The following is a 70,103-nucleotide window of genomic DNA, read 5'->3' as shown; positions in this document are numbered from 1 at the left end:
GCCAGGATTTTTAAATGGGGGGGGGGGGCTAACCACTTTTTTGGATAAGTAAGGTAAGAGAGGATATGATAATTCACCCTTAACCTCCCCACCATCTACCACCAAGTTTCTAAACGTAATTCAAGCATTTTAGTATAGTTTTAAAAATATTTATAAATATATAATTTATAATAATAATAATAATTATTATTTTGGTTTCAGTGTTCAGTCACTTGCTCCACTCTGATAGCTGCATCCTCTTAGGCGAATTTCTGTCAAATTCAGTTATTATTTCACTGTCATCGAATTGCTCTTTTTTATTTATATTAGCCATAGCTAACCCATTCAGTCTATTTTCCGACATGGTGCTTCTTAAAAAAAATTTTAAGCGATTAAGTGCTGAAAACGTTCTTTCCGGAGTGAAAGAGGTAACTGGTAACGTGGCGAATAATTATAAAAGTATTTTAATGTTAGGTCGAAGATTGGTGCGATGAGAGAGTGAATCAAGAGCAGAATTCGGTTTTGGAATAATATATTGACTCCATCGTTGCCTCCATATGAACAGGTCAGCTCTGATTGTAGATGAGGTATCATCACGGAGATCTTGGACATATATTTTAGCGGCTTTTATAATATTTTTATCGTCATACATATTTAAATTGGCCGGAATAAGTCCTTCAAGTGGCATAACATCAATAAGCCTTTGATTCTATTAAATAGTCAAGATACATTATACATATAAACACGGCCCATGGGGGAGACTATAGCCCCCTTAACCCCCCCCCCCCCCTTGGCTACGCCATTGGACCCGCGGTGTGTTGCCGATGTTGTGAGCACACTGGCGGGCGGTTTCATCGCATTTTTACGCCGTTCGCCGGCACGCGAGGATAACGACGACTGTGCGCCGCGTAATGAGGTACTCATCAACGATATGCTCGATGTATAAAATGTGACTAGTGTAAATTGATGAACAGCAGTAGTTTTGGCATCAGCACGGATGAAAAACGCTTACGAATAAATAACGAACAGCGATGTGCATACCAACGTTACTCTTATGCATACTAATGTCGACGCGGAGGGATCTGAAGAGTACGGACAACAGTGTTCGACCGATCGCGAGATCACAGCTTACGCGACCGGCGACGGAAATCGACATCTCAAACAATACGACGAACACATAACATATATAACGATGAACACAAAGAATCCATTAAATTTGATCCAGGGCCGTTACATTTAGATATTCCGCCGACCATAGGCCTACGCGTGAACCAAATGCTGTACAAGAGCACCCAGAGCACTTGAAGAACAATCGTAGTGCGGTTTGTGTCCGATACCGGTACACGGTCGGTGTGTGTAGTCACTCCTTTCTACCCAAGAGTCATTTTTACGTGTCCGCACTCGGGCTTAACCAAATGTACACTTCCGTGCGTGCGTGCCAAGAACTTTAAACAAGGATATCTGTGCAAGTGCTGAATGATCGGCGACCAAGAATATTTAACGGTGTTGTCCTTATAAATTTCAAATCCGACGGCCATAGAGGTAAGTCTCTAAGTATCGGTTATCTGATATAGGATTTTTTTTATCAGTAGAGGTCAGATTTTTATGATTTTACATTTATGTTTCTAGTCCGTGCAGTTAAATGAGAGTGAGATATTTTTAAGATCCGTGAAACACATTATTCACAGAAAAAAATTTACTTTTAAAGCATACCTTAGGAGTTGGAGAATATTTTATAAATATTATTTTCGTAGAAAATAATTAATAATTATACCACATATTATTTGTTTGCACATCCATACACGTATTACGTGTATCGGCATTTTGAAAATATTGATATAAATAATTAACAAAGCAATATTGTTATAATTATTTTTATTATTATTACGTACCTAAACTAACCTTTTTATATTAATACATTAATTATACAATCAAATTATAATATAACAAAATATAATATTTTTAATATTTTTTTTAATGGCACGCTCTATAAAAAAAAAAAAAAAAGGTAATTTTGGGCACGCAGTGTTCAAAAGGTTTGCAATTCCTGGCCTATAGGATTTAAAATATGGATATAGATAAAATAAAATAAAGATAATAATTAAATTAGTAATAGAAAAAAAAAAGAAAAAAAAAAACAAAGATTTCAATCTTGATAATTGTTTGTTATGAATATAGATGGTAATTAATTATAAGTAAAGTGTCCTGCAGTACGGATAGACATATTTTTCCAGATCACTTCGCTGCAGGCCGTGGTTCCCGAAGAAGTCCTGCAGGAATTTCGATGTGGTTCCGCGTGCGCCGAACCAAAGCCTAAATACTTCCCACTCTTCTACTCCGTAAAGGTGGTTTAGGTTGGGTGTGCATGGTAGGTATATATATCTTTCTTCTCTTCGTGCACATTGATGTCTAGTTATCTGATATGTGATATAAATATCAATTATGTTTCATGACCGAAATCTGTATGTAATAACTCATCTCCTACCTATTTTTGGTTTGTTACAGTTATTAAATAATAAACCACGTATGAGGTGACATTATTTATATAAAATGTATACACGGTCATATACAGGTTGTTAAAATATGATTTTAAAAAAGCAACAGCTCTTTTTTAGTAAATATTTTTTTTTTTTTATAAAATACCTTAGTATAATTAAATTAGTTAGAATTTTATTGGTATTTATTGAAAGTCATAACCGACAATCGCCGACAATGAATTAATAATACTGATAACATATAATCATATTGAATAATCCATATGATTTAAAGTTTCAAAAATAATAAGAAATTCCTTAAAACGTTATTGTTGCATTATAATATTGTTATTAAAAAAAAAAAAAAGGAAAAAGGAAATGTTAAATGACCGCATGGAACAAAGTCGTTGTTGAATTTCCGAATAGTTCTGAAACACTCTTCGTATAGGGGTGCAATCATGGGCGCCCATAGGTAACATTTTTTTTTTTTTTTGGGGGGTCAAAATAAAAATTTTCAAATGTAAGATAATAAAGATTTAAGGTTATTTTTTCACATATAAATGTATACATGCATGTTATATTTTTATTTGTATATATATATATAAAGTGTATTAATAATAATTGCCATACGAATAAATAAATAAATAAATAATACTTTTAATAAGTATATAAAAAAATATAAATTAAATGATATAATTAAGTATATTATTCGTTATCAGTAAATAAGAACTGAAAATTTCTTTGTTTTATTCCAAACATATTAATGACATCCTGAATGAAAGTATCATTGTTTTCTTTAACTCTTTCACGATGAAGGCTCATCATACACAACCCATTTAAACGATCTTCTTCTGCAATCGAGGGAAGCCACGTTTTTACTCGTCTTAATGTACTGAACGATATTTGTATTGTGTACGTTGTCGGAGGTAGCGACATAAAAATATTAAGTATTTGAAAAATTGCAGTATAATATTAGCAATGAGCCAATAAATTAACAAACGAAATTTCATCACACGGGGAGTCAATCAAATTTTTATCGATCCAATACTCATACCAAACAGTAGATTCCTCTATCATATTTTCAATAATTTTCAATATATTCAATGATCACTAATCAGCTTAATTTTTTTTTTTTTGAAATCATTAATGGTGTAATTTTTAATATTTGTAGGTTGCAGTAGATTTATTGAGAATGCTACTTTATTTGTACTTGAAAATCGTCGTGAAAGAGATGATATTAGTGAATCAATCTAAATACGGATTAAAAATAGAAAGTCTGTAATAGTATTCATAGTAGTCTGTAATAGTATATAATAGTATTCAGCAGAATTGGTTTCGTAATTTGATCTATTTTTTTTGTTTGGATGTAATACGTGAAATTTTAATTTCTGTGCCAATTTTTTCTGCCATAAATACGGTGTTATTAAAAATATCATTAAAAAACGATATGTGATTGTTCTCTATTATTATTAAATATAGTTAATACATTTCGAATACGATTTTGGACCGAGTATAAGTCAATAGATTTTGCCTGCAGTTAATTTGTAACTGGTTTTAATTGAGCTGAGTATTTGAATATAATATTTAAAGATATAATAAATTGTGATGTTGATGTCGCACATGATAGTTGGTGTGCTTTTTTTGCGAGTAGTGGTATTAACTTTAAAATCTTAGTCATTATTGTGAGATAGTTTTTCTAAAACTTTTTTTGAACTATCAACATAACGAACACCAATCGAAAGTTGTTCAATGGCATCAATATCAAAAGTTTCGTCGGCTAACAGTGAAAAACTTAAGCTACTATTTACTTCTCGAACAATTTGATCACATAATACATTTCCACATAATAAAATTAATTAATTTTTAATGCGATGTGAGGTATATTTAGCTCACCTACGAAATATTTATAAATGCTCAGACAGAACACTATCTCCAGATTCAACACGAAATTTTAAAAGGTCATGGCAATTTCTATTACAGCACAATTTGCCTCTAATTGCTAGACTATGTGTCGCACAAAATATGATTGATGACAAAATCGGGACTATCTTTTTTCTATTTTTTTTCAATTTGTGAGTGTCGAGCAGTATTTAATTGATCTATAGCACTTTTTTCTTTGTTGGACATAATTTTTAAAAAAATCTGTTGATTGAGAAACTGAATCTCTATGCCATTTATATTTAAGTTCATTTGATAAATTTGATTTATTAATATAAAATCCTAAATCTGGATTTGACTCACAATCATTTGGCGTATAATTAATAGTTAATGTAGGTACCGTATTTATTGACGTAGAACATTCTGGGTTTGAATTTACTTGAGCAGAAACACTTTTATTTTCGATGTGTGTGGCTTGAGCACAGCAGATGAATTATCTACGTCAGATTTTTTTTTTTTTAATTAAAAACGATCGAATATCCATAGTAAAAATTGAAAATTTAAAAAAATAATATTGAAAAATCACTAATGACATTCAACAGTCAGCAATAAATATAATGTCACACAGAAAATGGCGACTAAAATGCAGTCAATGTTGTCTGATAAAACATTTGTAGTACTTATATTGTGATCTTAATGGAATTACCACGAATTATTTGCGATAAATAATTTTGCGTATAGGTACCTATACGGACTACAGACTACGACCTATCTATGATTTTAATATACGATAACAATGAGTATATTTTTATACTTATTTCATATCTTAAAAGTGATTTCAACAAATAATTTGCCGCGGTAATCAGTTAATATTATGGTGATATTTATTGAGCTACAAGTTCATAATATTTTTTTCCAGGGGGGGGGGCGCAAGTGCCCTACCTCACCCCCCTCCAATGGGCGCCCATGGGTGCAATGTATACGCACGGCGACGGGCGAGCGTTTTAAACACGACGTGATAAATAATGCATGCGTCGAAGTTATCAATTTTATTCGCCCCCCACGCCAAATTATTCGTCAAACTTTTGATAAGCTTATTTAATATAAATCCGCTCGGTACATAGGTGTGTACAGCACGAATAATACATTATAACACCGCGCGCGTATACAGGAGGTACGCAACATCGCAAGCCGAGTATACGTTATATGTCCTCCGGGCCTCTCTTGTTTTTTCTTCAAAAACACACACGACCGTATTCTCGGTCCACCCCTCGCCGTGTTCGTACGGATATGCGTTTTCGCGTATATTTATCCTATCCGTCTTTTCGCGTCGTTAATATAATCGCCAAGTCAAACACACGTACGCCACCGCAGACGTTCACGTGTACGTTTTAAAGTTCGAATAACACTGGCGTGCGCGTGCGACTTAATCCCAATTATTATATTTTACCGGTGGTCCGTTACGTGGCGCGGATGGCGTCGGAATACGGCGAGGAGGAGAAGCAGGACGTGCGCACCGGTATGTACGGAGTATTATATTTTTAGGTCCTTCTTCTCTCCTACCCGTTTCTCGCGTGAAAAACGAGCTCTGCGAGAACGTGCAAAACGTCCGCGCGTTTCCTTTAAATTAAAATTAATATATATATAAACGCGATGACTTAAGACGTTTTTCTGCTGCGGTGACCGTACGCGCATGGTCCAACGGCCAATAAATCTCAACCACGTTAAATCCCAGGATCTCCTGCCCCTCCCAAACCCTTCTTACCGACTCGTTATACTCCGGCCACAGTTCGCCATACTCGCTTCGTATATATAATATTTATACTCACGTGTGTGAGTATGTGTATGTATCTTTCTCTCTATCTCACGTTTAGGTTGCACACCTAGACGCTGCAAGAGCTTGACGCGTGTTCCTTTTTTTTTCTATTTTTTTTTTATTTATTTATTTTTCATTCTTTTCGCTCGCCAAAGGAATTTCGACGGCCACAACGTACGATCGTGGCGGCCGCGTATGTTCGTCCCGCGCGCACTGCACTGGCTTTTTTCTTCCTTCATACTAATTTCAAATGAATTGATACACGGCCAATCATATAGATTTTAAACCATGGTGTTGAACGCTCAGTCGCGAAAACGACTAATGCCATTGTAATAAATTGTATTATTATTATTCCGAGTTAATATGCGACGTCCGATATACACTATTAAATCATCGCGAGCATATTAATAACGTACAGTTTGGCGGTGTTTCAACTGATGATGTTTATAGATAGTGTCACTCGTATACGTTTGGTATAAGTGAAAATTATGAAAATTAAATATAGCGCTCTCGTTTAGACAATATTCTTGACAAGAATTTCTTGTGCGCGATGGGAGATAATTTAAACGCGATGCGAGTTACGAACATACAAACGTATGTCAGACAACAACAGTCTATAAAAAAAATTATATTGTTACCGATAAAAACAATTTTTAAAATTATTATCGTCTAATCTAATTGAGAAAAATTTTTAAAAAAAAAAACAATTTTTAAACTTATAATACGTATCAAACTTGAACATGTACACATAGGGTTGTCGAGACAAAAAATAACGGTCATGGTTTTTATTGATACATGAAAACCGGTCAACAGTGACGGTAAAGTGACTAGTGATGTCGATGGCTCTAAACTCTTGGAAAACACATTATTTTCAACGGTTTGTACGTTTTAACAGGTTATTGAAAATCCGAAACGAACAATCGGAAATGTGTAAGTAAAGTACAATTTTACACCAGTTTTTGCTTTCGCATTTCCGTGGACAGGCGTGGAGCGACGAATACTTCGGCGTGCCGCGAAAATAGACAAAGTACACAGCGATCCGGGTCGTCGTTGCTCACTCGTAAAACCCGTTCGAGATTCAAACTAATCTGATTCGTTTTTTTCGTTCTTATTTTCGCCACGAGGAGAAAGAAGAAAATAAACCGAATTCGTGGACATTTATGCGACCCGCTCGTTCCCTTCTCGTCAACTGTACCACAGTGTATTGTACGTGCACATGTAATCGGTGGCAATACATTTCTTTTACTGTTTACCACAACACTTCCGTACCGCTAACACTGCACCGTAAATCGCGTCGTTTACGTTATCAGAGTTATGCGACGTGATCTCCCGCGTGCGATATAATAATAATAGAAAAATATTATACGCATGTATGTGTATACGTATGTACTTACGCTTTAGAGTTATCGAACGGGACTCGACCTACCCTCCGGCGGCGACAACAACACGAGATAGCCCTCGCAGCTATCCGCCACGACCGTCGAAGACGACGACGTATAACCGTTTGCGTAGCACCCCCCCGTGCGGGGGTGCGGAAAAAACAATAAAGAAAATACTACCAACCAGCGCGTGGAAGAAGACCGCGAAAATGAAAATACGACACGAACTGTACGCGACGGAAAAAGAAGGAGATAGAGAGAGAGAAAAAAAAAAACGATATTCTCGTCAGCGTATACGTGTAGTGTCGCACAGTGGCGACGGCGGCGTGTGATCCTCCTGCACACATACACGCACACGTACACACATATATATATGACACCAACGCAACACACTCGTAGGAATTTAACGTTTGGGATGCAATTTCTACAAACACACAGACACACACACTCACGCACACACCGTACAGTCGGTTTCGTTGTTGTATACATCCGTTGCCGTTGTTCTTAGCGCAATCCTCTCGCGAAAACTTCATCCGATCCTATCCTCGTCTGCTGCTGCTGTTCGCGACCGTGGCGGGCGAAATTCCGCTCGAGGGGTGTGTATTGCTGTTATTCGTGTACGGCGCGCGCGGCGGTGGGATAGGGGAACGAAAGATATTCCTAACGCACGCACGCACGCACACACATACATATATATATATATATATATGTGTACATAGAAATACTCAAAAACGTATTAAGAAAAACGTTCGTTCGCCGTCGGCGGGCGATGAGATAGAGAAATTCTAAACACGCGTTTGTGGTGCGTTGGGGGTGCGGAGACGGTTCCGCCGTGGAACGGGGATGGCTTTCTCGCTGATGAAATCGCATTCCGCCGAACCAAAAGGCCGTGACCGACGTCTGGGCCGCTGCAACGTCTATCTTTTTTTTTTTTTTTTGCGCGCGTCGTGAAAACAAAACGGAACTGTGCGGCGAGACGTCGACGCTTTTAACATTTTTCCTCGGGTTTTCCCTTTTTCCTTTCGTTTTTGCTTTTCAACCGGGAATTTTCCCGTACCCCTCGATCCCGGACCGTCCGTGTATACGTGCACCAAACCAAGTGAAAACAAATCGCGGACCACCGCACCTTATACCTTTACGCGACACGTTGAACAAAACGAAAACAAAAAAAATATCAACAATATCACACCAAATAATATCTAATGCAGTCCGAATCGCAATTTTCTTCGCAACTCGATTCTTTAATACGTACAATCGTTAAAATAAACTGTTGTTGTATAATGAGCACTCGCGAGCGCAAGTACTCCGACGCGGATGCGCACGGTGTAGTAAGCAGCCTTCAAATGATCAGATTTTTATTCATAACCCCCGACCTGTTTTTAATTTTTAACTCGCACCGTTGTCGTTATAACACTATAGAACCAGTGCCAGGGATGGAGAGGTAAATGGGTAAACCTGCCCCTGACGGTTTTGGTATAAAGGCTCGTTTTGTGTTTATGAAAAATAAAATAAGCCTCGAACATGCCCCGTACTTCACCTACGTAATGGCGTTGCATTTTCATTAGCCTCGGGCGTCAAATTTCTAGATGGAGCCCCGGCACTGTATACGCCGCAGAATTGGCTGCTTTTGTAAACACATGACGCCGTGGAAATATTATAGATTACGTATTCTACACAGTGATCACTGAATTTCGCACCTGTATAAATCCTTCGATTTCAGTACCTATCTTTGTTTTATTCAAAAACGTTCTGATTTTCATTATCATTACGTTTAACTATTCGTACATTTTGCATTCAAATGCAAATATTTTTTATACTATCATTTCATAAAATATCCTATATCTTTTTAAATGTTTTTATTTTTTTTATACTATCTCTTTATTTTAAATCGTTATGTTTTATAAATTATTAGTTATAGACTTAAAAGTCTTACACCTTTGTGTCCGGCCTGTTTTTATATTCAATGAAAGTATTTGGTAATATTTTCTAAACTTTTCAAATTAAAAATGCCACACGTTCGTTTATATGTTGCTATATGTATATATCATTCGTAAAATAACAACAAGTTTTATTATTTCTCTTTAAGCATAAAAAATTGTTTAAAATAAAATATAAATTGAATGACCGAATAACATCAATTATTTGCAATACTTAAAGTTTATAAAATCGTTTATTGTACAAGTGCTCTTGAGGTGAAACTAAAAACTTCATATATAACAATACGTTTTCTATTCATCCATTTTTTTTTTCATTTAATTTTTTAATTTCTCATCGAAGCAGTGATCTTAACTAAAAATAGACGACCGTCCACAAAATGAATCTGGTTCGAAATCCCTGCGACAATATTACCGACTGGACTTGGCCAATAATTTGGGACCGAACCACTGGATGCCGAGTGCTCCGATAGGTGCGGTGACCAGTATGGAAATCACGGAAACGGTCAACAACCTTCTGGCACTTTCGTTGTCCAATTCCGTACCCATCATTCTGGCCATGTCCAAAGCGACCGGTGCTAAGGCAGCCTGCGTGGAATAAAATTACACATAATAATAGTACGCAACGAGCGCGTAGTAGTGCGAACGATAAGTACTACGTCATAGTACGTAGTTCAGTCGTCGTACGCGTGTCGAGGGATTTTTATCCCGCGGTGATAACATTTAGGTCACCACTGTGACATAGATTCAGTGCAGTGGTTGGAGATAACCAGGGCTTGGGCCTCGAATGCCCGAACAAACCTTACGAAAACGCATACCCTAAACATGTACGCGGCCGTCGAGTTATACGAGTTATACAAGCGTTATTGTAATCGAATCGCGTTATTGTAATCACGGTACGCCCTGTGTCCGGGAAAACGAAAAGAAAACTTGCAAACGTTTTGTCACGGACACCAGTCGCAGTGCGGGAAAACGGCATGCGATAGCTGTTAAACAACGCCGACCGCAGAACTAATGAGTTATGATAAATTTTAAAGACGAATTATTAATCACCTGTACGGTAGCTTTCGGGAGCCATGCAACATTGATGAATATCACTTCGTTGCGGTTGAATCCTGTGCCCAGAACCGATAACGCTGTGACAATCGTCCGAACCTGAAACACGTACCGCATAATTTTATAATCCGCGATCGCGATTGGTCTTCCCTTCAAACGAGATCAGGACGTTAACTCGAATCGATCACTGTCGGTCGCCGAGACCCTTGTACGAGACACCACGTCACGTTCGATACGCAGTGCCGACGATGTCGAAAACGCGCGCCCTAATGGGCGTTTTATATATTTTAAGTCCCACCTGAACTGGTAGTATGCTCCGGGTCGTTCGGGTGCCTACGATGGGGGAGTTACCCGTTTCCACCAAAATAATATTGGCCGTTTTCGCCATAGCTTTTTTCAGTCAAAAACGGAAATGGTACGATTCCCGTTTCCGCCAAAAAAAAATTTTTGGAAACCATTGGTTTTAATTTTTAAGCAATATCAAATATATGTTGTGTGGTATGTATAAAATACATTTGTAATGTATACACCGATAATCGTTGATAACGGAAGAAAGCATACAATGTATCATAGTTTATTTATAATTCGCACGCAATAATTATCTGACAAATGTTAAATTCTTATATTTCGATTCAGTATTATCTGTTCTGTTCATCGCCAGACTAACAACACTTAATACCGGTCTTAAAATGGAATTTTTCGTAAGCAAAAAAGAGATAAAACGATGTTGATTTTTGATAGTTTTAAATATATTTTTGATTATACGACATGAAAAAATGTAACTTGGTGGAGATGTTTCATGAAAAATTGTCGGGCTAATAACATGAAGTATAAATGAAATTCCAAAAAAAAAAAAAATATATTAAACCGTTTAAAAATTACAGAAGACGCAATTACAAAAAAAAAAAAAAATACAATAAAATTAGTAAATACACTTTTGTCGCAACTGTTTCTTTTAATTATAAGATTTTTTAAAACCCAACATATACTTACGAATTCATTTTTTTAAAACTTTACATACACTTGTATTATAATTTATATTTTGCGTGACATTTTTAAATGTTTAAAAATGACGATATGTGTTTTTTTTCAAAACTCCATCGAGACAATATTTGACCTATACTCGTTTTATACTTTGAAATAGTTCAAGAGAATGGATTTATGTAATATTTTAAAAACTCTAATATAATTGTGCCAGTATTCGACTAATATATTATTATTGCCTACTTGCATTAAAATTTATAACGATAAGAATATGTAACAATTGTTCGCAAATATTAATTGGCGGAAACGTCTTTTGGCAAAAATAAATTTTGGCGGAAAAGGGAATCATACCGTTTTCGTTTTTGACGAAAAAGGGTTCTGCTCCCTACGATCACCGTGTGACCGTGGGACATGCGTTCGGAATCTGTTTCCGGTAACGCATTAACGACGTCGATCGCAGGTGGCGTTATCAAGGGCATGAGGTGAAATTCGTATGCGTTTCGTTTCGTCTATGAACAGTGCAGGGCACGTTAAAACGATTTTTTTCGTGTTCCGAAGCAGTTGACCTCTTCGATCCCCACGATGGCCAACCGCAGTGGCTCCGGATCATATGAATACTTCATTGAAACGAAATAGAATTACTCATACTCTCATTTGGCCATTGCATTTTCCCCGTGTAATTTATTGTTTATAGATTCGTACATCAGGTGACGGTTTAGTTTTGTGTTTATACAATACCGAGATACCGTATCTAATTTGGATATTTACTATTGACTATTGGTATAATATATTTGGATATTATCTAAACATTTTTAGCTTTGGTAGTTATGGTAGTTAGCTGCACGTATTTGTCTGTATGTAGTCATTATTAATTGTATTCGTCTGAACTTATTAGGAAACAACAAGTACAACGAACCCAACTGCACCCAACCACTTACTATTAAAAATAAGTGAAGACTTCGCTCCAATTAGGGCCTATTTCGGAGTTGCTTTGCTACATCGACTACGTGCGTAAACTGTAAAGTAACCATTAATCACACAGTGTTATGCAACGCACATTGAAATTATTTGTTAGCTGCGAGTTGCGAACGCGTCTAGTTATTACTGATTATCAATTGACCTATTTTAACACTCATAGTAAATGTGAGTAATTATTACTATTGATAGTAATACGTATTAAATTCTTATTGTATTAATGACGTCTAAACATAAAATTATTGAAAAAGGTTTTTTTCTTTTTTTTTTTTTTTTTGTTGGTCAATACTTACAATCAAACCGAACACGAGGACCATCAGTGCAGTAAAGATTATATTATCGTCACCTACAAGCAGTTGGAATTTGATTTCGGTGCCAATGGACGCGAACAGTACCGGCTGTAGACCGAACCAAATATGTTCGAACACTTTTTCGACCGGATCCTCTTGGCTCTGCTCCTCGTCGTCGCCATCGAAGGGAATAACAGGGTTGTCGTTCTGGTTTTGCTTTCTCACCCTCCATTTCCAACCGGTTCCCGCCACGAACGACGATATGATGCACGCTAGAGGACCGGCTCCGGGAAACCCGTACCATTGACTACCGGTGACAGCCAGAAATCCACCGGCGCCCAGTAAAAATGCCCTTTGAGCCGTTACGGATTGCTCAATTTTTTTGTGACAAACCTGTAAACAAATTATTTCATTATTTTTTTTTTTTTTTTTTTTTTTTTTTAATGACAACTGCTATTAAAATAGTTTATAATAAAACGAATGTGTCTGAATAAAACGATATTCTTCTGGTTTGCTCGGAATATCGTACAAATTGAAACTTAAGGGAATGTTTTATTTTTAATCGATTATTTACATGATTGGAATATATTATTTTTAGAAATTATAATAAACAACACTATTATTATGAAACATTGTGTTTAAACTTAAGTAGCTAAAAAAATTACATTGCCGATAAAACCGTTTTTAACGTTTAGTGCACTTTACTTGTTTTTCTTCGGTCATTTCATTTTCATTTTGGCTCTGGTATACCTGAGCCCACGGCGAAGGTGGTACGAAGATCAAAAAAAATCCCCACAAAAGTCCCAATGCAGTTCCAATACAAACATCTTCAGGGCCTTGTACGATTTTACTGGTTAAATCTCCTATTAATAGCAACAAAAAATTGAGGCAAAACGTATTATCTAGTTTGACGGTAGTTGGGATGGATTTATAGATTTATAAAAAAACAAAATAAAGCTGATCTGAAAATTTGATACCGCATTCAGACGTCTTAAGACGTTGGCAGTCGGTATCTTTGAGCTCATCTAGACGAAATATATCGGTATATTTTGTTTTCCAGACATTTATATAGTTATTATTCACCTTTTTTTTAAAAAAAAAAAAAAAAAAAACTGTTCTGATTGGATTTTATTGTTAACAATCACGCATTATCTATATCTGATTTTCGATTAATCGGTTAACACGCGACCACGCGAAACTGATTCTGAGCTTTTAAGTTTTAATACTGTCCGAAAAATATTTGTGATGAATAAAATTAAGATAAATACAAAAAAAAAAAATAAATAAAGTGGTTTTGCACGTTGGCTGCGAAAAATTATGATTTTTCCTTGGACATTAAGATATTATTGTAGTATTTGTTTACACCTTGTTAATATGATAGGAAAACGATCATCGGGTAGTATCTGTAAGTGTATATACGTACCGGTCGAAAACACTATGCCAAGTAAAACGCCAAAGGCGCTAATGGACACGATGTCGTCTAGACTTGACGCAGCTATCACCAACGTGTTGACTCCGTTCTCTTCGCCGTAACCCATTCGTTTTAGTTTTAACAGACTCGGCACCAGTACGGCCGGGCTGACTGCCGATAGAGTGAACCTTTGTAACGGGTGAAACGCCGAGATTAAAGTCAATAGACCCTGTGATATGACTTTGAACGGGTCGAAAGATTAAAAAAGTTGATATAATATTTATGTTTTCGACTACCCGTGTTAAATTGTTTTAGAACGAAAATAATGCAATATATTTTGCAAATAATTGCCCTTGACGAACGAGTGCAAGTTCAGCATTCTGATATTTTTAAGCTATAACTTGTATTGAATCGATGTCAACATTCGCGGACACGGATGGTAACGGATCGGTGTCCGAATCCCGGAGCCAATTCAGCTACACTCGCACGGGCACGGTTTAAATTGTTGACGAGAAACCGACCAGCATTTTGCTATTACTTGTGTCCCGGTTACGGTGATTGAAAATGTCTTAGATTGCATTAGATCAGCATTGGAAATTATTTTGAAAAAAGTCGCGCGAAAAATTGGGTAAATATCTTGTATCGCCCACGTGCAAAGATCGAGAACCGTTGGTACGACAAATGCCGTCTAAACGCACGCGTCAATGTATTGCGAAAGAACCTATGTACATTATTATTACGAAGCACGATAATGATGCTATCCCGCGGAGCATCACTGAAATTACGACGGTAAAACGGTGTTTGCAATTCCGTGTCCGTCCACAACGGTGACTGTGATTATATTTATTCTGTGCGAGTCCGTTGGACTTGTATGTACGCATTTATTACGGCCGACGCGAATTCTAATATATTACAAAAAAATGATTTATCATTTTTTTCCCCGCCGTTTTCCACGTTTCTTCCCCGCTTCGACGACACCCGTTTAGTTTTCGGTAAATACTACTGTTCGTATGATATAGATGTAAATGTTCATTGTTTTTCGATCGAATTTGAAACACGATTTCTTCGACAGTCCCGATTGTTTGATACCGATTTTACTGTCGGGTTGCTTTGTACAATACGTAACGAGAATATAATTGTTGCGATCGCCGCGACGATTGTATGTTAAAAAACGTAATCAAAACACGATCTGCTCGTCGCGGTCTATGCTAAAATATATGTTTAATTGGTCAATTGCAAACGATCCGATGTTGCCGTATTATAATAATTGTACACCGATGCGGTTGACGCGCGAATTTGGCCCCATTAATTCAAAGTTTTCCCCTTTGGGTCGGCCAATATTTAAACAACAAAGGGCGTAACGTCATATTTCAAAAACCTATGTCTGCGTTAGTGAGAAAATATCGGAAACGCTATTTTTTCAATATTTATAATATAAATAATGTGCACGTGTTAAGCCGCTTAAACTTGGTCCTGACCATCCGACCTTACAGTAAAATCGCTTTAAAATCATGAGATGTTTTTTTATGTGTTGTAATTAAATAAATGGTTTTAACAACAGTGTTCGAAAGGCCGAGAGAATTTGTTCTTTTTGCAGTGGGAAAATCCTCATCTTAAAAGTATTATGAATTAAAGAAATGGGCCTCGCAAAATCGTTTTTACCATAATATATTTTACCATGTTTGCTTACTGAATCTAGCCAGGGGATCTTTTTTGTGTTAAACCTCCTCTCTCCAGGAGAAACCGAAAAAAAAAAACACTGATATCAACTACGCGCTAACTAAATCTCTCCTGCGGGTATTATTTTCATCCCCACTACGTTCTTTTTCTGCCGAAATGTTTCACAGCGTTCACGTATTTTTTTATTTTTTTATTATGCTCAAGTGGTAAAAAATACTCGTCGGCCGACCACACGGTTCCTCAGGTCATGTTTATTATTATTTTTTTTTTTGATGCGCATTTGGGTTTTGAAAAAGAAACCAACACTAGTAGTCTCGGAGGTAGGAGTAGGTGCACTGTAAAACGCAAACGTAAAACGGTTGATCCGTTATCGCTGCGCTGCGTACAAATGTGCGCATATCGAATTTACTTCGATGATTTTACATTTTCATCAGAACTTTCCCGACCCGATGTCATACGAAACGACTGCACTCGTACGATAACCAAATAGAATGCGAAATACTACACTGATGTGAAATACTTGCATTCGAATACGTTCAAAATTTATGAGCTACAGACGAAATTTTGCAACGCACTCGGTAGTGAAACACTTGAATCTGATCTTAAGCATATTTCCGTAATTGTTTGTTGCACTCACCCGAGTATCAGGCCCCATTCCCAGGAGAAATCGGGCAGCAAGTAATGCGCGGCAACACCGGCGGCCACGGCTTCGAAAATGCACGGCAACAGAGCCAGTCTTGTCACGGCACCGCTCAGCCGTCGCAACTGACCGGCGTTCAGCTCCAAGCCGCCTTTGATCAGGATCACGGCCAGCGCGGCCTCTCTGCCAACGAAAAATGTACGGTCAGTTATGCACCGGCAACTGGGTTCCGCACGACGACGGGTTCTTGCGCGCGGAACTCTTTGCAGTGATACTAGCGATCTTTAGGATCATCCGGGTTAGGGATTACGCATGTAGCAGACATGCAGTGTCGGATGCTAAAAATTATGTTAGAGTGATCTTTTTAGGACGAGGAAGAAGTAAAAATTTGTCCGCAGCAGAGTAGTAAAATAATGGTTCGCTAGGGACGAGACGCAACAGAAAACATAGGGCGAATGTAAGTTCTCACGCGAGATGTAGTGAACGAAAATCACCCCTGGGTATACGTTCGTTCGTTCCGACAAGAAGAAATATCGGTGAAACCCGTTTGTTCCTTTTATGCGCATGATTGAGCATACTTCGCGAATAATAAAGGACCTGCCTAACTCGCGCCCGGAAAACATCACGGTTGAACGCGATTTGTTGTTCGGCGTTGCCGTTTTCCTGGATTTAATAAATTTAGTTATTCATCATTTTTTATTTATCGACTTCAAAATAAAAACCATAAGTATATTTTAAACTCTTTGAAAATTAAATGAGACTTATGATGATATTTTTTCGAATCATATTCGATCAATTATTTACTTCATCCCTTTCGCATATGATTTACCATTGATCTTTGTACTAGTTTTTCAAATTAAAACACAAAAAACCGGCATAACTCGAACTCTGAACAGTATAGCAGTTGAAACTGAAGCAATAGTTAATAGTACATATTATCTTTAATTGGTGTTCTCGTTATTATAGTTTATCCGTTCCGAAATATGTTAAGTGTTCACTATCTTATAATGTACACATAAATATAAGTGTTAATGAATAATACTCAGATACGGGGAAATGCTAATTCATAAGATAGGCTGAAATAGAACCGTACAGAAGGATACGAAATCATTATTACACGAATATTATTATTTTCGTTCAATATTTTATAAATAAATACGAGTACTTAAAAAAATCAATCATTAATATAAGTTCGGTGGATATATATTTTTTCAATGTAAAGTTAGAAGTTTGACAACGTTTTAAATATTCAAAAATGTTGAACGTGCTCAATAATGATGAAAATAAAACCGGTGGAAAAGTCGTACTGTATCTGTTATACATCTGTACATATCGAATGGTTTCTAAATGCGGTGCATTAAAAACCGTTGCACTTTAGTCGTATTCAATTATATTCTGGCGAACGTTACATCGGTTACCGGATTAATAGAATGGTTGTTGGTTGTAGTTGAAGCAACTCTTGTTAAACCCTCTTTGAACGGAATCCGTATTAATTGGTCCCGTCAACAATGTTGTGTACACTCGACATTTGGTCAGCTTGTAATCAGTTTTCAGTGCGAGTACACGATAGCGGGTTGGATGGAAATAAATTGGTCGTAAACTTCATCTTAAAGGTATTATGTACCAAAAATCATTAATACGCGGATTAGTTTTATGTAAATAATATGCGGACGGGTGTTTTAAATTTCGGAGACAATGATATTTATGCACTCATGAGGGAGAGCGGGATTCGAACGAATATGAATGTTAAGTATTGGAAAAAACGACATTTGAAACAAGAATAAGCAATACGAGTACGACTGCAACGATTTCATGTGTACCATTGGTTCGAGTGTTATAGGTCAGAACCGCTTCCGGTCACAAAGGAGAACATATTATTTTTTTTTAGTAAGAACCGTCTACGCTACGCGGTGGAAATGTGAAATACGGATACCATCCATACACTGAGGGGTGGGTGGGACAGGGGTTTAACGGGCTAAAATGTCCCTTCCGTTGACATATATCGTGTTCGTAATGCGCACCGCATGATGGACACCAGACGAACACACCAATCGGCGGTGACGGTGTACAGGCCGCAGTTCTGGAGAGCGATGCCGGCCAACATCATGCCCAACAGCGAGGGCAGGCCGCCGACCGCGGCCACGGCCCTGCCGGCGGCCATGCTGACCACGTACAACAGGAACACGGAGGCCACGCTGCCGCCGGGCACGGCCATCAGGGCCGGGGTCACGTTCACGCACAGCAGGCACCAGGCGACGAGCACGGCCACCAGGGTGGACGCGATGCCGGCCACCGTGGACGGCCACCGTTCGTCGATCAGCGATCGGTGGCCGCCGCCGCCGCCGCCGCCGCCGCCGCAGGTGGAACGTTCCGCGTGGTCGCACTGACGTCGGCGACCGTTCGGTGATCCGCGACCCGCTGCTGAAGCCATCACCACCGGTCCGGTCCCGGTTCCGCGGTCACCTGCGTACCGAAAGAAACACGAACATATCACTCGGATCGGCGCGAACGGGACGATCAGCGGGGACGCGTAAAATATGAAAACAGCAACCAAACGGGGGCGGCGGTGGGAGGGTAGGGGAAACGTCCGAGGAACGGCGGTCCGGCGGCGTTCGGAAAACGCGTCGGGAGCGAGATGTCCGTGCGTTACACGGTTTTGCCGACCGAAGTGTTGGCGGTAACGGGACGCGAGCGACGGCGCGGTATAAGACGAGTGTGGCCGACGGCCGACAACGGTGCCGGGGCGCGGCGACCGATCGGGCGCGTTTTATTGCCGCGCGTTTCGAGTGCTCGTCTCGTGTCGAACCGTCTCCACCGGTTTCCCCGCCGACCCGCCGGGCGGAGGAGTCGCGTCGGGCGCGCGGGACACCGTTCCGCCAAACACTCGAACGCGGCACTGATAACGCGGGCAGCTTATTGCCGGCGCGTTGTTCGCTCCCGTGAGCCAATCGACCTCGCCGGTGCACGTTGAGCCGTCCGTTAATCCGGGCCGGTCGATAAACGGAACACTCGACAGCGGACGCCGGTTCGACAGCCGGCGTTGCGCGCGGTGTTAGCATGGGCGCCGATCGATTGTTTCCGGCGGAACGATAACGAAGCGTTTAGGTTTTTATTTGCTGTCGATCACTTGCGGTCTTTGTTCGACCCACGAGCGTTAGAATCAGATCGATGATCGACAACCGGCGGCGGATCGGCAATCGTTTTCGGCCCAGGAAATACGAAACGAACCGGTCCGCGAACCGAAAGTTAAACCGTTTTACCCCTCCCTCCGCCCAACAAGACGCTTTGTTTTGCATCGATTTCAAAATTTGTTTGGTTTCACCTCTGAATTAAAAAAAAAAAAAAAAAATTTACAATAGCTTAACTATAATTATGGCTACAATAGTTTCGGGTAAGTCACACGATTAATCGGTTCCAACTTGAACTTGAAGTTTGATCTTAACGCGTCTCTGAATATATATTTATTTTTTAATGATTTTTATTTGTTTTGCAGAACAAAACTTTTTTCTGGTAATTATATAATAATGTAGGACGCCCCAAACAAGGACCGGCCCATCGGGAAGATTCCCGATTTCCTGGTAGGCCAATCAGCCCCTGATAACGGCCATGTTGTAGCAAATAAATAGCTATAAAAAACGAAACTGTACACCGAGATCGAGTAGTCGTGCAGGTGTATTGCGTGTAGTTTAACGGATTTATGATTTAATAATTAATGCGACTCGGTAAATTGAGTCCGCGATATTTTGTGTACGTTTCGAAAGCGGTAAATTGAGTTCCGGGTTAAAAAAAGATGTTAGGCAAGCTGGGTGCCAGGGAAAAAAAGGTAGTAGGTAAATTGAGTCCCAACCACTAACTACACTACCTCGCCGTAGTTCGTTGTACATCGTGTGTCAGTTATCAGTTAACACCGATATTGATTATAGTTTTTATGATTACACACAGACACAAGTGTACGAAATCTGAGTATTTTCACTATGTTTTTTGTAGCGTGCATTGCGTACTGTACGTCGATTTGAGTTTCTTAATTTCTTATCTTTTAAGTTTTTACCGAAAATCTAATAAAAAACACAATAATATTAAAATTGATTTCTAATAAAAATTATTAGATATTTAAAAGAAAATTCTTTACCTTTGACTTAACCAACTACCTTTTTTTCCCGGGATCCAATTTACCGGAAAATGGTTATTTAAGACCCAATTTACCAACTCCCTAATTAATGTCAATAAATATCACGTTCAAATTCGAGAACTATAATCATAGGTTTATAAAAGCCGTATTGCACTTATAGTACGATATCCATTCGGAGCTCGATTTGAAAACAACAAACGAACATTTTCATCGTAACTGTAACTATAGATTAGGTACGCAATGTACTATACTAGTAAATGTTATTACATATTTTAAAATAAATATAATGATAATAAACAATTATAATGAACAAAGTCGTTATAAATGTGGTTCCGCCAATTATTTACTGTACTAATAAAAAATATCGATCAAAGTTTAACGCAACAGTTTAACGGGATATTTTTTTATTCGAACGGAGAACGAAATACTTAACTTTATTGTGAAATACTTAAATACTTATAAGTAAATCAGCGTACAATTTTTAACTACATAACGCTCCAAATATTCAAATCGATAGTAGGTACACAACGAATCCAATAATATAACATTTGAAGGTATATTTATTTATCTCCCTCTCTCTCATCTTTGAAATAAATAATAAGAACATAAAACAAACAAAACGTTGGTGATTTAAAATTCACGCGGAAAATTAAAAAAAAAAAAAAATAGTTTAAATAGTGCTGCAAGCGATTTCGATTGAATATTAATGAGAATTAATAATTTTCTGTTTACCTTTTGTTCAACAACAAGTTTAACGAGGCACCTACGTGGCCCAATGTCAATTCGATTTATCGTGTAACAAACCGGGTTTGCTTGCACTCCACGCCCTTGCTCGAGGTTTAGCAACGAATGCAACGGCCACAATGGATACCGCGACATCATAATCGCGTGGACTAATACTACTATACGCATTGTATCTCGTCACGATGAATTATTACGTTTTAGACGGTTGAACACGGGCGCGAGTCACATTTACGCGCGCACGGATTACACACGGATTACGGCGCGCGCGACCCAATACACCTGGGTAGGTGTACAATAATCGTGAAGGACTCGCGGTGAACCGTACGGTATTATAAAATATCGATGTTTTTCGTGCGAATTTTACGAATCCATATTCATGGTCCGATCTTTTAAAATATTGATTCGTTTTTGTGAATATCGAATCGCTGATACCAGTGATCGAATGGTGGGTGCGTAGGAGGATGGAGCTCCTCTACTTTTTTTTTTTTTTTTTTCTGCGTACCTCAACTATATTTTTTCTCTGATACGGGGGAAGCCACTTTCACCCTGACTAATGTCCAAAATAATTTTTATTAAAACTCGGTACATTTTGTAACGAGTGTACAGTAATTATAATCATATTTACTCTCAGTACCTATATAGGTATATGAGAATATATATTTTCATAATAAAAGATTATACGGTGGTTATGATAAGCAGAGGCATCGTCATTTCAAGAAAAATATATGAATAGTAATGTCTGGTACAGTGGCGTACATAAGGAGAAGGTTGTGGAAGTCAAATCCACACCTAGGCCTTTTTTTAAATGTTATAAGATAATGTTCTAAGTGCGAGGTCGTTAGAAACGTAAAAAAAAAAAAAAAAATGATTTGTTTGCAAATGTACAAATAGTTATAATTTGGTACATAATATATTCATTGTATGGTGTATTATTAGTATTATTCATTTTTCCCACTTCGACCTTTGGTTGATACGATATTTTATGAGTATCGATGCAATGTTATTTGTCGATCCGATTATGTAATACGTATTAAAAGTTATTATTTATTTTATGTTTTCATTCACTTTTCACCTAGAATGCCATCGATTGATTAAAAAATACATTGCGTATTAAATGGATCAATTTTTTTTGGACCGTTCTTTTCAATGCGATTTGAATCGTTTCAAACAACCGTCCGGACTCCGAACGAAATGTACGACGTCACACGCTCGTGAACGGCAGTGGTGTATATAGAGAAGGGCCTAGTGGGCTACAGACTCCCCCTCCCCTCGATATGTTTTAAAAAATTTAAAAACGCCACTGGTAAACGGCAATAGAACAATACGTTACTCGTAAACGTGCTGCCATAGTTCGCAGCCGTTATTCGTGAACCGTTATTAGCGATAACAATTGTTCCGCGATCTTCGTTCGACATGACGCGGAATCGGAACGACAAACAGCTACGGATACCTTTTTTTTACATTTCTCTCTTTCGAAATCTTCTAAAAACGATACACTTTGAATTACGTTACGCTATAGACGAGCAGCCTAATCGCGACCGTATACTTTGAGTACGATAATAATGTGATGCACAACGAACAGTGAGTGCGTGTATGTGCGTGTATATGTGTGTGTGTGTGTGTGTGTGTGTGTGTGTGTGTGTGTGTGTATGTGTGCGTACACTCGTGGACTCGTTGAACTCGTTGGTCAGCGCCGGTCGATGGGTAAACAACGACTGATGCGTACGACGGGACAGCTGCTGCGGCAAAACAACGAGGCGCAATTATTGTCGTTCCATGCCTAAACGTGATGCAATACGTTTCGTAAATGCGTGTTTTCTCAAAGTCCATAACGGTATTGTATCGATTATTATTTCTGCTGTCAGCGGTATTCCCGATGTTTCCAAAACGAATATTTCCTGAAGGTGTTGCACGTCCGTCGCTCTCTGAACGTGCGCAAATGTACCAAGTGCAGTGCGAAATGCATTGATATTCACCGACCGTACAAGTGATAACATTAAAACTGTAAACGTTTACCTGTGGACATGGAGACATCGAGAGCTGTCGGAAAGCTGTTTTCTGCGTTCAGTGAGGTATTTTCAAAACCGCCGGCATTTCCGGGAGGGGGGGGAAGAGTCCGCGCAGGTATTGTCCAAACGGTATTGTTTCAATATTTAACGAACAACGAAGCTGATCGTAAGACCGAAGATCCGTCTCCAACGGACATTGTGTTTAAGTGTGTAGAATTACGAAAAACTTCCGACGTCGACATCGACGGTTCTACGAGCTTTTTTCACCGTACGTACGGAAACTAATCCTACCGAATCGGAAACGACGAAACAATTTTTACTGGCCCAAGTCGAAGTGCATTGAAGATGTTTTTAGTCTTAGACATATATGGTATTCAGCTCGGCTTGCTGTTCAGAAATTTATCGGCAAAATATTATTCTGCGTCTGCACTCAATAAACTTAACCCGGATCGTTTTCGTGTATTATCCTTGCCTCTTGGCTGCAGCAGTCTTTGGCAGAATTCACCGTGTAGTGTACACGAAAGGTGGTGCAAAGGCACGTTGCCAGTGTGGGGTTTTCTGGAGGTTAAACCTTCCAACTTTAAAATATTTTTTTATTCGTCCATAAATTGTAATACTTTGCAATTAAAATATAAAAATAAGACTCTTCATTTGAAACGTAATTAACACCAAATAGGTTTTATTTATCCTAAACGAATAAATATTGTATTAAAAATCATTTTGCAAATATACTGTAAAAAGTTCTAACTTTTGGCAAAGAGAATAAAATTGTTTGTAGCACCCTCCTTCTCGACATAAAACTTGATCGTATACGTATAGTAATAACGATTATAATAATAGTAATAGAACAATGTGCGATAAGAATTTAGGCAAACATGAAAAATATTTAACGAGTAAATATGTTTTTGGATTTATGAAACGTATACTTGTTCAGTATTCAAAGTCTTGTGTAATCTCGCTGATATGGTCAATAAAACGTTTAATCCAGACCGTTTTATCTTAACTTTATTGCTACCGATTAACTAATGCGTTTTATCTACTCCAAAGTACTAACTGTCGGTTAAACAGAGTAATGTTATAATATTGCAGTTATGGTATTTGTATAGGTAAATATTGGCACGCATCTGGTAACGATAAAATTAAACATTTCGCGGATTTGTTCACATATTTGTAATGGCATAGAGGCGCATTTTTTATCGGAGGGAATACGAGATTTAAAAATAAAACTCTCGTACTACATTGATGCCACGCGTCACTCGATTACCATGCAGACGGGTGTTAAAATTATCGCACATATTTCGTAGCTACTCGGATTCAATCGAGGGTTTGTCAACGAATGGAAAAAAAACTATGGCCCAGATTTCACGCATCTGATCGAGGTTTTGAATTTATTTGAACGTCTGGGTGATATTATTATAGAAACAAACGCAGACGGATAGTTATTGACGTTCTAAATTTGTAATAATAATTTGTTCGATAACATATGAAACATTTTTGTTATCTTATAGTGTTCTGTTGAAAAATCTTAGGGGTGGGGGTGGGTTTATTGTCAAGAAATCGAATTTTATACTATAAAAAATGTGTTAATATACGTTTAAATATAATGCAATTTGATATTTTATGACCGAAAATTAGTAAATCTAGCCGGATCGCAATATAATCATTAGTTTCATATACTCAAATAATGAATCGGAAATTTTATTCAATACATTAATAGTTTGATCTTTGAAACATTGTTGATGATTAAAACCGTTATCTTAGTGCCATACGATTATGGCAAAGTGATAATATAATATTGTTAACATAGTGTACACAGACGTAATGTGTATCAATAATATAAAGTAACAATTTAAATGTTTGTTGTATTACGAATTTTTTATGATCTAACCTTTGTAATAACATATATACCTAATTATATATATATATATACCTAATTCAATAAGCCAAATTTCATTTTGAATTTTATGGATTATAATAATAATAATAATAAAACGCTAGGAATATATTCGATTTAATTGTATTACATCCAATGCAGCATAAAAATAATAAAATTGTGACTTAATAAATAAGTTTTTATATTTCAAGCTACGAATGTAAAATGTTTTTAGTAAAATGATAATCATATTCAAAAATGAATTGGAAAAACAAATTATTTTATTTATTTTATATTTATTCTAAAAATTGTAGTATTTAGTGAAACAACATAATATTCAATTAAAGTTTTATTAAAAAAACAAATTAAATAGTTAATTATATTTTGTTTTACATTGACAGATATAACATTTTTAATTCTAGTTTCAATTTATAATTAAAATGTTTTTTTTTTTACAAAAATTTAAGATTTATTATTACGATATTGCGTTTTTAAAGAATTATTAGAACTTGAATTATTTAGGGAAATAATAATTTAAACTAGTATTTTATATCCGACTTTTTAATTATACTCAACGGATTATTTGATTTGTAAGCGAGACGTAATTTTAATTGTTCATTAAAATCATTTTGGATAACAATTTTAAAGACGTGTATTCGAAAATAAATAAATGTATCAAAAAATAGTATTATTTAGAAATGAAGTATACACTGTATACTATAATATGATATGAAATTGATTTACTCTAGTGGACTTCAACTGGTGGGTCGTAACCCAATTTTGGGTCTCGTAAGCTTTAAGATTGAGTCGCGATAAGTCTTCGGTTCAAAATTTAAAAAATTCCATATTTATATATATATATATATATATTTTTTATATTATGTTTGTTATATGATATCGGATATAAAAATATCTATAAACTGCAATGTGTAAAATTGAGCCGAGGTTGAGGTATTTTGTGTGAAAACAGTCCGGGATAAATATCACAATAATTTTTTTTTTTTGTGTATTATAACATTTATATTTCTCAGTATAATACATGCATTCTTTTTTTTTTTTTTTTTTATCATTACTTATAATAAAAATTAAATATTTATATATTTATTTTCTAGAAAAATATATAAATGATAATTAATTTAGTTATAAAAGCACTTCGACAATGGCATACATTGAGCAATTTTAACTTTTTATAACTGGTTTTCATGGCTAACGAAGTTGATATGGGTCCCGAAAAATGTTTGGTAAGAAAAGTGGGTTGAAAAGGTTGAAAATACCACTGGTATACACCGTAATTGGAATCAATACTATATTATCTTCGAAATAAAGCGATGATAATAATAAAAGAGATACACTGCTCACAAGTGTAATATTACGGTAAACGATGCGCAAGTGAAACGTTCGGTCAATCTAAAAATAATAATATAACTATAATATAATATAATATAATAAAACTATAATATAATAACTTGGCGATTGTTATTTTCGATCTCATAGCAGTGTTTTGTGCATTTCATTGATTAGCACAAATATGTTGTAAAACAATTGTTCGTTTACTACTATAATATTATAATTATAATACATTTTAACGGGTGGACGATGGTTAGGTATGTTAAAATTAGATTTATACTAATAATAGGAACCGGTACATTTATTTTTTAACAAAGAAACGGAACGGTTATTATACTTTTTTGAGAACCGGTACCGGAATTGGTTACGAAACATTCAAACTGTATACTAATATACTATTTTATTATTAGAGAAATAGTATTGTTCTAGAACGAGTGTAATATGCCGTATTGTTTTCAATATGATTAAAAAATATTGATCAATAAACATTGTAAACGCGATGTTTATTTGTACAAAAATATTGATTCGAGAGCGTATAGTTGAAAATGTCGAAATTATACGTGTTACTATGTTGTATTTGTTCACCGTTTAGAAAAAAAAATAATACTCCCCGAGGTTGATCCCTAAGGTACTATTTCTAAGTATAATTTCTGAAATGGATCGATAAGTCTACGCGACACCCGTAGAGTTATTTTCCGATCCCGAAAACTTTGAACCGTAAGAGTGCACATAGCACACAACAAACACATCTGTCTTGTGTAGTAGGATGAGCGTTTTGTGTTGGATTGAAATTTAAAATAGTGTACATGTATATAATGTTAGGTATTATTAGGTGTTAGGTGTATTAAACGTTTTTTTCGTTCCTCCTTAATGAAAATCGGAAGTCAGCTTTAACCGTGTTTGCAATAACATGGTAATTTTTTTTTTGTCTTATCCAGCAATAACTATCGTATAGTTACACGATCGATCGCATTACGTGAAAAAATTAATAAATACACCAACGACCAAAGTGTGTGCAATGAACCAATACCATAGCGAGCGGCTCGGACGAAGTTAACGTAATATTTCGTTATGATTGTATTGTAATCATATCGTTACAACATAGTCGTAACGAGTAAAAACATGTGCTACAAGTGTTTAACAACTTGTTTCGTTGCAACATGTGTTACGATTTGACTTGGACATTGGGAACGTTCGAAACGTTAACTTCGCACCGATGTTCGGACGATCGTACACCGATTCCACGGCTGAGCTCAATTTCACGCGCTTATGTTGAAGGTTTGTCGACTGGCGATGTCACCGTATCTACAGGTTGCAGATCGCCAGCGAATATGCAACAATCTGCACACGACCGGCTAGGGCTTATTTTAAGGTTTTTTTTAGAAGTGCGCAACACTTAAAACTCAACCCCCTCCCCATGCTCTAAAAAATATTACACCCGGCATATGATTATAAATACCGTTGCGGCCATTCATTAATATTTCGATAATAAAATAATAATAATAACAACGCAGTCTTAATAACCTAATCTAATGATTGACGGACCCTTTACTCGGCACTCGGCCATGAAATCGATAACAACAGTTTATTATTGCGAGAAATTTTGTTTGTAGATAGTATTTACAACTACGCATATTTTGAATTAGAACTGCGCATTTTTCGTTTAGAGTGCAAAATGTGTTCGAACGCACGTTAAAATAAGCCCGGTCGAACCGGCAATCCGTTAACCGTACGGCCGGTTTGACGACGGTACGTTTTACTCGAACGGCGATGTAAAAAATGTTTAAAAAAACAACAAAGGGAATACTTTGCTAATTCTAAATCCGGTTGGCACGTCAGTTTGCACGTGCGAGGTTTCAGCCATTAATGTTTTTACGGATAACAGTTGAACGATTCACGTACTTATATCGTGTCGAAATATTACGCACCAAAATATCAATCATGCAGAAGTAAACAACAAGATCATTTTATACGACAAACGCATAAATGTACTGCTTTCATGACGGCACTCTTTCGTGTAATAAATATTGTGAGAAAGGTCACGTTTCAATTACAAACTGAACTCCATACTTGATTCTGGACACTTCTCCGATTTATAACTGCGATGCAATAATTAGCTTATGAGTGATGGTTAACAAAAAAAAAAAAAAACTTGGATAATGTACGTACATAAACTAATTTAAATGTAAGCACACAAACACACACACACACACACACACACACACACACACATATATATATATCGTCTCGTTATAGTCGAATGTTCAAGTAAAATTTGTTTCAAATCAATTAACGAGTTTCGTGGACTTTTTAATTTTAAACTTTTTATTGCTGGTTAAAATAAATTTTTATTTCGTGTCACTAAACTATTCAACATAAAAGTTTTGTACTAGATTATAAATTATAATAATCACTTTCATTTTACACTTTTAAATAAGTATGTTGTTAAACTTGTATAAAATGCACATTACATTGAATGCGTTCAGAGTTCTACGTTCATAAAATAAAATTATTGATTTACTAATTATAAGTAGTGGCTATATAGCGAGTTTTAATTAAAACAATATTATTCATTTAATATTTATTGGTTAATTTGCTATGACATATACGTCCGTTTTCCTTAGTTAAAATTATTGTTATAGTTTTGTTTTCAATGAATGATTAATATGGGCTATAGAATGAATACAAACAAAAATTAAAACAGGATGGTTATAAATAAACACGCTGTACCCAATGTGATTGTATTCGTATTATTATATGTACTCGTATATATTATTACACGTTGAATAAGAAGGGAATAAATATTAAAATACACTATGATAGACAACTATGAGATTTAATAAAATAGACTGAATATTGTTTTAAAATAAAATAATTAAATTAAATTAAACATAATAATTTTTGGCCAGTAATGCAAAGTAATATAAACTATTTTGAATATTGTATAGTTAATTTTGTTTATTTTCAATTAGCCTTCAACTGTCATATAAATTTAAAATATTAATCCTAATGAATACTAATTGATATATCTGATATTTAATTTTACTCAATCCTTATTAAACACATACAAGAAATATTTTTACATATTTCTACTTATGATAGATCACATAATAACTTAATTTTTAAAGAGAAATACTTCTTAAGTATAATTAGAAAAAAAAAATTAATTATAACAATATTATCAATGAAAATATTACGACTTTCAGTTTTGCTTGAACATTATAAGCAAACAATAATTATTTTATGATGAAATATATACATATTTTAATGTTTTTATAAAATCGAATCCGATGGTACTGTTGCGGAAAAAAAAAGGCACTTACTGTACACAAATCAAAATTTTATCTAATTGTCTTTTTAATTGAACAAACAGTTTCTAGGGCCATTAGAATAAATAAAACGTATTATTCAGTGTTTGAGAATAATATATACCTAATAAACTGCAAGGCACGTTGCTGAAAGTACAAATGAAATTTGGTATGCGATGGAACATAAGACGATGAATATGAGTAATTTGGCGATTTTGTAATAACATTTAGGTCATATTTCTCCCTAGTTCCTCTGCCCCACACGTGCCATCCTTTCACATCCACTTCATGCGTACATAGGACGACTAAAGGTATATCTATTTACGCGTTATAATTACCAATGTTCCCCAAGGAACAGGAAGGCACAACAGGGAAGAGTGGAGGAAACGGAGAGAGCAGAAATGTCTAATGCAATCATCGTTTACAAATTGGTTAAATCATTCATCCTCGTTAGCGGTTTCATTCATGAAGAAAATTACTCCTTCTCCCCGCCTCGACGTATTACCGTGTTCTCCTTTCTTCGGCATAGCGAGCGAGAACCAGAATTGTATCCGAGTTGATGGTATTCTATTTTTTTAACCGCACCATTACCTATTCATTTGAACCCCCCCTCCATTTATCCCTTCCATTTAAACCGACGTACCCACCTTATCTATTCACTGCCTGGGCTTGTATGAGGTTAGACGACGATGGATCGTATTCTTGCGAAGAAATTCAATCATCTGAAACCACACGAGCTGCTGCACTTAAACACTTGCAGTAGATGGAATAGAAAAACCAACGATTCATTTCCAATTAAATGGAAAGGACTCACGTCTCTGCCGTCACCAAATATACAGTGTGCACGTGGTACATAAGTACTGATGACTGCGAGCGCCGCTGCAGCTTACAACGTATCAGAAACGAACGTCGGGAGAAAAAAATCGTTCACGATTCGTCCGTAAAACCGTATCAACATATAATAAATTCACATCACCAGTGTAATATTGGATAGTGGATGCCTACACGACAATAAATGTGATCCAACTGCATTAATGTAATAGTATATACGATATTGAATCTTGATGAAAGAAGAACCAAACGCAGATGTATTAGAAAAAACTAGAGCCCGAAACAATTGTAAATGCAAATAAATTTTTAACGATTACAATAAAATTATTGAGTCGAGTAGGCTTAAATAATATAATTGTATAACAAAAAATTTAAAAGTGTTTTTCGTTATTGGAAACGTACTATAATAAAATTTGAATATTTTTTTCGTTAAAAAAAAAAAAAAAAAAATCTAAGTATAATATTTGTAATAACTATAAACTTAATAAGTCTTAAAATATTGGTCGGATATACTAGAATCGGAGAAGATATTCTTTAGCATAATTCTGTTTGCATAATTTATTAACCTAAAACCAATTTTTCAATCGATCACATAGTATGTGCGTTACATGAACGATTCGGAACACGTTTACAATCTAGAAAATTAATGAATATAAACAACAAAATAAATAAACACGTAATGATAAAACCAATAAGTTTTTCGTTAGTTGTACAATTTAATAATTGATTATTATGGTTGAATTATGTGAATTATTCGATAACTCAGCGTAAAAAGAAAAATATACGAGTTACCTATTATTTTAATTTACTTCAGTAATGTAAAACGTTTATCGATCAGTATAATTTCAAATCAGTAAATAATTATAAATTAGATAAATGTTTGAGATCGAATTGTTGAGTATTTACATAAAAACTATAGAGACGTTTACAGATGGTAAAAATGTGATCTAAATAGAACTACCAAAAGTTCTTCAATTAATAAAAATGTTATTTTATTAATATTGTTATCTTTAATTAAATCGTCATTAACTAACTAACCTAACCTAACCTAATAGCTCATAAGTAAATATTCTGGCGAGACTTTAATCAGCGTCTACAATATTATTAAAATGTAATAAATTATGACGGCGCGGCGCACAGTGACCAACGACATACTCGTACGTATACTGTCGTAAGCCGAGTTTCAACGGTGCCTATTATAATACCAATGCGCGACTTATTCACTCTCCGTCCACCCAACGATAACGGACGGAAGTTTCACTGAATCGACGATGGTTGTTCGAATAATATGTCCATCGAAATAACTGTAAACAGGTTTTAGATTTTATGGCCTTTATTAATAATAAATAAAACACCTGACGAGCCACCTCTGAAGAACGAAAGTAACCTGTCACTCTAACTTAATTGGTCAATGAATTATTAAATTACCAAAATCATACACATAAAAATCAATTAATCAAAACTAGAAGTGTAAGAGAGTAGTTTTAAAGTTTTATAAGAACATATTATAAAATTTGGTATACATAATGAACATACTTAATATTTTTGTACAGTAGAGAGTGTCTGTGTATTATAAAATCAATGACGCAACATAAAATACAAAAACACCCAAACAAGGCCCTGGACGTGTGCCCTACTCGCCCTGCCCTGTTTACGGTACGTTTAGTATAGAATCTCCGTTTGTTTCTCATTATTGGTAAAATTATTGCTGTTCAAATATTTAAACTATAAATAAATTGTAATTCGTAAAATGTATCATTAGGAAATGTTGTACAATATAAAAAAAATAAATAAGTATACTTTGTGATTGTACTACAAATGGAAGTCATTTTAAGTACAAATTTCTTTGACAACATTATTTTTGTAATGCTTTATTAAACCAGAGATAGTTTTTTTTTTTTTTCATATTTAATTCGATAAAATTGGATACCTACTCCAATGATTGTTCGAATGAAAGTTTACCGTATAAAAAAAAAAAAAAATAAGATGTAGAATTATATCAAACAAAAATGCTTATTCGAATGTTGGATGAATATAATATTTTGTATACCTAATACTTTTAATGTGAACATTATTAATATTTTCTCTTTCAATTTTCATAATAATGGAATTACGAAATATTTTTTTACAAACATTTTTGACTGACATGTGAAAAATGTTGTATATTACCCACGTGCATTTAAAAATGTATTATCACCCTTAAGGTAAATTATAACATTGATTCCGGCCAGTTGCGTATCTTTGAACATGTTTTCAATTACAAATAATTTCTATGCTTTCATCGTTACTTTTGCTTTTCTTACATTATAACATTTTTTATTCACTGATTACTACAGCGCGTATTTATATGAATTTGCATATTTATTCTTGTTGGTCGTATGATATGCTAAGTTAGCACAACATTTGTTTTATGACATAACGATTTAAACAATAAAATTTTTTTAGAGCATATTATTGCATATTTAGATATTTGATCATTTATTATTATTTCAAGGAATTATTTCACGTTTTTAATTGCATATTTTATCTTATAGTGAATATTTCGATGTTTCTTTAGTTTTATTTTTTTTTTTTATATTTTTGAAATATTTACTCACTGTTGTATTATCTGCTTATGAAAATTATAGAAAAGTGTAATCAAACAATGATGAATACGATAGACTAAAATATTAAAATGTTTAAATGGTGGAAGTGAATCAATTCAAACCGGCGAGGATTTATCTTTAAATTAAATGATATATTTTTTAAATGCGCACTTTTTACTTTTTAAATGTGGAAAGACAATTTGCATGACATAAAAATTTGTTAACCGACAAACACCAATTAATGATTTTTGAAAACAAAACTAAAAATGTTGTCATACAATACAATGTGCATTTACGAAAGATAATTTCATTTTAAATATATTTTTGATATGAAATGATTTCTTTTTTTCTTATAAATGAAGACTACCTACCTACAAAATTATTTTGGTTAGTAAATTCCTTAAAATTTAAGAAGAAAAAAGTATTTACAGTTGGGTTAAATAATTTTAAATGTATTATTTTAATTAAATGTTTAAAAACTAAATTTTTTTTTCTGCTGAATTTCGAGTATATATTTTTTTTTTCTTTAATGCATATTTTATTACATTAGTGCATGTACTTGTGCATGTTAAAGATTTTTTATCACATATTTGGTTGGTTTTCAATGCATATAAATCCGGACTATACTGATTACTAATCATTGTTCGATAAATATAATACAATGTCATTCGCTGGTCAATCGGACAACGGATACGTATCTCCGTAACGTCGAACAATTTTATTCATCGTAACTACATATTATCGCATATATTCTACACTAGCCTTCTTTTTCACGTAATTTCATGCTGTTGTTATCTTAGTTAAGCTACCAAATTTACCAATTGTAAATAAATATTACAAATTTTAAATACACTCTTGTCTTTAAAATAAAATACTGCATATTATATTGTTTTGTTATATCTTAATAATTTCATTTAGTAACCAATTTATCGTGGATTAAATTTATCGAAATTTGTTCTTAAAAGTTATAGTAGCTTTCTTTATACTTTGGATACATATTTTTTCTTTTACTTTGAACAATATAGGTACATATTAGTGTTCAAACGGACTTGTAAATAATTAAAAACCTTTGAGTATCAAGTAAATAGCTACTAATTATTTGTCCAATAAATGTATTCATATTAAATATTTTATCACTATAGTTAAACAAAACAATGGTTTAATTTAAATGTAGTACTCACTGGCTAATGTAATATGCAAAAAGGAAAAAGTGCGCATCAATTGGTATCGTTAGAAGTATTTGTAAACATACTTTTAATGATTACCACTGTATTTTTAACTTTTAAAATAATTACATAGACATTTCGTATAAAAATAGTTTAATTTATACTTCATAGAGTACGTTAAGTTTAGAAGTGGATTACACACGTCACACTTGATGATTAAACATCTATCAATACGAATAGAATTTACAGGAAAAAAAAAACCAAGCCTAAATCGTTTTTCATATAATATATACGTTATCCTTGCTGTTCGTTGGATTTGGGCAGTAATCTGGGGCCAAACAACTGCATGCCAAAAGCGCCTAACGGCGCGGTCAGCAAAATAGAGATCACGGCAATCGTTACCAATTGAGTTGCACATTCGACGTCTTCTGGCGTTCCCAAATTTCTCGCTATGTCCAAAGCTACCGGTGCCAGAGCAGCCTGAGTAAAAAAGTAAAAACAAACGTATAATTAAATATCCATCAATTCGGTAAGAAAAAAAAATTTAAAACCAAGTGAAGCGGACCAATTTTTCAATTCGAACAGACGTAACGCGGAGCGCTAAGGCCGTGGGATAGTGACGATGATCGAATCTAACGCACGATTTTCAACGGTACTACACAGAACTCGACGGCTCTGAAAAAGCGATTTCGATTAAATTTGCCGGGGGGCAGTTACTGTTACCGCTGAGCAGATCGATTTCCATTCGAACGCGTTGCCGCGGCAATAACGAATTTATTTCCATGTTGCATAATAAATTTACTTGGCTTAACGGTTGTGATAAACGTTTTATTTCCATGTATGTATACCCAGGGGCGGAACTAGGAGGTGGAAGACGGGGATTCATCCCCGGGCGTAAAATTTTAGAGGGTGTAATTTTTGTAATCATTAACAACTAATTTGATATTTTCAACTTTGTTAAACATTGATATTAGGTTAAAACTCAATAAGCAGGAAATCGTATGTCGACTATAAGAAAAAAAATTCTCGAAAAGAGTATTTGATTATCGGTATACGATACGATACAGTCGTAGATTCGATAGATGTCACTATTTGACACCAGTTCTCATCGAACATTACCGTCTACCATGAACAGATCCAACATTCGACTGTAAAAGAACTAAAGATTTAGCTCCTCTGACCTACGAACACAAAGAATTGAAATGTGATGAAAATACGTCTATGTCGTGGAACAATGGAAATCGTGATAAATCGTACTGCTGGAGCATGTTTTTTATATCGAATGAAAACAATTTTGTATTGGAAAATTTGGACGGAGGTCGGTGGTCCGCCCACGGCCCCTATCCGGCTGCGGGTCCGTTTACACGGCCGCGCAGTAGCGTATTTTCAATTTTTTCTGGAGGGGGGTCCACAGTCTATACATAATTAATTTAAACTATATATTATATTATAATAGTTACGTCCTTGTGCAGTTTTTGGAGGAAGTTGAACTAAATATATAATGTAATAATCGTATAGTCTTATGTAATATTATATATATACAGGGTGGGGCACTGAAACGGTCGATTTTCAAAGATAAATTTTCTCAGTAGCAATTAAAGTAAAAATTCTCTCTGAATATTATTAGTTGCAAGACAACATGCCATTTAGTAAACATGGAACAGTGGAGTGCTGAACAAAGTGCTTATGCAATAAAATTGTTTTATAAAAATAATAACGGTTACGTAGCTGCACAGCGTTCATTTGTTCGTCTCCATTTTAATCTTGAACGCCATGATTCAGTACTATCGGCATGGCTATTCAAATATGGGTAACCAACTTTTAAGAGTCGGGTTCAACATTAAAAAAGAAGCCTGTACGAAAAAAAACACGTCGCTGTGTAAAATCCGACCTAGACTTCTACTGAACAAGTTTTAAAAAAAACATATGTTTTGTGCAGAACATTTCGGACTCCTTATGAGAGCGGTCTTAACAGCAATGATGTTTATGAATGCTTTTTTTTACGGGCATATATTTTTTAATGCTAAACCCGTGTCTTCAAAGTTGGTTATCCATATTTAAATAGCCTTGCCGATGGTGCCCAATCATGGCGTTTAAGATTGAATTGAAGACGAAATGAACGCTGCGCAGCTACGTAACTGTCATTATTTTTGTATAATGATTTTATCGCATAAGCACGTTGTTCATCACTCCACTGTTCCATGTTTACTAAATGGCATGATGTCTTACAACTAATAATATTTAGAGAGAATTTTTATTTTAATAACTAATGAGAAAATTTATCTTTGGAAATCGGCCATTTTAGTGCCCCACCCTGTATATATGTACCTATATATTGTAAAGTATTGTTATAAAATAAATTCCAGTTGTCTCGATTTTTTGGCCAATTCCTCTATTACTTCATCAACAGTAATTTCAACTTCCCTGTGAATGTTTAACATAGCAAATTTCGCAAACATGTAAGAATTTTAGTTTATTTTTTTGAGAGGTTCTGGGGAGAGTCCAGTACCCCTGGCCCCCCCCCCCCCCCGTAAATACGCCACTGCAGCCATGAACCACTCGCGACCGGGTCACGTGTTCGACGGCGAATCCGGAATAGACCATCGTTATTTATTTATTAAGAATTTACGGGCTGAGCCCTTTATAAATAATAAATATATATATATATATGTGCAGAAAAGATATTACAATTATTATACGATGATAGTAAATAAACAATAGAATAACATTATAAGTGTGTGTAAAATTAAAAAACAAGAAAGTTAAAGGTGGGGTCCGTATTGGCGTGCGACATCAAACGTCTTAAAAGTTCGTTTTGCATGTAACTGGTGGAACTAAAGGGTATATGAAACATAGCATTAGAACGGGTGGAACGCAGTGGAACTTTAAACGCAACTAGGGCAAGAGTAAAGAAGGAGAATCAATAACACCAGTCAGTAAATCATTTAACAATTGATTACCAAAGTAACATCGGCGCTCAGCTAAAGTTATTAAACCAAGATTAGTGGCAAGGTTATGGACAACGCGTTTACCTGGACCGTGGCCTTGGGCAGCCACGCGATGTTGACGAACAGCATTTCTTTGCGACTCAGTCCCGCGCCCAGCACCGAACAGGTCGTGACGACCAGGCGAATCTGTTGAACGGAGACAAGAAAAACTTATTATTGGTATTCCACGTCGTAACTGTTTCGCCGCCCCGGACGTGTATTTCGATAACGATTTCCGAAAACCCCGACGGGGCGGGGGTTCGCGCGATAGCGATTTATATTTTACCCGTCCGCTGTTCGTTTTCGTCGGACGTAAAGCTTAACGGCATCGTTTGGCCACGGCTTTCCGGACGTGACCGCGTAAACGAAACCGATTTACGGACGGCGAACGGTACCCGTATCGCGCGCGACACGTAACGGTTACGATCGAGATCCGTCGAACGGTTCGTTCGCCGGTCGAACGCGCGCGGCCGCGTCACCCCACCGGCCCCGGGCCGAACGTCAACCGATCAGCGCCTGTCGTCCCCGTGCGAATCGATTCGCGAGGTTCTAAAGTGTCGCGGCGCAACAGGTCCGAGTGCCGTCGACCGTTGATCGATCACCGGGACGACCCGTTTCGCGTCGTTCTCGTCCGACGGAATATTTCGCGGACGAACGACCGTTAGCCGTGAGTTTGGACGCGACCGGTTTCGGCGGCACGCGGAAAGTCGCGGTGGAAAACATACGTTCACTAATCGTCGCGGCGGGTCCGATCCCGTGCCGCGTTCCGTGCGCGTACCGAGTTAACCGTCAAAAGCCAACGATCGTCGTCCGTTTTCCGCGCTCCGCCATCGTAATTGCTCGTTGTACGCTGCCGGCGTGCGTTTCACAGTCGAGCGTTAACAAATCGAAAAATCAATACCGAAACGTCCATTCGGTCCCTCGGACCGTTTGGTTTACATCGCGTCGGTCGTAACGCGTGTGTTCGTTTACACTTTTTTTTACTCCTCCTCTCCGTTTTACTTCGACGATAATCTGTCGCGCGCCCAATGGTTTTCGAACGGTTACGTTTCCGGTCGTCATCGGCCGGTCCCGCGACTGATCCGCGCGAAAACGGAAAAGAGTAAAAAAAAATTTTGAAAACCGCAGCCGACGGTTGGAACCGCCTGTGTGTTATAACCGTTGAAATGTTGAAAACATCATCCACAACCTCGCGATCCCGGTACGCTCGGACATGCTGTCGGACGGCTCGGACGGGAGGGAGGCGGAAGAAGAGAAGTGCACCGACAGGGAACGAACGGTACGATGATCCACGTTTAGACGTCGACCGCCGAAAAAATCGCCGATCGGGAAATCGATAGCTCTCGGTCCGTCCGAGGTGCGAACGCTCCGACGTTCCCGGGCCGGGCGCGCAGCTTACTAAAACAGTGGTTCTCAACATTTTTTTTTTTTCTTTTTTCTCGGTCACGGCACACCGTTGTGCATCACGAGTTTTCGCGGCACACCCGTGCCCACTCGGACAACAACGAAAACTTTGGCTACGCGCTAAGACACCCCCCGGTCGGGTCAGGACCGCGCGGTTCGCCCGGCACGCGCGACCGTCTTATCCGCGCGAACGATGGACATTTGACCGTCCGCGCGGTCGGTGTTCTCGAACGGGCGGGCGTTTTTCGCGCGGCGCACCGGTCGAGAACCGCTTCGCAACAACGTTCGTACGCACCGCGAGTCCGAACGCGAGCACGACCAGTCCCAGGAACACCGTGTTGCCGTTCCGGAGCAGTTCGGACCTGAGATCGGTGCCGATGAACGCGAACAGCACCGGCTGCAGGCCGATCCACGCGCACTCGAACACCTTCACCACCGGGTCTTCGGTGCCGTCCGCGTCCTCGGCCGCCGACATCGTCGGGTTGTCGCGCTTCTGCGTCTTCAGCCTGTTCCTCCAGCCGGTAGCGGCCACGAACGCCGATATGATGCACGCCAGCGGTCCGGCGCCCGGGAACCCGCACCACTGGCTGCCGGTGACCGCGAGGAAACCGCCGGCGCCCAGCAGAAACGATCTCTTGGCCGTCACCGATCGTTCGATCTATTTTTTTTTCACGGAAAAAAAAAAAAAAAAAATCATTCGCTATCAGTAGTACCGTGTTCGACATCGTATCGGTTTGGTTCGAAAACATTTTTCAGGTTCGTGCGGTGACGTGCGCACGACGCGAGCAAAAGCTCTTGCGGTCAGATTCGATCTGCAAGCCGAAACCTCCCCGAGATCCATAGGCGCAACCAAAGCCCAGTAATTGGGGGTACTGAAGTCGCATAGCTCACGCTAACCCTCACCCCCTCCTCCAAGTACCATATCTCAATTTGATCGCTAAATGTACCATAACAACATACATACACTGATATTTTAATTTATAAATATTGACAAGCCCAACCTATATCATTTTATTTAGGTCATAAGGTACTAAGAAATACACAAGTTAAAAAAATATCATACAATATATAACACATAATATTCACACTAGTATTATCTTGCGATGACTGGTGGAATATTTTTCAAGTATTTCCGATGATGCAATTAACTAATTGCCATAAACAATTAATCTTTTTGATAAAAACATCAAATAAAAATAACTAAATAAAATAAGAAAAAAACTAATCTTATGTAATTTTTCAACTGTTAATTTGTTGGGGAAGGGGGTCGCTAAATTAGAGCCTAGAGGTGCTGTAACACCCCCAAGTACCTCCCTAGTTGCGCCTATGCTGAGACCACCACCGCCGAGGAGAATCGGTCGAAAGAATCACTTGCGCGTGTCGCAGACCAAAACATGATTTTCGATTTCAACGGGTTTTCGATACGACGACGATAATAACGACGGAATAACGTTTACTTATTGGGTTTTTTTTTTTTACTGTCGGGGAAAAAATGTCGCACGTATTAACACTGTTAATATACTTGTGATTTTTTGGCGTTTCTCTCTTCGCTCCCTTGTTTGCTGTATATCATCGCCCACGGCGAAGGAGGCATGTAAATCAAAATGAAACCCCAAACGAGTCCCAACGCGATTCCTATAGACACGTCTATTGGCCCTTGTACTATCTTGCTCGTCAAGCTACCTGTTACAAAATACATCAATTAAAGCGAATTACAAACCGTTGTTCAATCGATACATTTTTTTTTTTTTTTACACGCATGAATATATTGTATACAATAATGTTCGCGGTGCGCAAAAATTAAAAAAACCTAAAGAAGTGAAATATCTATGAAACGATGCAAGTTGATTTTAAACAACCTGGAAACTAAGATCAAGGTGACATTTTTTAATGATAGCCGTACGGTGTGTATTGTAAACTGAATACGTACCAGTCGAAAACAGGACACCTAATAATACACCGAAGGCGCTGATGGACACGGTGTCGTCTAGACTGGAAGCAGCGATCAACAGAGTGTTTATGCCTTTTGCTTCGCCGTAACCCAATCGCTTTAGTCGGAACACACTAGGTACTAATACAGCAGGGCTAACGGCTGACAATGTGAACCTTTAAATTAACATAAAAAAATAAAAAGTCGTTCACCATAATTAATTTAAAAAAATATATAAAAAAAAAAAAAAAAAATGAATTTAAGTTTATAAGTCTAAGTGAATAACAATAACAATTTAATAATAAATCAACGCTCTTCTAAATATTAACGTAAATAATACTAATAGTAAATATTTTGGACTTAATAATAATATTAATTTATTGTGATTACATGATAATCAATAGTTATAATTAAGTGCAACGATAAATTCATCTTATAAACAGAATTATTGTCTAATAGTCGTTTCAAATAGTCTTCGGGTCATAACATAAAGTATAAACCACGCGTGAGTAATACGTATACAATTTTATTGCGTATCGTGTACTTCGGTACGAACGTATTATATGGTGTGTTTGACAACGTACGAAACGATATCCGACGCCTTTCATATATTATAGTAAACATGACCGTATTATTTTTTAAACGTATTAGGAACACTAAACGATCGTCTCGCATTTTGTATTCACAATATCTTTGGCGTAGCGTTCCACTAACAGTATCAGATCCTCAGGCATCATATAGTTAGAAAAAATGTAATTTGTAAATCGGAATATTTTATTTTGTTAAATGAAGTATTTTTTTTTTTTTTTTTTTTTCGTATTCTTAAGTCGTTTTATTCGTAATGCCAAGGGAGGCATCGAGTTTTTTTTTTTTTTTATTATTAAATCCAAATAATCTGCTTCTCTTTTCTACTTCCATTTACGCGTGGAACGCACCGTCAACGATTTTAATTTCCCCTCGGCTGATATAAATCTTGTAGGACTATATGATGGAGCAATACGATTAAAAGGCGGAAAATAATGTAAAAACGCGTACCACCCGTCGCACGAGTATCACGATCCATGGTAAAACAATATCGTACGTCTAATTTTACTCGTAAAGCGTTACGATGTTATGGTACAGCATCAAAATGCAGTTCGAAGTAATTCATTTGTACAAGTTCTTTTATGCTACTTTTGTCCGTTAGTTCCACACATTTAAGGAGAACGGGATTTATTTAGTACGTTCTTGTTCGAGCGAATTTTTTAAACGTTAATTTTCATTTTTTTTTTTTTTTTGTGCCTAAAAAACTTAAGTCTAAGCGTACAGACATTTAGTAATGGTAGTTTTTTATAATGTACTCACCCGAGAGTTAGACCCCATACCAATGAGAAATTTGGCAAGATGAAGTGCGCGGCCACACCCGCGGCCACGGCTTCGGCTATGCACGGCAACAATGTGAGTTTGGCCACGACACTGCTGAGTTGGCGCAACTGGCCCGCGTTCAGCTCCAGGCCGCCTTTAATCAAGATCACGGTTAGTGCGGCTTCTCTGTGACAAACCGAATTCGGTTAGCAAATATTATTGTTGCATTACACGTATTATGTATTAAATCCGTATATAAAATCAAACTGTGAAAATACGTTAAACGTTCTACCAATCTTAAACTAGCCGAGACACGTGTACAATGTACACTGCGCATACATACCTATAATGATATTAAACATAAGGACGCACCAATGAAAACATTATTTAAATGTAACGTTAATGTACAGCAAAAAATAAAAGAAGAGTTTTTCCGACTTCAAAGTTCCCATGTTACATTTTAGGTTTTTATTTCGTGCTTTCTGTGAATTGTGGACAGGTGGTTATCCAGATGGGGAACTTGCGCAAGGACTTGATCCTTCTAATTTTTTCTCGAATTTTCTAAAAAAAAATGTTTACGATTCCGATATTTAAAACGTTTGGTGGTCGCGTTTATAAATTCGAGCTCAAATAAAAAAGTGCTAAAGAACCGAGCTCCTCGAAAACGGATTTGGATATCCACCTGGGCACAACTGGCACACATCTCGTAACAAGTTTAGCTTAAATAACTCTAATAATTCCTCGTCGAGGAATAATTATTGTTCTACGTCATTAGAGAGTTGCTAGAACTTGTTGGGTATTATAGCAGTTATACGTTTGCGGTATCAATTTCATGCCAGCGCCACACTTAAGTTCGAAATCGCCAACAACAACGACAACCGACGACACTTATTAGACGATGTTGGGAAGTTGTTAGAAATTGTTGGACTCGATTATTTGAGTTATAGCTCATAGTTCCGGTGCTTCATGCCGTCGAAAACGGTCGGACAGCCGCCACCACTGCCCCGGCTCGCTAACCACCGATGCTCACCTCATAGTGGACACCAGATGAAAGCACCACCCGGTTACGGTGTACAGGCCGGTGTTCTGAAGAAAGATGCCGGCCAACATCATGCCCAGAAGCGGCGGCAGGCCGCCGAGCTTGCCAACCAGCCAACCGGCCACGGTGCCGGTCACGTACAACACGAATATGGACGCCAGGCTGCCACCGGGTATGGCCATCAGTTCCGGAGTGGTGTTCACGCGCAACAGGCACCACACGATGGCCACGGCCACCACTGCTGCCGCAAAATTGGTCACAGTGGCCGGCAACTTGTCGTCGCACCAACCCATGGCCGTCACGTCCCTGCGGCCGTCCTCGTTGAACTGCACGCGTGCATCGTACTGCTGCTGTTCCCGTCGCTGTTCCAAATCCACCGCCGACGAATTGGCCACCATCGTCCTGCAACGAGAAAAAATGTCTCTGTTAAAATCCCGTCGACTATCGGTCAGGTGCGTAGGCCCTATCTGTTAAAATCCTTGAAATATTATACTATCTCATGCGATTTAGATTTTCGTTTTACAGCGCACACTTAATTATATTTTTTTCACTTGTAACAAACCGTTTTGAAACACGAACATTGGGTGCAAATATTGTTAATAATCCAATTATCTCACCAACGTGAATATCCCCAACGCGTTGGACTAATTTAGAAAAAACAACTAGTTTACGTTTTGTGACTCGTTATGGGAGTCACTTGATTTGAAAAAAAAAAGATACGCAATAATAGTACATAGTTATTACTTAGTCGTTACACACTAAGGGTTCCAAGCGCTTCCACAAATAACTTAAGAATTTTTCTCGTTTTCATATTTTGCAATATTTGGTCAGGTTAGATTATTATTATTTTTTGCACAGCAATGCGCCATATTGGTTCATAGAAACTTCGTAGTTAGTATATTATTAACAGGGCTCGGGACTTATAGCACTTAAAATCATTAAAATAAGCGCTTAAAACATCATTATAACCACTAAAATAAGCATTTAAAACAATTTAAAATCAAGCAAAAATAATTATTCAAAAAAAAAAAAAAACTATAAAATTATAACTAAAAAATTAAACAAAATAAAAATCTACACTTTTAATGATTTTATGGATTTTCTAAGGGATTTTTCTGAAAAATAAAATGTAAACGGTTTTCTCTGTTCTTTTCATTCTGACGTTTGACACTCAGTTCTATTTTCATTATTAGAATATCTTTGTTAACCATAGAACGATGGCTTGGATGGCGACGAACTACGTGACAACATAAATAAAATAAGAATTATTTTTAAATTTTAATTCTATCAAAAACGACTTTGCAGGAGAAAACTATAAAAACGTAAAAAAAACTGGTCATATAAGCAAAAATAATTAGAAAAACTAGAAATAAGCATTTTTTTTGAAAAATTGCTGAAAAAAGCAAAAAAAAGGTACTTTTAAATTTCATAATTGTACGTGTTTAACTTGACATACACTTTTATAGCACTCTGCTACATTTTAAGCCAATCCATAAAAATAAGCAAATGCTTTAACTCCCGAGCTCTGATTATTAATAATGAAGTATATTTTAAGTTGTTTTAACGATGCAAACATTTAAAAACCATAGGCATAACGATCCACGATCTTAGATTAATAAGAAAAACCTTTTTACTTATTGAATCATGCAATATTGTTTTTGCAACCGTTATTATTTTCATCTGTCTGAACAAAAGACGTTTACGTGTATGAATTTATTTTTAACACAATTGTTACCTGTTAAAGTTTTGTGTTTTCTAGCGGAACGCTTTATGGAAAATGTGATATTATGAAATACTTGAACTGTAATAAAACGAGTTTGAAAAAGTTAACTAAATGAACTTTTTAAATTCCTATCCTCCGGGAAACTTTCTTAAGAAAAACAAGTATAAATATTTAAGTAAACGTTTTTATGTATTCAGATTGGACTTTATTCAAGTTTTTAACAGGTAAATTTGTTATTTTACTTAAAAACAAACAATAAATAAAAGCCGGTTTAGTGTTCAAGTCTTAAATTTTGCTTCAGAAATATTTTTCGGGTCTTTAGCATCTTAACCGCAGACTTGTTGATGATATACTTTTTTTGTCCGACGCCGGTGATCGAAAAGAAATTTTCTTATTTCATTCAACTGTTTAATGTATGTATTATACATATATAATTATAGTTAAAAACTGTATCAGTTCATATTCACAACATTTTAAAGTACATAGGTATGTATGAATTATTCATAACTTTATAAGAGTTTTAATGTTTATTTAAACCTTACAACAATCCAGTCTGAGGCATAGGTTCTCAATCTTATTTTGAACCTCAGTATCTACTTAAAAGTTTTGAAAGTTTTCATGTACTTACCAATTGAAATTACATGCGGAGGTTTAGTGATATTTAACGTTTTAGAATTTAGAATTTTTCTTATTTTATAATTTTTTTCATCTGTGAGTTTTTCGTTTACCGCTGGTTGAGAATCTCTGATATAAAATAAATATGGGTTATAATTGAAATTTTAAATTGATTTGTACCTACAAATGTTTACGGATATGATAATATACGAGTATGAGTATTTATAGGTATTGAAAATAGAGGACTGCGTTGTACATTTTTACACGAAACTTATATAGTTTGTAGACAATTTCGTAGAATTTTTAAGATTATCTGACGTCATAGAATATGCATCGGACTAAAACACAATTGTCTTGCCATTCAATTTAAAACACTTGCCCGTGGTTTGAAAGAACGGGATGTACATACAGGGGAAAACAATATATTAAAAAAAAAAAAAAAATTGTACTTTTCGTCTTGTGGGCTATAGTAAGTGGTAAGGAAAGAAAAAACCATATTAAATAGAAAGTCATGGCTGCGTGTAGCATATACAAAATAAGGACTGAGAATAAAAAGCAAACGATTTGGCCTCGCCGACTACAACAAGAAGCTTTTCGCCTCAATTGTACTGTCGAGTCCTCAGTAATTTACATAAGTTTAGTGTATACGCGACTTGTATATTCTTCCCCTCTCCTCCAATATATATCCCCCTTCTATCACACACATACACAGAAAGCTACTTCTTCCTTCCAATCCCTTTCTTTCTTCTCATTTCCTTCTTCACCCTCACTCACTCTCGTCCTTTTCGCTTAGTCCGTGAGACTCCGTGCAAAAGACATCCCACGAACAAGTCATCACCTTCTTACGATCATTCGGGGAGGTTTTCTTTTATTTTTACTCTACATTTATATTTATTTTTTTTTCCGTCCCAACTTGCATACCTAATGACATTACATTACCAACAAAAGTAGTGCGTGGTGACTGGTGAGGGGGGTGGCACGGACGGCCAGACATGAGTAGTCCCCTTAACACAACATCCACTTGAGTCGGGTGAAGCAAACGACCCGAAAACCCGAACGAAGTAAGTATACACATACATATATAAATATGCGTATTTGTGCATGTGTAAGTAAAAAATAAAAGAATAACGAAATAGACAAAACGCTAACGGAATCACGATTGGATCGAATCTCCCTCTCACTCTGTATTCCATTCTTTTTCTCTTTATCGCATATAATATATACATAACTACACTTCGTTTTCCTTTTTATTTTATTTTATCAGTTTTTCTTTATTATTATTATTATTATTATTATCGTTATTATTGTTATTTTTATTTTGTTTTATTTTTATCACATTTTTCTACAAGCAGAAACAATTACACGTTCTCTCCTCTTTTCACGTTTCTGAAATAATCGACCATTACCATTTGCAGTCGCCAGCGATTTAACAATTTAACTCGACGACACTCGTCAGGTCCCATATACTTGTTCGACAAATGGAAAATAGTATTTAAATTCTACATGCCGGGCTGTTGTTTTCCTGAGACCTTGGTTATAACGTATTGTATTTCTGAATATAACCAGCTTCAAATGTTAAGTGTATACCGATTTGGATTATATCGACTCACTTGAGTAATACTTTTTTACTTACTTCTGTATTATTAACCCAATATGACCGTCGTATTCGTCTTGTTATTAATCCTATACGCGTATACACACCCGAGTACGTACGTTTATGTACATTTATAAATATACCAACGTAAAATTTACTCCTTTTTCTGAATATTATTATACTCCGAAAATTAAATACATTTCGAATATTTAATGACCCTTGTCGTTTAAAAAGTCATATGGAAATATTCAGTTTGAATTACAGGGTTTCACTGCTAATACTCTTTGAATGATAATAGAATAATTAAAAAAATGAAGTAAGTATGTAATGTAATATATAATAGTTGAAGGATTTTTTTTTTTTAATACAAGTTACAATGAACAATGCATATTTAGATTGATTTTCGACTAACATTTTTGACAAATTTAATTAAACGCTTCAAAAATCTGTTTTTTAATTTTCGATTTATTATTTATTTTAAAATCTCTACTCTCTGTTATCTCAGGTCAACGTTGTTATCTCAACTACTATTCATGACAAACTCTTGCTATCATGATCAAACTTTAGTAATAATTCATTACAGTTATTGCCAATCGAAATGCAATCACATCTAAAATGATAATATGAGTTGTATATAGTAATTATCTAACTGTAATATTGTATCGTACACCATGTGGCATCGAAACACAATTCAACATTTCCATCTAGTAACCAAAATTTAATAATCATTGGTTACCACTGGATTATAAATAATCGTTGTTTTTGCTTCTACGATTACCATAATTTTTACTAGTGTTTTACTATTTGTACTTTTTGATTTTTACAGCCTTATATATAATTTAGTACAGTTTGTTATAGCTTCATACAACTAAATTATATTTATTTGATTTATTGATAAAGATTAATTTTATTTTGTTTTTATCATAAACAACAATATATTTGTTCAATATATTAAGTACATAAAGTATTTTTATGGCATTTTATAGATGCGGTTAAAGATCATAAAAAATAAAATAAATAAATATACTAAACTCATTTGATATAAAAATATTGAAATTATAAACATTCATATAATTCGTGTAAAATATATTACATTATTATACAGTTAAAGTGTGCCAACCGATATCAAACATAAATATTAATAGTTTAATAGATAATTAAATTTTTTGGTTCGGAATAACTATATAATTATAACGATGTTTCAAAATTATGCAATTGAAAATAAAAAACAAAAATTGAATAAAACATTTTTTTATATTTTTGTTTAGAAATCCATTTACGATTTTCTGATTTCTAAATGTATATATTAAAATGATTTCTGTAAGCATGTTATGGTTCGCGTAACTTATTAGTTTTTTTATCAGTATAAGACGATTAATAGTTATTTCTGCGAAATTCTACGAAAAAAAAAAAACTAACAATTAATTCTCCATGCTGGATAGTGTCAACACTGAGAGCACATAATTCTGTTCTGTATAGTTTGTCGACATTAAACTAACGTTTATGATACTTAAAAACGGGTTTGTACTGACCTTAGCTCAGTAATATTTTAGTTTACGTGGCTATAAAGTAGTGAGGCCAAATCGAACAATTCGGTTTGACAACCGTGTTGACAAAAGAAAAAAAAAATTGGAAAATATCCAAATGGCTAAAGAGCGAATTGGTTTGTGCGCTGTACAGCTACACGCGGTAACATTACACACGAAAGGCGGTTTTAGTTAGTGAAATCGCAGTGTTTTCTACCTTCAGCGACACATCAGTTCGTATTTGTATTTTGCTTAAGATACATTTACATAGTATAAACCGCGTTTTAGAAACTTGTTTTTTGTATATCTTGTTTGCATTTGATTGACAAAAATCCTTATTTATTTATTACCGCGTACTTAGCAAACACTTAAATAAAAAATGTATTTATTACCTAGTGCATTATTGTTGCTGCAGCACAATATAAATGTTTTAATGTTTATCGTTTCATGATATCAATTGGCCAGTGGATAGAACGTTTTAAAATAAGTATCCATGTGGATAAAATTTGATAAAGACTTATGGTTTGTATAGAAAAATATTTTTAACCCAACTTTATTATCCATTTTGTTAGTTAAATTAGGTAGAATACCAAAAGAAACCTAACCGGATGGGTTTATAAAAATAAAATGATTTAAACCTCAATTCAGTCGAAATTGTTTCTAGAAATTAAAGCTATAAACTAAAGAAATAATTATATTGAAATGTAGGTATACATTTATTAATATTAAAATACTGTGCGTTAAGTATTTAATAATTAATATTTTTTTCCCATATGTTATTATTATAAGTTAGTATTTTCAGTATTTTTATTGCAGCTAAGAGACTTAGGTATGAGATTTTTTTTGATGGCGTAAAACGCTTTTTATTTATAAACTGACCAGATGATGTAATAATAATATACTAAACGTTTCATAGAATTGAAACGTTGACAAAAAGCAAAACTTAATAACTGTTTAACTTTCTGTTCCAAATAAAGTTTTTAAATACAATTTATTTTAGTTTGATGGGTACTTACAACTAAAAAAATGAAGATTTCAAAAAAAATTGGCCGATGATTGTGTTTGTTGTTCCGCACTTTACAGCGTCAAACTCTATAAAATGGTAAAATAAAAACGTTAATCCGTCCGGCTTATATGCGATCAACTCGCGTGATCATAATATTACTATCCGAACGATCTCTTACAAATGTGAAAATACGCGATTCTACGTCAAGGTTTATGTTGTCATCGGAAGAGTCCAAAGCAGACTGACCAGTACTTGGTGCTCTGTGCCTGTAGATTAATACCAATAAAGAATAATGTTTTTACCACAGATGAACACATGGTTAACCCTACCACACATGTGTGCATTCACGGTACCATAAAATTATGATATGTAAATTACGACTTGTACGTATTTTAATTGACTTTTATTTAGATTTGTAATGTGATAATTAATTTTCGATTACGATTTAACGAATTTCTTCTAAAGTTCAATATATGATATGATATGCACGTCACGAATATTGGGCATAGCGTGTGTTCTACTAAAAAAAACTAGATGATATTAAAAAAAATTTATAATCGGACTGTGTAAACAAATATATTATACTACATTACACAAATGTAATATATTCAATATTTATGTACATGTGTTTTTTTTTTGTTTTAATATTCTTTTTGCTTTACATTTATTTCGTTTTATAAATTTAGAATTTTTGATATTATTTTATTAATATTATTAAACATGAAGGATTACACAAAAAGCTATTATGGACATTATTATGGATGAAATAAACGTACTTATAACTTTTATTTTTATACAAATCTTAGAAACTCTTTAAATTAATAGAAAAATAATTACATTTTTAGACTTAAAACAATTTTTTTCGAAATAATATTATTCCTATATATACCTTAATTTTATTTCGTTTATTTTAAAAATTTTTATTTCATTTTTATATACTTACATAATAAAAAACATCTTGTTACGTTATTCTTAGCATTGTTCTGGAAGTGATTTCTCATAATATTTTAAAGGAAACAAAAAAATAAAAAGTTTCATTAACCACCCATAAAACTGCAGTATACGTTTAGTTAAATATCATACTCGGAGTGCGATTTATATTTCATAATGTGCTAATCAACATTCGTTATAATATAAGCGGAGAAAAATGAATGCTCTTATTCTAGGTTTTTTTTTCACTTTATTACTTCTCAAAGTTATATTATAGCAATTTATTAGAGTTAAGCTTATCTGAAAAATGGCGGAGAGACTTACCTACTTCACGCAGCATCGTCATTAAATTATATATATATATATATATTATGATAAGATTAATTTTTTTGTAATTTTTTTTTAACATTTTGTTTTACTTTATCCATATTAACTGACACGGAATCCAACAGAATATTTATCTGATCGGCAGTGGTCATCAAATAGCTGCGGTGACACTTGATAATTATTCCACTTATGTCTCCGTTCGCCGAGTTCTGGAAAAGAAATCGTACCAAGTACGAACGATATCGAGTTGTTTATAACACGAACAAATGCGACGAATGCACCGTCACGAAGAAGATTTAACCGTGAACGGTGCTTGTCGTGATCAAATAGTCAGTCCGAACACAGGTGTGAGCACTGTGGACTCTGGCTTTTTCTTTAATAAATCTATATCTATACTATACAAGATAGCGAACATTTTTACATTTTACATGAATAAAGTAAAGCCAGCTTTAATCTCATAGTATAGAATTGATATCTGTGAATAAATGTAATAAAGTTATTAGTTATTAATCAAACTAATCAGAACTTGCATATAATATAAAAATTGAAGATGTAATTGATACATTCAAAAACCTTACTCTCGTGGACAGAAGGATGGAGTTGTAAATAGTATAATAATATGTAAATAAGGATTTCTTAGATATAAATTGTGTAAGTTTAAATGGTATTTTTTTTATATTTGCATATTGAATTAAATAAATAATTTATAAAATTTAAAATATTTAATTATACTAGTAATCTTTTGTACAAGAATCTTTGGTTCACTTTTTTTAAGACCACTCTCCCCTGCGGACAAAGTCTGCGCACGCCTATGAGTCCGAATCGGTTTGCGGTTTTAATGCCCCGCGAAATTGTGCTGCTCTGAATTTTCAGAGCAATTTTATTAGAATATATTCAGTCCGCCGTCGTGAATTATACCGTAAAAATGTTGTCGTTCGTCGGCACCGTAGGGCTTGACGGAACACAAGATAAATCGCAGACATTTGCCCTTGTGAATCCGAATCGGCTAAGTTGCGAAACCGTTTTTCGTATTGTTTTTATATATATTTAATAAATTATGTGTTCAGTTGTATCATTCAGTTCTCTGGCGTCGATCTAAACAATCGATAGTCCAGTGGTATTTCGTCATCCCGTAGTAAACGTATTATAATTGACATTTTTTTAAATACGAGTATTATATAACGATAATAGTGTAACGCGTAAAAATGTTAATATTAAGTACCGATATTGAGCGAGTTGTGTTTCTGTACGACTTTTTCGGACGTATATTTATTCATAAAAGGAATCATGACTTTTCTGAGTGTTACATACGAAACATGGATTCACGAACTCGTTTCGTCAACAGAGTAATAGGTTTTTTAAATGTATTTTATGTTTTTTTTTTTTTAGCCAATACATATTCTGCAACACGCCATTTTTAAAAGAAAAACGTCTATTTTAAATAATGACATGTTTAACAAAACGTGACTAATAAATATTTATAAATGTAAATTATTATTGCATAAAGAAAAAATACCTATTATGGCACTATTTTATTTTGTATTCAAACGGGACAAGCTTAGTACTACGATGTTATACAAATAAAACAAATCGAAAATTAATAATTGACGAAGTAATAAGTTCAGCAAGGAATGCGTTGAATTTTGGATTTTACAGGTGGTTTTATACCAAACTAGGTACTTGAGTATAATACTTAAAATTCTATTATTTAAAAATATAAATAAATAAAAACGAATAACATTCGATATTATAACATATAATTTTGCAAATTAAACCGTTTTAATTATGTTTAATTACATATTTAGAGTTTTTAACAAAACAATAATTATAAGAATCCGAGTCTTTGTCTAGAAACATTTATTTCTGCTACCATACATGCTCACCAGTCAGCCTTGTAAAGTACTTGAGTAATAAAAGTATTCAAATACTTTTCGTGTACTCAGAGAATGTTACATTCCCAGGGTATCTGTATTTAAACTCGAATACTATTTTTACAAATTTTATTTCAACTCCATCACATATTTTGTTATGATTATAAGCTAAACAGTGTTATGGATCTTTTTTAAGTATTCGAAAGTAAAATTATAAATACTTTTTTTTTATGAAATATTCAAATACGTATTCTAGGTGATTTTAAAAACACGTGTCTGTATTCGAATACTTTTAAAAATTATCGCCGGTGCTCATGTATTTGTAAGTAGTACGCTCTTGTACGTTTCTTCATAAGTTTCAGATCATTTGTTTTTTTTTTTAATTTAATATGTACCGAAAAAAAGTTTATCTCTTATTACAGTCGAGTAAACGCAGCGCTAACCGTTCGAAATAAGTACACGTCGTCTAATTGAATACCGGTGGACGGACACACGCGATGATTGTTCGAACACGGTGCGGCAATCAACAACGCGCGCGCTAATACCTTTTAATTCGACGTAATCCAAAGGCTTAAGTCGGCCGGGGGTTTAAGCAGCGGTACACAAACACGGTCGGATTATGGGCGCAGACAAAGCGACGATGATGTGCCGTTGGCCGTCGATCAAAAGGTGGTTGCGACCCGAAACGAAAACGATTGTTGTTAAACACGGCGCACGCAAGTAATTTGTAAAGCGATAAAAAAATACAATAAAAATCAGTATACGGTCAACGCTCGCCAATGGATATGTAAGTAATTAGTTTATATGTAGAAATAAACACATCAATAAACGCTCATGGCCGGGAATATTATTACGGTTGTAATGTTTTTATGATGAATTCTTAATCCGAAACCGGTCGTACACATCGCACGTATAATAATACCATCATCGTTTATGCATTTATTCGTTTCTACGTATAGATCGTTTACTCATGCATAAGTAATTTATATACGAGTATGTACGGACCGTTTATTCGTATACAAGTAATTTATTCGAATACATTCGACCGCGCACGTGAGCATCGATCCAAGTTTTCGTCGACTGCAGTAAGTACTGGTCGACTCCCACGGCTATCTCGGTACAGTGCTGTTTAGAATTATTTTATTTTTCCTAACAATATTTTAAAGCTACAATACATTTCCAGTTTGTCTTCGTCGTAATAACGCGTGTAGTAAAACATTATTCTCCGCGACGTTCTGCTCAACATCAACGATGAAAATGGTTCGTCAATACCAAAGTGGTCTTAAAAAAGACAAAAAACCGAAGAAAAACCCTTTTCAAAAGATAATGACTCGTGATCGCTCTCCGATATTTTGAAATGATCAATATGTTTGTTCACATGGTTTTGATAGCGTGGACAGACCGCGTGTGGGTTTTTGTTTGTCGTCCGATAACTCGTGTTTATGCACTTCGTGATTCCTGTTGTGTGCTTTTCCGTATTATTTTTTACCAAAATCGTTGTGTTAACCATCAGTTACCATTTATTATTATACTAACTACGTTATTATTATAACATGTTCATAATTACCGTCACCTCCGTATTACACAACATTTACAAACCTCGCAATCACTGCGGTCTACTGGCTAACTATACCGATTTACTCACGGTCTTTTTAATACATACTTGTCATTTGTTTATTTATTTAAAAATATTATTATTTGTATTTAACTGCTTTTCCTCCCTTTTCCGACCGTCACATTGTGTTTCTATAATAATAATTATTATTATTATTAATTTACCGTTTATTTTAATTTTAATAGTAGTCTGTCATTTCGGTAAACGAAAATTGATTTTACAACTGATTTAAAAGAGTTCATTATTTACCATTCAGTCAGTCCACAATAACCTACTGATAGGCATAATTTATTACTTTTTCTTTTAGACATTTCAGGTTTGGAAAAAATATTTTTTACTACATGAAACAGTCATTTTTTTTTTTTTTTTTTTTGGAACCTAACTTGTCGAATAACTCATTATAGTTTGTTTATTTTATTTATATAATTTGAGATTTATTTCAGTTCCTTGTACACATTTCACGTGTTGGAATCATATATATTCAAGTGTTTATCGCTTATAGTAAATATTTGACAGGATAGAATTTAAACATATTTAAAGTCTAGAGGCGTATAATTACAGAGTGATCTATCATGATAATTCCGTCAAGGTTTTTTTTTTTTTTTTTTTAATGGAACCTATCGAAAATACGATTGCAATAATATTTGGAAATATTTCCGTGATCTTAACAGGCGCTCAACCATTTCTTCGAATATTCAATATGGCTCGCTCACTTCTTCTTCTGATTTGGAATCGGCTTACCTTTTTTTCTCAATACTTCACATCTGTCTACAAACCGGTAATCCCACCCTGTTCTCCTGACCTCCCATTTGAACACCTTCATTCACTTCCATCTAACTGCTTCTTTTCTCCTGATGACGTGCTCTCTGCTCTCGATAAGTTGAAAAGTGTTTCTTCTCTTGGCCCTGATGGTATGTCGGCCTCCTTGCTTTTCCATTGTCGTTTAACTTTATTTTTCCCAATATATCTCCTGTTTAGGAAGTGTTTGGACGAAGGTGTTTTACCTTCAGTGTGGAAAATATGCTCTGTCACTCCTGTCCTCAAGTCCACTGATTCGTCTTTTGTTGCCAACTATCGTCCAATCTCCATATCACCACACATCACTAAAATATTTGAATCTCTCTTATATAACTATTTAAGGCCTAAATTAAATCATATTCTTATTCTTCAACAATACGGTTTCCGAACTGGAAGAAGTTCTGTTTCTTGTAGAGTTTCTTTCTCTTCTTTTATTTATGACTGTCTTAGCAATGGCGCTCAGGTTGACGTCATCTTTACCAATTTATCTAAAGCATTCGACACCGTTCCTAATAACTTAACTTGCTTATTAAAGAGCTTGACCGTATTGGTATTGGCGATCCTCTTCTTTCCTTACTCAGTTCATATCTGCTCAACCGTAAACAATTCGTTAAATTAAATGAGGTTTCATCCAGTCTATCAGATGTTACTTCTGGTATCCACAGGATAGTCATCTGAGTCCTCTACTGTTTTGCCTTTATGTTAACTCAATTTCCAGTTTCCTAAACAAGGCTCATTTCCTTCTCTATGCTGATGACATAAAAATTTTCTTTAAATTAAAACTAATTCTGACTGTCTAACTTTATCAAATGAACTTATTCAATTTAATCACTGGGTATCTACCCTAAGCCTCTCCCTCAATATTAATAATTGTAGTGTCGTATTCTTCTCTAGATCACGTAATCCTATTTTTTACTCCTACTTGCTTAACAACATTCCCTACAACGTGTATCTATTATAAAAGATCTGGGTATTTTTTATACTTCCGCTCTCTCTTTTAGCCATCACATTGACATTATTACGGATCGTTCTAATAAGGTTTTAGGTTTTATTAAACGTAATACCAAACTTTTTTCGTCACCAACTTGTCTCCGTTCTTTATATTTTACTCTTGTTAGATCCATTTTAGAATATGGGGTTGTCGTTTGACATCCATATCTTTCTAAGGATTAGTTACGTATTGAGCGAGTCCAGCATAAATTCCTTTCCTATGTTGCTTTTATTCTTAAATTACCATCCCCTTATCATAACTATTCTGATATTAGCTATCTTATAAATATACCCTATTTACCCTCACGTAGAAATAATATTGATTTACAGTTCATCCATGCTCTTCTAGACAACTCTATCGACTCACCTGACTTACTATTGAAAATCCAATTTAAAGTCTCTTCCCACAATGTTCGTAACCAAACTCCTTTCTACATCCCAACACAATTTTCTTCTTTCATTTTCTACTTACCATTATTTAATCTTAAGTTTATTTTCTACTATTTTATTTCTGTTATTTTACAAACTCAATGTTATTTTATTGTACCTACCATACCTATGTAAAAAGCCGTTCGGCGTTAAATTCTATAATAAATAAATAAATAAATAAAATATGCATGTATGATACTGATATATAACACCATTCAGTTGCATGCTACTATCGAAGTATATTAACCACGATTATAATAAACTGAACACAGTTTAGTTGAGATTTGAGGTGCAAGGCTAGAGGAGTTTAGGTCCCGGGCGCAATTCCTGGGAGCTCTCAAAAATGAAAAAAATTCAATTTAATTGTTACTTATAAGTAAAAGTAATATTATGCATTTATATATTTACTTATATAATTTATATATATTATTTTATTACATCCATGAATCTACTTATAGTTATTATATAAATTAATATTTTTAATAAGTTATCAATTAAAATAAAATTAACAAACGCTTATTTAATTATAAGGAATATGTATTATTTATATTGCCAAAAATATTCAGTTTTTTGTGAGTTTTTTTATAAATGAAAATACTTAAGGTCGCATTTCGTTACGACGGGTTCCCGTGGGTACAACTAGAACTCAAATATTGGGGATGCTGAAATTGGTGAAAATAAAATAAAATGGTATTTAACTATAATTACTATAGATTATATAGATCTAAATAAAAAAAAAACTGGAGTGCTACATTTGAACTTAGGGGTGCTAAAAATCCTATTGTACCCCCCCTAGTTTCGCACTGCAGTCCGACGGTCAGAACCGATTTACAACCTGACTGCAGTTATACAGTGCATAATACAGGTAACGCGGGTTTTTTGTTTTTCTTGTTTTTTTTTTATTTATTCATTTTTTCCCTGTTGAAACAACGGCAATGGAAAAATAATATAATTTCAGTAATAATAATTCTTACGCCAATCGTTTTCGGATCGTTCGTCGACACGTTTTGTTTTATGTCCGCGCATTGTTATACGGTGTGCACAAGTCGCGTCGGCTTTAGTTTCCCCGCACCGAAAACAATATCAGATCGCTACGTGAGCAATATTGTTTTGTGCGAGTTGCACACCGGAGTACGACTTGCCGCGTTATTAACGCGACGTAGTCTATGAATTTTATTTTTTATCAAGATACCGTATAAACGGTACAAACTTACTGAAACGTCCGTGTTGCGTGTTCGACTGCGCGACCATTAGTTACGCCACACGCAATATGTACCGCCGAAAAAACAATAACCGAGGCTGATGCACGGAGAAAAAGTGTTCGACTTTCGCGATTGGTTATGAGAAAGTTACCGCTTTTTGAAATTCGTTCGTCTTCGAATTCGGAACAAAGTGTTATTCAAATTCTAGTTGCACAGAACATTCCGTTCGTCGATCGATGACTGATGTAAGCGAATTTATAGTGCGGCGCACGCAGGACTTCTCCCTGGGCGGATGTCTAATTATCAATGTTGTTCTCGCGGGGATCGTAGTAATATTATAATTGAAAAAAACTTACGTGCAAAAAAAAAAAATCAGAAGAAGGTATTATCATATCCTACACTTTGCAGTGAAAAATAAACGTGATTGTTTTATTTTTCGCGTACGAAAAACATTTGTAATATTGCAAAAAGTAATATAAAATTATACTCCGTCCGTATAATATTATTAACCTGATAATATCATTAAAGTATACGAATTATTTACAGGTTTTACATTATCCTGAAAAATATTCTCTTTTTATGTTCGTACAAAAATATAATTTTAATTTTTATGAAGTTACCTTAGAACTGAAAAAATAAATATTTCAAAGGATTTACCATCGTGGATTTTTTTTTATCAAATTATCGTATGAAATTAAATTTCTAAAATTATTCATCTCGGCTCTATATTATTTCCATTTTGTTTTTACTGAATATTTGACACATATATATTTCATCATTGAAACGAATTCGTTATTTTCCTACGGATATTTTATGTTTGTAAATTATTTTTATATTTATGTTGTACTTGTATATGAAAAATGTTAATATTCTTACATATTTGGATAATTATTTATAGATTTATTATCATTATTATTATTTATTTATTTTTTTTTTTTTTTTTTTTAATAGAAATGGTATTGCAGCTAAACAATACTTTCATCGACGAACAATAACTTATTGGAATTATTAATAAATAATAGTTATTGAAATAATGGCGTAAAAAACTGCTATAAGAATTTTCCAAGCCTTTGAAAATAACTTTGACTTCTCAGTTACCGCAATTTTAATATCTACTTTTTGCTCGTTGTAAAAAGTTTTTTAATGTTCATCATTAAAGTATTACATCAAGTAAAACTATACAAACCACTTGTCCGAGCATGTGCAATAGACTCTACTGTGAACTTACATCGAATGGTTTTTCTGTCCGAAAAACATAGACAAATTAGTTTTATTTACCTATCCACGGACGCGATCGCGATCGTGACCATGATTCCCGTACTTGCACGTATACGCTCCTACCGTTGCTTCTATCTTCGTCGATCTATGACGCCTGGATCACGATTTTGAGTATCACTATTGTAACGTCCCCTCTTTAACGGTGTTCGTGTTGGGGTTTTGAACTTTTAAATTATGTTTATTTTTACAAGGTCTCGGGGACTAGACCTCGGTGTATGATATTTATGATACGGAACAGGATTATCTCATATGAAATACGCAAAACTACGTATAACTATAACTTAGAATTTATTTAATATGTATATTGTATTATATTTACGATACAAGTAGGGTGCAGGTGATGTTCGTGAGTGTGGTTGACGATGACAGGTCCTCCGATGTTGTCGAGACATTCGCTTTGCTGGGTCGCATACCGCTACTACCATTGCGTTCAGGTCGGTCGTCACATCCTGACGCACAACGAAAAACCTTAGTCGGTAATGGCACGTTGATTCCATAAGCCGTTCCTCACTTAAAGGACCAATGTACGATGTCGATAGACGACAATCATTACATTTACCCTTTGTCCGTTTCAATCTGGACCACAGATTTGAGAAGTCAAAGAAACGGTATCCGTGTTGGTGTAGATGTCGGTTAATGATATGTGTGTCCAATTGGAAGAATGACAATACTCCAATCACCTCCTGAATGTTTCTTGTCGTATTGGACTAGGTGACCATCTGATTCTTCTTCTTGATTTGATAGTATTGAATATTGGAAAACTGGTCCCTTATTTAATATTACCGTATTGAGTACACTCTTCCCCGAAGTTAGGTTAGGTTACAACCAATGGTTATGACGTTTGAATACTTCCTTCGGGTCGACGACGTAGATTGTAATTGTATTTTTTTACACATTATTTTAACACAATATAATATTTAATAATAATAATAATAAAAATTATAACTTAATTTTAAGATTGGCAAAAAATGAACTTAATAAACAATACTCAACGCTTATGTCCTTACAAAAAAAATCGAGCATGAAGGAAATTAATAGAATATTAATACAGTAAGAACATTTAAAAATTGGGCTTTCGGTGTAGTAGATGACAAAGCATATAAAAAAATACAAGAGTCTATAAAAACTAATACAAATAAAAATGATAATACATTAGAAATAATGGAAAATTAAACGAAATTAGTACAGTCAAAAATCAGTAAATCAGTAAAATCAGTAATAAGTCTGTCCATTTTTGGCCATCAGCTACATACCTTAGTATTATGCAATTCAAATTCATAATTGAGGCAAAAGAAAATAGGTTATCATAATATTTTAGTGTATAAAAATACAACATTTTTGTTGTAATATGTTCAAATTAGCATGTAAGCAATAATATGTATAATTAGGTTAAGCTAAATGTATATAAGACAGTAGACTAGCCAATAGATGAGGTGTTCTGTGGTGGTCGTGTGACTCGATCATCATAGGAAATATATGCTTTTAATTAAGTATTAACTTTAATTCAAGTTGCGTATCTGTGTACGTACGATTTGATTGGTGTATACAACAAAGTGGCGTCCAACTAGTGGCTCGTTACCTAACTACTTTTGTGTGTGTGTGTGTGTGTGTGTTATACACGTAATTTTATCTGTGTTTTGATACCTCAACCTTAGCACGTGTGTGTGTGTGTGTTTTTATGTGTTCATATGTTTGTTTGTAGGATTGACAGTACACACGAACATTTTCAACAGCTTCAAAGTTTAGCATTTTTAACGACAAGCAGAGACGAAGGCTCTATCTGCATTCAAAGACACGGACAATTTTGTGTTTTAAATGACGTTGTTTGGTATTTGAACAAAAATCTATAGGAATTTTGTTTTAAACAAAATACAGAATTTGTTTAAAATAAAAAAAAATCAATTTTACAACAACAAATCCCAAAATTAATTCCACTAGGACACAAAATGTAGATATGCGCGCAACAAGGACTTGTGTAGTTTCACAATAAATTTAATGATGATCAAACATACAAAACGGCTAAAAAACACTCCACATGTAACACGATATATAAATATATCATAACTGTCTAAATTGAATATGATATTGTAGTATTATGCAGTCCCAACAATATCCAATAAAAATTATTTAGGTCAAAGGAAACAATAGGCAAAACATATATATTAGTGTTGCAGTAGATATAACATTTTTGTTTATGATCTACTTTATACGATTAATTATATGAAGAAAGAGGACGTAAGCAAAATAAATATATAAGTAGGTTAAGTAAAACATAGGTAAGACAAAAAACAAAAATAATAAAGGGTTCTTCTGTGGTGGTTGTGTAACTCGACCACAATAGGAAACTTACCTGGTTCTAAAGTGTTACTTTGTGTGTTTGTGTCTATACGTACGATTCAATTGGCGTATACGAAAATTTTATAGGTATATAATTGAAAAAAAAAATGTATTATTAAAATTATTTCGATCCAAATCATTCAACAATTTAATTTGATGTAAAAAAAAAAAAAGTGTTGTATTAATAAAATTACTTTAATTCAAAACCGTTCTACATATATTAAAATATAATTTTATAAATTTAATGAAAAATAAAAAAAATAAAAATAAAATGTATGATTAAAAAAAAAAGGAGAATTTTTCAATTTATTTTTAGAAACTAGAATCAATAAGATTTTATAATAAGTATTTAATAATGTTTCATGATATAGAGTTAATAAAAAGAGGGCAGTAGAATATATATGTATACAATGTACAAATGTGATGTGACAATATTTTCAACATTTTCCACATAAAAAAAAAAAAAAAAAAAAAGAAAAAAAAGAATCAGAATCAGAAGTTAAACAGATAAATGCACGAAGATAACAGCGACGAGACAGCGTGGTAGAGACCGCGGACTCAAGAAATGTATTGGTCGCTGACTACTGATTTTCCATGGTACTGTTGTGCGTTAAGAGCACGAACAATGATTTTTCGTAAATATCGGAACATCGAACGTACGATTGTCGGTTTATCCGACAACGGACGACGGACAAACGGTAACAGGTTAATTTATCAAATAATGACATAAAACAATATTTCATATTTCAAACGTTCGTATAAACAATATTGTTTGGTAGGTTCTAGAATTATTATATAATTATGTTAAAAATATAAAAGCATTCGTATCAACAATATTGTTTTGGCAAAACTTGATTGCCTCGAACTTTGTCTTTTGTTCTCGGGTCAACGCTTCTTTTTCACATGATTTCTTTGTTTTTACACATGTGTTTATGCATTATGTGTACATGGGTATACATAGGTGCATAGATGATTATAATTATACGAGCCGCGACTCATCTTCAGCTTAATTTTGATCGGGACGAAATTCACCGGTGTCCGACATCGTAAACGACACGTCGGTCCGCAATTCATCTATAGTCAATAAACCATACGATATCGTCAATTACAACATCGAGGCCCGCACATGCGCAATTACAAATGCACTATAATATATAGTAACTACATACTCGAACGTAAATACCCAAATGAGTATTGACCAAATTAAGCTATTTTATAGCGATAATGACGATTATATGTTTTTGAGTAGTGGATAATAATAACAAACATCGTCGTCGCCATCTACTGTTTCTTGGTGTGAAAATTGTTACGTATGCTGACAAGACATAATGTCCCCCCCTGCATTACTATATTCAATATTGTAAGGCTACGGCCAAATACTAATGACGGGGAGTCGGGAGTTCGTGTTGACTACCATCACGCATAGGAACTCCTGGATAACTCCAAATTTATATTTTGTTAGTATCAATAATCCTTCATGCAATAGTTATTAATAAACCGACATCCCACTTATTTGTAATATTTATATCCCAAATAACATCAATGCTCCCAAGTGTTGTATTATCACCTAAGACCTAATTTAATTTAATTATTATTATAAAATTAATATATTGTCAGCAAACGCACACATACGCATACGCATACACACACTACCTTCACAAAATACTGACCAAATAGATTGCAATAGAATAAAACGCCCCCCGCAAAACGCGATGTTTTTTCGTTCTACTGCCATCGATGTGGAGGATGGAACGCTGTCCGATTTACGAATGAAGTAATCGGTCATTCTTTTGTTTTCTCTTGTATTAATAAACATTTTTCGTTGTCTTAAATTCAAAGGTTTTAAATATAATTATAAAAGGTGTTCGTATTTAATAATTTTTCTACTTTACGTACTTGTGCGAGTATATGAGAAAGTTGGTACATATACAAAAAGGGTATTAAAACTATATTGTATTTCAAACCTCAATCCAGTGCTAGATAATATTCTTTATTAGTTTGAGGGGAGAGTACAATATAGTTAGGGTGAAGGTTACCTTTTGATTATCTTTTACCTTTTATTAAGATAATTTTAGTTTACTTAACTTTTATATGTATCTAAATAGATTTTCGATACACTATCTTTATCTTCATCTAGATTGAACATTTTTCATCTGAGCTCATCGCCTGATTTAAGGGTAGGTGCGCACACGGAAACCGAATTTTTTATATTCTCATAATCACGCAGGAGTAAAATTCGAGTAAAACGTATGGAGCCATACAACGATCGAGGAAATTTCACCACGCCTCGGCATAACGTCGTAATGGTGAAGGCGCAGCAAACTGTAAATTAGTACTGCAGCGACGCGAATGACCCGACAGGACCAGGATTAACCTTACATCATGTAATGTCCTTTCGTCCGGTGCACCAAATTTTTCCCGGGAAATAAATTTCCCGCCACCGCACTAGTCGTTCGTTACTTCAGCTATCATCGTTGGCCGACGTCGCGCACAAGAATACTTTTGACTAATGCGGTTCTGCATTATAAATGTACGACAGCAACGCGTTTTCGGCTTCCTATTCAGGAACCTAGACAGTGACCGTGTATTATCATCGTCGAGTGTCATAGTACTCGTATATTACAACGCATTATATGTAATATATTTTAAATATATATAGTAAATAATATATAAGTAAATCGGAGTTTGATCGCACATCGCCAGCGAATTCGCGTCTACCCGAGACTTGTACGTCGTGTAACGACATCGCAAACACGGCAAAGCCGTACAATAATAACAATAATAATATGTAAATACAATAAACCCACCCCCGCGCACCCGGATTCCCGCATAGACGACGGCGCAAGGAAAAATACGATTGAAACGCAACGTTATTCGTGGCCACGTGCTGTAGTTATTTTTATTTTTATAGATTTTGGCGGTTTTAGTTGGTTTTCCGAGCGAACGATATCGACATAATGTTTACCATAACGCCTAGCGTCTGTAAACACATACGCACGCGATATGCCATCCATGTCATCTGTAAATATATGATATTGTACATTGTATTTATAGATACGCAGATATTCAGAGGCAGATTGGGACTAAAAATGTCATCGAAATTTAGAAGCGTTGATTTTTGTCATTTTGAAACAATTTAAAGTGTTCAAGTGTATTTATCTACCTTTGGTTTGCATAAAAAAATAGTGTATTAAAAAGAACATTTTTTTTGTACGTACATAACTTATCTATCATATAATTAATCTTATCGTGTATCTTGAAACTAAAATAAAAGTTTTTTTTTTCTTAATGTTAACGTGTTATACCTAAATTGTAAATAATTTCATCATTATGAAGTTTAACTAGTACACCTTTAACATATGACATGAGTAAAAAATGCTACTTAATTTACGATGGCTTTAACAATGTACGGCACATTATACACGCATAACAACCGAAAGAGAAAATAGAAGAACTACAAAATATTTGAACAGGAAAATTATGTGGCCGAGACGTTTAAAATTATGATTATAATTTAATGTAATATTGTACGCATTACGTAGAGAAGTTTGACACCCGTACGTCGCTTATATTTATTTATTTATGTCTGTCACGTTACTCCGTTAACACTACCAAAAAAACAAAACAAAAATACTAGGCGAAAATTATGAAATTATAACTACTTATACTATTAATTTCGACACAATAAAACCACAATCAAAAGACGATTTTTTTAATGGTATAATTTTATGATTATTGGGAGAAAAAAAATACAAATTCTATAAAAAAATCTAGGATATATTTAATACAACATAAACTATTATATTATAAAAAATAGACACCCCACGGATCAAAAAATCTTTTATTGATAACTAAAAATTTAGTTATCAATGTTCTAAAATCTTACCACGAATCAGTTTTTAGTGGACGCTTCGGAATTACAAAAACTTTAGCTAAATTAAAATAAAAGTATTATAGGCCCACAATAATTAAAGACACAACATAATTTATTAAAAATAGCATTTCTTGCCAAATGATAAAAAATCTAACAGGTAAAGGCCACGGCATATTACAACCATTAACTTTTATTTCAGAAAAACTTCTACAAAGACTGACTATATTTGACTATTTAGGATCCTTATCTATTTCTAGAAGAAAATTATACCTTATTGTAGCAACTTGTAACGCTACAAAAAATGGCTTTCGCGAAGGTGATTACAAACGCTAACGGAGAAGCAACAGATGATTTCTTAATGGACTTAATTAAATCATACGGTGTACCTAAATACTTTTGTAACGATAGGGGCACTTATTTAAAAAATAAAGAAGTTGATTATGCGTGTAAAAAATTATGCATTACGCAAGTTATTTCTAGCGTTTACCATCCGCAAACAAATGGTATGACTGAACTTATAAACAAAATTATCTGTATTAGTTTATCACATTATGTAAACGAAAACCAAAAAAGGACTGGTTACTATATTATAAAATTATTATTTTCTCTTAAAACACAAGCCCAAATTCAAGATTAAAAGTAAGCCTATTTTATTTGCTTCACGGCATAGAAGCCAACCAACCGTCAGATAGCAAATTAACCTTAGAAAACGAATCATTTGACATCACAAAAGCCATAAAACAACTTTTAACAATTATTACAGATGCTGAAATTACGTTCCCCCCTGCTTTACTATACTCAATATTGTTAGTCACGGCCAAATACTAATAACGGGGTGTCGGGAATTCGTGGGGACTACCATCAAGCATAGGAACTCCTGGACAACTCAAAATTTATATTTTGTTAGTATCAATAATCCTTTATGCAATAGTTATTAATAAACCGATATTCACTTATTTGTAATATTTATATCCCAAATAACATCTATGCCCCCAAGCTACGATAAAAACATATTCAAAAGAATCTGAAAATCTTCCCAGAATAACTCATATCTAACTGGTCACCCCGATCACTTTACAAACTCCAAAAGATTAGAGACATTATAGGTACCTAAAATATTTGAAAAACAATAAAACATACAAAAAAAAAAACAATATGATTAAAAACATATAAATATTCATTTTAACACGAGACAATAAGTTTTAATAAAATTCGATTTCAATGAAAAACACAAATCAAGAAAACTATCAAATAAATATAGAGTGCCTTACAGAATTATTAAAAAAAATATACGACGTAAACTATAAAGTAGAATACGTTTTAAACGGAAAAGAAATTATAGATACTATACATGAGCCAAAGATAAAACCTTTTTGTGAAATTGATGTATTACACATGGAAAATAAATTAAATACTTCGAACAAATTTTTAGAAATATCATGTACAATATGTTTATTAGTCTTTGATTCTAAATGTCTATTATAGTCTCTTAACTCTTATAGTCGCTTCAATATTTATTGACTCTATCGCCGAAGAAAATATAATGGTGAATATTTCTCCCGGAGCCTTTTTCGACGACAAAAAAACCCATTATTTTACCAAATTTTACAAATTTGTTATGAAATATTTTCTTAGAAAAAAAAAAATTTTTTTCTATTATAAAAAAAAATATATGATACAAAATGTTTTCTTGTAGACAAATTTTGTATTATGGGAAACAATATGTTAAAAAATATTTACTTGTAAAAAAATATAAATATATAGTGTGTAAATGTATATATATTCTCTCTCTCTCTCTCTCTCTCTCTCTCTCTCTCTCTTTCTAGCTATAAGAAACTTTGTTTGTTTTAATTATACCTCGTAACGTGATATCGTTATAAAAAAAATATATAATAATAATAAAAAGATACACACATATTTAGTCAATGTAAACTCGGATAACTAATAGGTAAAACAGCAATTTACAGGAGATCCGTCAGGAAAATTTATCATTCGACCACTCCACACAAAAATCAATACAACGATGGAAAACCTATTTATTCGATTGACTACGTATGCGATGGACTTATTCATCTTGAAGGAATAACGGATGACTCAATTTATCTAAATAAGAAAACCACTAACCACCGACAAGATTTTATTAAAAGAAAAAAACATATAATAAAATAATATAAAAAAATAAGAAGAAACGAAAATACCGCCCACAAAGAAAAAAAATGCAAAATAACCATATTCTAATCAGCAAGACACTTAAAAAAAAAAAACCTAGATGACAATCATAAAATGTAATGACATATTTTCTTTCACAACGAAGACTGTAGTATATATGTATATTTATATATAAAATAATGTAATAAATGAAATAATAATGAAATAGTTATAATAAATTATAACTATTGAACTAGGCACCTCAAAATGCTGTGTTGATACTTTTAGAAGAAAAAATAGTTCATCATTATTATAGAAACCGAGAGGTATAATAATTACTTGAACAGAGTTAACATAAAAAAATTTTATATTATATTTTATGAGACTGATAAAGTTTGATTAAAAGTTAATTTCATGATTTAAACACGACTAATGTATCGAAAATGTTAAAAACTTAAAATAACTCAAAAACTATTTGTTACTTATAACTATATATTCATATTAATAGATACATAATTATAAAAACTAATTTTAAGCTTTTTTTTGTCATGTATTCAGTTGTTAATTTGTAAGAAATTAAATTTTTTTTTCGAAGAATGAGGATTTTGCGTATATGAGATTTTTCAGCATAACTACGATATTTTGTCGATATTTATATAAATACGAGTATACATATATTACCGTACATGAATATTGTATTGTAGCCAAGATCAATATACTTAACGGTTATTATCAGGGCTGACCAGGTGTGGAAGGTGTTTAATAAACAAAGGTGGTCAAGGGTGTTTTATGAATAAAATCTCCAAAAAAAATGATCATATTAATAGTTTTTTGTAAACCTAAAATAAAACACGGTTTAATCAATAATTAAGTATAATTTCATCAACATTTTTGAAGTTCAACAAAACTTTGGATAGTGTTCACATATGAAACTGAAGGGTGGCGCGGGGGGGGGGGGTGAAGGCAGCAAATTTGTTTGTGTAACATAGACAGCTAAATAGGTCAAAGCGGGTCTGGTTATTATTATTATTGTGATATTAACATCGGGATACGCACAGCGATCGAAGATGACAACGGCCGATAAACGCCATGGGTTAAATATAACGTATATACGTATATAATACGTACGCGTTAATCAAACGATAATTAAGTTTTATACATTATTCGTTGCATGCTATCCGGAAAACGTCGCGTACTACTATGCGTCACAATAATAAATATGCGATCTACCGTTGCACGGATGAGGAGTTTCCGAGCTTTCCGTAATATATTTTTAACGTGATCGGGTGATGAACAGTTAGATATGTGATGTTCAGGGAAAGCCCATTCGAATATACTTAACCGTAGCTTGGGAGCACAAAGGAAAGGATCTTAATATTACAAATAAACGCAGATTGATTTAGGGGTTATTAAATTTTAATACAGAATACGACTTACTGGCTTTGGATGTCTGGATCACAATGTGGAGTTTGGCTACATTGGATGGTGGTCGTGGCCGAACTGCCGTTTCTTACCTGTTCGGCATTAGCCGTCCGATTCACAATAGTGAAATACAATACAGCCCCGGGTGGGACGCAGTGTCTACTCAGCAAATATAAATATTATATGCTTAGACTAATAATCATGTAACGACTGTCACTTATTTTGTAGTACGACTGAACACCAAATCTTTTTCGCATTATAATTTATTTTATGAATATACATAATATGTTTAGTTTCATGTCGCTGCTTTCCTTGCGCAGTGCACACTCTAGTATAGTAACATGTGTAATTGCATTGCTTGGGTGTTTACTCTTGTCATTAACAAAATCCTGTTTGTATTGTAGACTGTACAAGCTAAACGAAAGCTTATTGAAAACTGTGACATTATCAATTTTGATCGAACCCGTTCGTTTTCATTCCGTCCGGCCCGCGCTCAAGTATACCAATACGCATGGAAATCCTATCGAGAAATACATGTATGTTCTGCGTCTAAAGAGTAGAGGTATTACGATAGTATCGGTTCACGGCTTACTTCAGATTGTATTTTATAGGTACGACATCTATAAACTTAATAGTATTTAAAATACACCGATGTGCACATTTAAAAGTATAACTAACCACTTATTAAATTATATTGAATATTGTTTAAAGTTTTTAATAGATGTCTCGATTGAAAACTTGAACTAGTACGTAGGTATGTGAACACGAAGTTCGTAGTAAATACGCGAATGAAAAACTTTTTTTCGCGTATTCTAACTTAACCCACGTGCATTTATTATCCGTATTCACGTGTTTTAATGATTTCTCCGCGTATTTGACGGACACGAATATAAATAGACGGTAACCGGTCTACAGTCTGTACCTATTGCCGGTGCCGAGTGATTTAACCGATTGTTTCTTACGATTGTTGTACAGATTTAGGTTTATTGTGGTTAAATACACGGATTTGTTTGAAATAAAATGCGTACCGGGAGTACCTATCACCGAGAATAATTAACTTGTTTTAAAATAAAAGTTTTATGAACGTTTTAAAATTAAATTTTAACAAAATGCCAAAAATCATGACAATTTACCACACACTTATAGTTTTTACATTACGTTATTGACAAAATGTATTAATTCATTGGTTTTATGTTATTCAAATTGAAATTATTTTTATTATTATT

The 70,103-nt window shown here is 34.6% G+C and overlaps 2 protein-coding genes across 4 annotated transcripts; both read right to left on the bottom strand.

The window, feature by feature from the left end:
* Positions 1-9,677: 9,677 nt before the first annotated feature.
* Positions 9,678-23,065, bottom strand: LOC112686184 (sodium/hydrogen exchanger 9B2-like). Of its 3 annotated transcripts, XM_025558386.1 has the most exons (9): positions 22,916-23,065; positions 22,700-22,851; positions 18,518-18,959; positions 16,494-16,679; positions 14,189-14,364; positions 13,471-13,628; positions 12,769-13,158; positions 10,514-10,615; positions 9,678-10,048 (listed from the first exon to the last, which is right to left on the bottom strand). In XM_025558386.1, the coding sequence occupies exons 2-9, from the start codon at positions 22,782-22,784 to the stop codon at positions 9,872-9,874; spliced, it is 1,716 nt and encodes a 571-aa protein (XP_025414171.1). In that variant the 5' UTR covers positions 22,785-22,851; positions 22,916-23,065; the 3' UTR covers positions 9,678-9,871. The 3 variants fall into 3 exon arrangements, with proteins under 3 accessions (XP_025414171.1, XP_025414170.1, XP_025414172.1); XM_025558385.1 differs by having other exon boundaries at positions 22,700-23,065; XM_025558387.1 differs by lacking the exons at positions 22,700-22,851; positions 22,916-23,065 and adding an exon at positions 21,358-22,216.
* An 11,468-nt stretch (positions 23,066-34,533) lies between these two features.
* On the bottom strand, positions 34,534-49,922 carry LOC112686001 (sodium/hydrogen exchanger 9B2-like). The gene is made up of 9 exons (XM_025558091.1): positions 49,835-49,922; positions 49,667-49,742; positions 43,184-43,594; positions 42,154-42,339; positions 40,810-40,985; positions 40,402-40,562; positions 39,175-39,537; positions 37,521-37,622; positions 34,534-34,968 (listed from the first exon to the last, which is right to left on the bottom strand). Exons 3-9 carry the CDS (start codon positions 43,588-43,590, stop codon positions 34,783-34,785), a joined length of 1,581 nt encoding a protein of 526 aa, XP_025413876.1. The 5' UTR covers positions 43,591-43,594; positions 49,667-49,742; positions 49,835-49,922; the 3' UTR covers positions 34,534-34,782.
* Between the last annotated feature and the right edge of the window lie 20,181 nt (positions 49,923-70,103).

This window comes from Sipha flava, unplaced genomic scaffold (genome assembly GCF_003268045.1).
Source record: "Sipha flava isolate LNK unplaced genomic scaffold, YSA_version1 2_pilon_pilon, whole genome shotgun sequence".
Lineage (NCBI taxonomy): Eukaryota > Metazoa > Arthropoda > Insecta > Hemiptera > Aphididae > Sipha > Sipha flava.
Note: the sequence above shows the minus strand (reverse complement) of the source record. Positions and strands in the feature narration are given on the sequence as shown.

What these genes read in the sequence shown, in the direction of transcription:
- LOC112686184 (XM_025558385.1), bottom strand. Translation starts at nt 22,784, where the DNA reads ATGTCGAACGAAGATCGCGGAACAATTGTTATCGCTAATAACGGTTCA. An exon ending in CGTCTGGTGTCCATCATGCG is followed by an intron (nt 16,680 to 18,517) that starts GTGCGCATTACG and finishes TTTCGTTGGCAG; the next exon opens with AGAGGCCGCGCTGGCCGTGA. An exon ending in AAATGACCGAAGAAAAACAA is followed by an intron (nt 13,159 to 13,470) that starts GTAAAGTGCACT and finishes ATTTGTTTACAG; the next exon opens with GTTTGTCACAAAAAAATTGA.
- LOC112686001 (XM_025558091.1), bottom strand. Translation starts at nt 43,590, where the DNA reads ATGGTGGCCAATTCGTCGGCGGTGGATTTGGAACAGCGACGGGAACAG. An exon ending in TGCTCGCGTTCGGACTCGCG is followed by an intron (nt 37,623 to 39,174) that starts GTGCGTACGAAC and finishes TCCGTTCAACAG; the next exon opens with ATTCGCCTGGTCGTCACGAC. An exon ending in TGCCCAAGGCCACGGTCCAG is followed by an intron (nt 34,969 to 37,520) that starts GTAAACGCGTTG and finishes TTTTTTACTCAG; the next exon opens with GCTGCTCTGGCACCGGTAGC.